The sequence below is a fragment of the Strongylocentrotus purpuratus genome, unplaced genomic scaffold, assembly GCF_000002235.5.
Source record: "Strongylocentrotus purpuratus isolate Spur 01 unplaced genomic scaffold, Spur_5.0 spur5_scaffold_12, whole genome shotgun sequence".
Lineage (NCBI taxonomy): Eukaryota > Metazoa > Echinodermata > Echinoidea > Camarodonta > Strongylocentrotidae > Strongylocentrotus > Strongylocentrotus purpuratus.
In genome coordinates this window covers 20,167,039-20,239,127 of record NW_022145597.1, presented here as the reverse complement: position 1 = coordinate 20,239,127, position 72,089 = coordinate 20,167,039, and the positions used below count along the sequence as shown (strand labels likewise).

Here is a 72,089-nt window from a genome sequence, read left to right as displayed (position 1 = left end):
ACTAACTCAAGGGTTATTGATTTGTAATCCAACTGTACATATTTATCATCAATTGACAAATATTCCAATGGCTGTCGGAAAGAATTTTCTGTTCACCGAGAAGGTCAAGTTGTAGAATACACATTAACAAAGAAAAGGAAAAAATGCAAAAAATGTGTAAATGGGCAGGGTGAGCACATTTCAAGGCAAATTTTTCAACTGCACTTGGTTAGCTTTAGTAGTTTTAAAGGTAAAGACCAGTATTGGAAACGCCCTAATTTCAAAAATTGTGAAGCTTTTATTATCAATCATGTGAAAGAATATGTTTTGAATAATACATGATGATAACAGTTTTGCCGGTAGAACGCCTACTACTTGATATATTTTGTAAATTAGTTTATCTATTGGTGTGTGTCGCGCACGTGTGCGTAGTCCCATATACATCTTTCTGTGTACAGTGCTTGTAACTTTATAAAGACTGGGCCAATTTCTTATCATTTTGATGATTCCAGAACCTTGCAGTACATCTATGCTAGATGATCAACCTTTTCTGATCGATTTCACAACGTTTCTTTCACAATTCATTTGCATGACCATAACTGGTCTTTATCTTTAAACGTTTTTGTTATCCTAGGCATGTAATAAATGCAAATGAGAACTGAATGATTGTATTGAGATGAGCAAAATTGAAATAGATCTTAGCCCCATTGAGTTTGTATACAGGGATATCAAAGGGAAGTGTCACCAGAAAGGTGCTAGCCTGCTAGGATACGGTATTGTGCATCCGCGTTTGTAGGTGAATTTCTTAGATTTTTGAGAAAAAAAATTTCAAGAATTTGTGCCCCATTTTTTTTCTGCATTTACTCTGTGGAAGCTTAACCAGGAATCGTTACTTACTGAAGTGATATTTGATTTAGCAAATTAAAATATGATTTTGATGCAGAGTGTGTCGGGGTATTCAGCCTGTTAAAGATAAACTTGAGTTCTGGTAAAAAAAAGAAAATAAATTCTCACAGAATCAAACGAAACTTACACTGAATGTTCAAAAATTACAAATAAATGTCAATTGCCAAACAATATTGGTAGAAAATGTATAATGACTGTGTAATGAGCATAGAAAGATAAGGAAATCAAGATGTCGGGCCCCGACATCATTTGTGTAGTCCCATATACATCTTTCTGTGTACAGTGCTTGTTACTTTACCAAGACTGGGCCAAATTTATTATGATTTTGATTACTCCAGAACCTTGCAGTACACACCAATACTTACATGCCACATGATCATACTTTTCTGATCCATTCCACACCTTTTCTTTCACAATGCAATCGCATGACCAGAACTCAACTTTATCTTTAACACTTAACTGTTGATTTGTAACTTAGATGTTAGAGAGTTCACATTGAAAAAAGTTGCACATTTGATCACTTTCTTTGTTCCATAGAAACAATACTTGATCATCAAGGCTGCCGGGGAAAGGGAGGTACGCCCAGCAATGAGGAAAATGCTCGAGGCTGTGGCAGAGGTTGGAGTGTTGGGCAAGCTGTCAAAGTGTGGCCAAAAGAGGAAAGGGAGGTCAACCGAGATGAATCAGAAGACATCGATTCAGTCGCTGACTTTCTACAAAGTCATAATCAGTAAGTAACGCAGCTCTTCCACTTCGCCGAGTGGACTCACACGATCAACTTGCATTGGGTCATGCAACATTTGCAATGTTTCACGGGCTATCTTGGCGTGGCTCAACGCAGCTCTGCACGATACACTGAAAGTTGAGATAGGGTCAACAATTTAAAGGCAATGCGCCATGAAAGCTTGAAAAAGACTACGTACATAATCAAGTACGAGTTCATTGAGCCGAGCCGAGCTGAGCCGAACTCTCTGATATGCATCATACATTTCCGGCTCGACTCATGCGCTTGTACTAGGCTAGTACTGTATGTGGATATTCTTTCTCAAGTTTTCACGCCGCTGCATTGTCCGAATTCTTTGACCCTGTCTAAACTTGAGAGATTTGACACTTCTGTCTTTGCATTACTTTTCACTCGCTTCCCTGATGTCGTTGAAATTTAGATACCATATAGCACAATAGTGAATAATTTTATTGGAATAACTTTAATTCTTATCTCCTCACCATTTTCTGTCATTGTACATAATAAGCAATTATTTTCAGAGGATTTTTTTTCCTAAAAAATTTGTCCAATAAACAGGTCTCTGTACACATTTTCAGCTTCCATGGGTGTGTATAGAGTGTGTGCAGGACTAAAGGCAATTCATTTGACACTCTACTAAATTTCCAGTAGTGCTTTTCATAGCGCTGGTTCATATGCATGGAGAATATACAAATTATGATTTGAATAGACACATTAAAGCCTGTATATTGGTTTGGTAGGGAAACAAAAGTTCAATAATCTTTATTATTCATCTTTGCATTTGCCTGTAAAACAATTCATTATAGTCCCTTCTAAATTAACCACATTTTCAATATATTGCTTTTTTTATTGACCAAAGGAGCAATCATTTCAGCTACAACCATTACAAAAAATACTCAGCAAACTTGTGGTATTTATATTATTTTAACTAATTTATATGTCTGATGTGTATACCGCCTTATTGGAAATATTTTGCCAACAATAATCAAATGCCGTTGATATGGCACAGCCCTAGTTATATCAACATAATTGTTTATTCTGCTAGTATATGACAAATTTTCATTTCATTTTGAGGCACTTGGGTTGCAAGAGAAAAGTTACTCAAGAATTAAAATATCAAATAAAAGCAATATTTCAAAAAACAATTGTCAGATTTCCTTCAAACACAGATGATTCTTATTAGTTTCTTCTATCTTCTTTATTATTATTTATTTCTTGTTATTGGAACTATATTCATATTTTCAGGAGCATTAAGGACAAGAACCCCACCCATCGACCAGGCTACAGCGAATTCCCATATTTCTGACATCCTGAAGGCATACCCCAGACGGAAATCAGCAGCTCTACAGGATACAGCAAAGGAAAACACATTTGATGACACCAGTGAAGAAGATGATTGAACTACATGTAACACAACAGAATGACGAAACAGAATATAAGAGAACATTGAACTATTTTGTACAGTGGTGCGATTCTAACTAATACTCAATGAAAAGAAAACAAATGAAATTGTATTCGATCATAGGAAAAGGCAGAATTTTGTTATAAGTCCAGTTTTCTCCAAAATTCAGTCATCGAAATTGTTCCGAAATATAAATATCTGGGTGTAATAATTGATGAGAAGCTGAATTGGGTAGGACAGAGCAAACATGTTCTGGCAAAAGGTCATGTAAGACTGCACTTCCTGAGAAAACTCAAATCTTTCCATGTCGACAAGACCATTCTAAAACTCTTCTACATCGCAGTCGTTGAGAGTACCATCCTGTATGGCTGCCTCTCTTGGTATTGTAGTTTAAGGAAATGTGACCCAACAAAAATTCAAAGGTTGTTGAACCAAGCAGGTAAAATAGTTGGTGAACATTTCAATCTAGATTATATCTGCTCTGTCCGTGTTCTTAAGAAAGTTGAGAATATCATGAAGAACCCCCAACACCCCCTTCATCCATGTTTCTGCTGAATGAGGTCAGGCAAATGACTCCAGTCTGCAAAATGCAGGACAAACCGTATTTGAATTCTTTCATTCCATTTGCCATTAGAGCTTTAAACAACACATGTTAACTTTAATTGGTGTCGATCAATATAGTTCACCTGAAATTTTGACCTTAGAATTATTATGTCTAAAGAGCTGGGCTTTTAAATGCAATTAAACTCTGACTTTCCATACTCATTGACATGTGCTGTGTTGCTAAGTTCGTAGTCATGTAAGAGTAAAAGTAAACAAACAAACTGCATGTAATAATATTCATCACCTACATGTAACTTTTGTCATTATGTGCAAGGAGACACCTCTTTTCGATGGACCAGTTTCGTAATGTGTTTGAGTTGGGTGCATGGGCCGGCATGGGGTGCCTGGATCATGTGATTCCGCTCGCCTATTAGGAGTGATTGTGTTTCGGTGGGCAGGGTGTGGGTTGCACACATTTGTTGTTGCTAGGTTGGGCAAACATATAAGCTTGCCCAGCCTGGTTGCAGCTGGTGTGTGCAATTCGTGCTCTGTCTATCTGGGTGCGGTCGCTCTTGGCAGATGGGTGGAATCGCTCGCGTCCAGCCACCTCGCGGGGACCTGTGCATTCTGTTTGGATACGTTGCGAAACTGGTCGTTTGTATCTCTTTGACATGCATGAATGAATGACTGTAAACCTGTCCTCACTTTGTGCAATATCAATGTCTTCAACATTCCTGTGTCTTCGTATTATTATTATTAAAACAATGAGTTACCACTGCAGGATGTATGTACGAAGAAAATAGAGCAAAATTATTGAATGTAACTGTTTTTACTTGGAATAGCTCACACATCTATCATCACTTTTTAAGTACAGCCAGTGCATGTATTATGACCTATGTGCAATTATCTCTGAATTCGAATTTGCCCCGTACTGTGGGTTGGGATTCCTTCTCGATCCTTCCCTTCCACCTCTCTCTCTCTCTCCCTCTCTCCTTTATTCTCTCTTTCTTTTCTCTTTGTTTCTCTCTCTCTTTTATTTTCTCTCTTATATCTTCCTCTGCCTTTCTATCTTTGTCTCTCGTTATTTCTCACTGTCTCTTTGTCTCTCTCTCTCTCTCTCTTTATATATATGTATATATATATATATATATATATATATGTCCCTCCGGCTTGGGATGAGTTTCTGGGGTAGGGGGGGGGGGGGAGGGGTGCAAGGGATCGGGGTATTGTGTACTAACGTTATGTTGAAAACCTTGGGGCGTTTTTACTAAGTATATTTGTGCATGGTGTCGATGTTATGTTATGTTTTTTCCAATTTCTAACCGATTTTGAATGTAATTATTTCCTATTTCAATGTCATGCTTTTGATGTCTTTTTATGCCTCCGTTACGAAGTAGCCGGAGGCATTATGTTTTCGGGTTGTCCGTCCGTCTGTACGTCTGTACGTCCGTACCTCCCGTTCTTGTGATCGCATTATCTGAAGAACCGATTGATGGATTCCTGCCAACCTTTGGTCATGTATGTATCTTGCAGAGCCAATGAACTGATTAGATTTTGGGGTCACGAAGTCAAAGGTCAAAGGTCACAGGGCTCATTATGTATGCAAAAACAGCTTGTGATCGCATTATCTGAAGAACCGTTTAATGGATTCCTGCCAAACTTTGGTCATGTATGTATCTTGCAGAGCCGATGAACTGATTAGATTTTGGGGTCACGAGGCCAAAGGTTGAAGGTCACAGGGCTCATTATGTATGCAAAAATAGCTTGTGAACGCATTCTCATTAGAACTGCCAGAAGAATTACTATTTAACTCTAGACATCTTGCAGAGCCAATGAACTGAGTAGATTTTAGGGTCATGAGGTCAAAGATCAAAGGGTCATATATGTATATGAGAAATTGCTTGTAATCACAATATTCTGAGAACCTGTTAAAGGCACACTGTCCTACTTGTAGCTACTTGTTCCCTCTTAGAAAACTTCCCAAATCGGTGCCTGTTGGTCCCCCATGATCCTCTTTTTCTTATGTCAAATGAGAGCTGAGTTAATGAGATAGTCACCTGTCACAGTGACCTCGATGGCTTACTGGGTGGTCTAATCCCTTCTAACTGAAGTAGTTAAGCCTCCCTTTAATGGATTACAATTGAACTTGAATTTGAAAATTTTCTTTTGTTTTGGTTTGTAAAATTGCTCTATGACGGAGGCATCACTTTCGACTGCGCGCAGTCAAAATTCCATCTAGTTATACATGATTTTAATGTAAACGCAATATGTTAAATTCCACAATGAATTTCCATGTCATTATTGGACGAAATAAAATTGAATTGAATTGAATTGAATTGAGTTACCTGGGTCATTCCATGTCAAATCACCCAATGGGTTTAACCCAACAGTTTTTGATTTTTGATGAAACTTAGTGTACTTGTTGAGTGTGATCTCACAGCACCAAATCTTGTGTTTTAGGTCCATCGGGTGAGGGCTTTGGGAGATTGGCCCACCAAATTTTGAGATTGGGAGTTTCAATTGGATCCAATTGAAACCAATTGAAACCAGTTGAAACCAGTTGAAATCAGTTGAAAAGGCCCACCAAATTTTGAGATTTTCGCCAAAAGTGGGCATGGCCGCTTACCTTTGAACCCTTTTAATAATAGTCTGATTTTCAGACCCTTAATTTTACCTAATGGCTGCGCAAAGATTCAATCAGTTCAATTTTTAATTGCCATCACTAGAAGTGGGTTATTGATGTAGACAAATGCTCATGTACCCTTTACAGCTCATTTTATGTAAGTTAATTATAACCAATAAAAAAAAAAGAAGTCAGTCAATAGTGTCTGACAATGAAGTCTAGAAAGTAAACGGATTTCCTCGAATAATGTAAATTTTTACTAGGACATTGCTTATAACGTTTAAATTTCACAGATAGGACATGATACTTGACATATTCATAATTCCTGTAAAGTTCTACAGAATTTGATGTTGGCTGGAAACGGTGACCTATTACTTGAAAATGGAAAATTGAGACCAACTCAAACAATTATTTGTTATGTTATTATAATGACTATGGTTGAAGATGTCACTTTTACTTTTCACAGTTTTACTCTTCTTTTATGCGTTTTAAATTGCTGTTTTTTTACACTGATGAAGATTATTCATATTAATAAATGCTGTGAGTCGGTCTAACTCGAATTTATGGTTTCCAAAACGAGGAATTACTTAGGCCTGGTTTAGTCGCACAGATGCCTGAATGAAGTGAGTGCATGGTCAATGATTGTTGATGTGTTTTGAGTAACTTAAAGGGAAAGACCAGTTATGGTCATGCGATTGCATTGTGAAAGAAACGTTGTGGAATCGATCAGAGAAGGTTGATCATCTAGCATCTAGCATCTGCAAGGTTCTGGAATCATCAAAATGATTAGAAATTTGGCCCATTCTTCGTAAAGTTACAAGCACTATACACAGAAAGATGTATATGGGACTACCCTATATCTCTCACAGACCATGAGAGAAACAAATTTACCAAATATATGAATTAGTAGGCGGTTTCCCGGCAAATTTTTTATCATCGTGTATTAGTCAAAACATATTCTTTCACATGATTGGTAATGAGAGCTTCCATTTCATTTTTTGAAATTGGGGCGTTTCCAATACTGGTCTTTACCTTTAAGTAACTTTAGAGTGTTCGTATATTTCGAACAAAAGTTCCCGCCATCAATGCTCGAATATAGAATATTCTTAGCACACTACTCATGATACGAGTGGGAATCAAAAGTATGTGAGATATGCTGACCATCTGTGGTTATCTTGGTTTTATTGAAATGTGATTTAAAATCATAACATTTACGTTATTATGAAGGATGCAAAACACAATGTTCTTGACCGGGATGAGAACGTAATTATTTTGGTTCAATTATTGTGTAACATTTGCGAAATTATTAGGTTGAAAGCGGGTCACAAAAACACATTTCCTCTTCGACGTAAAATTCACGTGAATGTAGAACCTGATTTAACCGAAGGCCACCACTCAATATTGACGTTATTATGAAGGATCCAAAATACGATGTTCTGGAACGGGATCATGAGAACGTCATTATTTTGGTTAATTTATTGTGTAATAATGACAGGAGTTTTACGCAGATATTTTAACTAAAACCATCACTACCATTTCACATGTTTCTGTGAAGCGATTCAAAATCTTATGAAGCATGAGGTCATTTCGTTTATAAAGATGTGATTTCATAACCAAACGAAAACGGGAAGTATAAGGTTTACAAACCATCGTTTCCAAGGTAGGGATAATCACGTTATGATTATGGTCATATTGTAGTGACAATTGCATGATTTAGTGTACATGTGTTTTAAGTGACAAAGTGCAATAAAGGTGTTAACACATTCACGTAAATGAAGAACGTAAATCTGTTCAAGTCGATACTTTGATATTGACGTGATTTTCACGTGATTTTGTGTATTGGGTTAGGAAATTTATTTTCTTATAAAAGAAAACAAACTTATGGACTCAAAACTTATGTGCCATTTTAAAAGAGTAACCTCTGCGTTATTTGGTACCATTTTTGTGTGGTATCTGTTTTACCGGAACATGATGCATTGTTTCCGAGAACGTAAAAATCAATGAACTTGCGCCAAAATACGGTGAAATCAAAAGAACAAAAAAGCAAGTCTACTCTGATCAACTTATCATAACTCTTATGGAAAAGATTTGGGCAAAACAACTGCAGAAATGGTTACTATCATATTATTTATGCTTCTCCCATGACAATAGTTTTGATTCAGCTCTTTTAAATATTTTTCTCATCTGGATTCTTTTATATTTTGTCGACTATGCAGCCTTTTGATTGTTTCCTGTACCGCCTGATGACTAAAATAAGAACTTAACTGCCCTGGAAAAACTTATGGTTTGCAACAATGCATGCATATGGACAAGGGGTGAGGAGAGCTCAACCACCCCACCCCCTAAAAAATAACCACCTCAAATACTGACAATATTTACTACCCCTTCCCTATACTCTTGTGCATTGTTTAATTGTATTTTAACAGCAGTACCTGTATCGCATAATATAACCCTCTAGTCAATGTGATTTATTTATTTTATTGTGAATTTATCTAGGACCGGCAAAGAGAAGACCGGGCGTTGGGTTATGGACTACTCGACACCAGCATTGCCTGCCGACATCACAAACCTGCTAAAAAATGATGACAGGAGAGTCTGTGACAAAATATACAGAAAGAGGATTCTGGCTATTATTTTTGATGATCTGATGGCACATTCCCTGTAAGTTTACAGTACTTGGTTGTGTACTTGTTTTTATTTTTTAAAATATTTTTTTATTCATATATTTATTTATTTTTTTAATATTATTTATTTATTTATTCATTTTTTTTTTTCTGGGGGGGGGGGGGGATGTTTACGGCTTGTAACTTTTTTCCAATAAAAGTACGGTAATATTAAGGGACTTGCAATTATGAGATACTTATTGTACTCTTGTTATATGCACATAATGTCACAAGATCAAGCCAAATATGGTGCTTGTAGACAAAACTGAAATTTAGAGTTTGTGCACAATTCAAAAGAACACATTGTAAGCTTTCATTTGATGCAACATTTTCAAAATTTGGAAGATTTTGGCAAAGTTATGAATACGTTTTGCTAACATCATTCCTAATTTGTGGGGTTGTATGTGTTTTCCTTCTCCAGATATCCTACCCGTGAGGAATATAATTGTGTGGCACGAAGCTTAATAAAGAAGTATCCGCTTTTGGCAGACCGAGCAGTCAATTCAACGGGATACGTAAGTTTATTATTTTTTATTCTCTTCCTTTTTTGCAGGGATAGCTGATTTGAAATCACATTCAGTCTTGATTAATTTGTAAAATTACATTTTCAATTAAATAAGAGGAGTGATAACATTGATTACTAGCACTTTGGGGTTATATTCAATTTGAAAACTTGATTACAAAGTTTTTAATGTGATTTGAATTAAATCAAATAAATGAACTTTGTTTAAAATTTCTCTTTAAATGGAAAATGCCAGCCCTGCTTTTTGGTAGTGTAATTCACAGTATGGTGAGGCGATGTGCATCTTTTTCCTACTGTAATTATACCTATTTATACCATTTAATCACTATTTGAGTTTTTATTTTGTAATAACTAGGTCATGCTGAACTCTTCCCTTTGGAACTGGAGCCTGTACCATAGTAATTCTAAAATTGCAGATTTTCATTCATTTTTCTGTTATATTATTTGCATCCTTTCACTTGACATGAGCTCTTGACAGCTCGACCAGTACAGAATACTATAGTCACAGCGCTCGTCTCACCAGTGTAGCCTACAGTACCATAGGCAGCCCCAACAATTAAAGCTTTAAAAAAATATGCCTTATCAACAAGTGTCAAATTTGACTGCTTAGCACAAATTTTAGCAGCACTAGCGAGTGTAAGTTTTCTTGCTTATTTTGCATAATCTCCAACAAGAGCAAGAAAAGTTCCGGCATGCTCACACACTGGGCTGTATACTGTTAGTGTTTGATTACCATTTCTGGCATAATCATATTACTTTTCACGAAAGGATTATTCATTTGTTGCTATCACAATTTAAAGTTATCTTTTAAAAAAGTCAAACCAAAAATGTTCAATTCAATTTCATAGATTATTCTTAATACCAGGTTCATTTATGCTACTTTATGAATGAGTTCAGTAATTAACTTACTTTACACTTTGTTTTTATTAAAGGATACTTGGAAGCAGGCCTTGCGTAACAAGTTCAAAAATACCAGGAAGCCCCTGACGCAGGAGAGCGCTGTCCTCGAGCGGAAGCGGATCTTTGGACACCCGCGACAGGCCCAAGGCAGGGACAAGGCGGGCCAACCGTCTCCCATCAAAAAAGCTAAACGAGATTATTCCCCTAGTCTGGGGGGAGTGTGACCAGTTGTATACACTAGATAAGGTAAGTACATTATTTGTGACAGGTCATGTTACCTTGATAAACAGATTTAAAACAGGGATGTCAGCTCTCTGGCAAGTTATTTTTAGGCCACATCATGATTTATGTGAAGAAATCCAATCAAATGCTATTTTCATGCTCCCAACTGGCTCCCATGTTTAAAATAGGAATTGAAGTCCTTGAAAAGAAGGAAATTATTTAAACAATTTTTCAGTGCTCTGTTTCTTAATGTGGAGCATATTATTTTAGAACTAAGAATATGACAATTCGAAATTTATGAAGAAAAAAAAACAAATAAATTGTTGTTGATTTGATTTAATTTGATTTGATTTATTTTCCACTCAAATATCCACAAATTAAATTAAATCAAATGATATATATATATATATATATATATCGACTTTATCTGGCAAACAGGACAAGGAGAGATCACTTCACATTTGACTCGTGTAATTCTCTTAACAGCTTGGGGTGGGGAAGGGAGAAACAAGTTATTTGTACTTTGAATTATAGTCAACATTGTACTTTGTATAAAGCATATATATGTCTCATTTTAGGACCAAAATGTAATTATAGCCTACTTTTTTTTGGGGGGGGGGGGGGGGAAGGGAGGGGGGGGGCGGTGGTGGAGTGGAGAAACTATAGTCAACAATGTACAGTGGTGTAGAGAGTAATCTAGAACTCTACAGGGAGGAATCACACACAAAACAGTAACAAAATGGTAAAGGCCTATCTTAAAACCAACTTTCCTTTTCCTTCATTTCACATTACAGGACCCCCCACTGCCAACTCCAGCCATGGTCCTAAGATTGAGGGAACCCTCAACTCAGGACATAGAGATTCATGTTAACGGTGTGCAGCTGTGCAAGGCAACCGGTGAGGTCAAAGGGTTGTGTGCCACACTTGGGGCATATCATATCTTCGATCTGCAGTATATCCCCGTACTGGCAAGAAGACCCTGTTTTTTTTCAGCAGTTTCTTGCCGGCCTCCAAACTGGCAAGCCACTGCCATTGATGGTACAGCGTTTAATCAACATTGTCGCACATTGATTTTTGTTTTCTTTCCTTTTATGAATTTTGATCTCTGGCATCTCATATCTGGTATCTCATTCTGCAACAGTTTTCTTTAAGTCCTAATTGTACATGATTTTACTAGCTTTCCTTGAGCAAAAATTAGAAATGTATTAAATTCATGTTTAAAGGGGTACTCCAGGCTGAAAATAATGAATATTCAATGAATAGAGTAAAATTAAACAAAAAAAACACTGGAAATTTTATCAAAATTCTGATAAAAAATAACAAAGTTATTGAATTTCAAAGTTTGCATTATTTCGGTAAAACAGTTCTATGGATGTTGTCATGAATATGCAATGAGTGGGCTGATTGTGTATTTAAGTATTTCCACTGCATTGAACCGATACCTCCATCCAGGTCAGCCTCTCCAAAGCTAACTTTAAGTTGGTTCTTACAGTCTGCACTTGTGTTGAGATCACACTAACTGATGTTTAGGTAAGCATTAAAGCTTTTCGACATATAACTCAAGATTCTGGTCTGATTTCTTTAGAGCTGTGAAACGTAGACAAACGGGTGAGAATCAGTGACTGTTAGGTGATTACGAAGCATGGATGATTGATTGCTCGAGGGATGATCAATTGGTTGATGCTGTGCATATAAGAAGCTCGGGTGACCGATTGCAGTCGCCGTAGGATTGATTGTCGATACACCCTGTGATACCTGTTTGCAGTAAATGATAACTCCAGCCATCAAGCTACGGTCATATATTTTTACCAAACGGACAGAGAGCGCTTGGCAAGGCACGGGGCATCCTCAGGCTGACAAATTTTCTGTGTCAGCCAAGGTGGCGAACCGTGTCCGTCACTTAGGGTGTAGATACTCCTCACAGGGTGTGGAATCGATCATATAGGGTATAAAATTCAACCCCACTGGTGTAAATTTGAACCCATTTTTCATGAAAATGGAACCAAAACCATTGGGTGCAAATTTCACTCCTTAAAGGGAGTAAAATCATAACCTTGTGGGGGCGAATTTACACCTTGTGGGGAGTAAATTCAAACCTCTTTTTCTCTGTGTGTACATTCAATAGGAGAAGTACTGGTATGTGACAATCCTTAATGGTATTCAGAATCTCACTTCTTTATGAATACCATAATAGTTTACAGAATACACCAGTTAATTTGTACATAATTTATTTATGTTTACCGGTAAATAATATCTGTGGTACTTCCTGTCCAAGTATGAGATGAAAGTCTAGTGCAAAATCTAGAAAGTAAAGGATTGGATAGACCTTGATGAATGTACACGTATCTATTATTCATATACATGTGTGCCAATGTTAGATACTAGTAGCTTAACAAACTCAAAGTGTAGTCACGCATATTAAATATAAAGACCAGTTATGGTCATGCGATTGCATTGTGAAAGAAACGCTGTGGAATCGATCAAAAATGGTTGATCATCTAGCATATAAGTATTGGTGTTTACTGTAAGGTTCTGGAATCATCAAAATTATAAGAAATTTGGTCCAGTTACAAGCACTGTACACAGAAAGATGTATATGGGACTATGCACACGTGGGCGACACATGCGTTTATCTCTCACATACCAATAGACAAACTAATTTACCAAATATATCAATTAGTAGGCGGTTTCCTGGCAAATTTTTTATCATCATGTATTAGTCAAAACATATTCTTTCCCATGATTGGTAATAATAACTGCTTCCATTTCATTTTTTGAAGTTGGGGCGTTTCCAATATTGGTCTTTACCTTTAAGCACTTTTGGAATGCAAAATCATAATAGGTGGTGATATTGATGAATTAAAAATTGTACTTTCAGTTATCTGAATGATAGTTTCATTAATATATCAATTAATTGGAGGTGTTTACCAGACATTAGGGGTGGATGTAGCCGGCGACAAAGGGTGGGGGGGGGGGCGAAATCTTGAGAAAATATTTAGTGGCGATTAAGCAGGGGGAGGGGGGGCACTAATTTTTTTAATTTATTTTTGGCCCAATTTGGCCTAATTTTGGCACTACATTTTTAATTAATGGGGGGGGGGGGCATTTTAATTTCATGTTTAAAAAAGGTAAAATTAACGTTTCCAACTTTTTGTTTGGCCAGGGGGAAGGGGCCAAATATGTTGCCAAATATTTATCATTATTTTTGTTCATATTATGTTTTTTTGGGGTAAGCTTTACAATGAGTATTGACATAGTAACCAAATATACCATGCACTGAGAGGCTCTCGAGGTGGCAGGAAAAGCACTATTTTCTGAGGAGTATAGCCCCGAAGTAAATGGTGCTATACTATCGCCGAGGAATCCATTATTTCACAAGCGGCTTGAAAAAGTGCATGATTTATTTGTTTTATATTTTTCAAACCAACCTCCATAAAAATAATAATAATCATAATAATGTTTACTGTCACTGAAGTAGTGTTGAGTGCAGTGAGAGCAGCACAGACAACAGTACCGCGACCGATAGGCTATCACATTGATCAATCGCATATATGTCATCCATGGTGCCATGGTATCAGGCGCGGATCCAGGATTTCTTAGGGGAGGGGGCCCAACTTTTTTTTTTTTTTGCTCCCGAAAATTTGAAAATCGCGCCGGCCGAAAAGTCGCTCAGTGGGGGGGGGGGGGGGGGGGTACAGAGCACAATTTTTTTTTTTTTTTTTTGCTCCCGAAAATTTGAAAAACGCGCCGGCCAAAAAAATTTGCTCAGTGGGGGGGGGGGGGGGGGGGGGGGGGGGGGGGGGGGGGGCGGGTAGTGAGCACATTTTTTTTTTTTTTTATCCTCAACACCCCCCCCCCCCCTTGAGCGCCAGGGGGGGGGGGGGGCCCAAACCCCAAAAAAGGTAAAAATCACGTGATTTTACATGATTTTTTTTTTCTCAAGGGGGGGGGGGGCCCCCCTGGATCCGCCACTGCATGGTATAGTGCACTATACCACGGATGACGTCACAGATACATCATAGCAATTTTATGTTTGGTCACATGATGCTATGTTGACCAATCACTGAACAGGATTTCATTGATCAAAAATATAAAAGTTATTGAACAAGGTGCTATGTTTTTTATTTCAAATTTGGTATATGTTGAGGCATTTTGTTGGATGTTGAAAATATATGTTAAATTTGTTTAACTATTCGTGGCTTGTCTAGATCAAATAATCGTGGTATTGTGTTACTTTGGGATATAGAGGGGGGAGTGAGCACATTTTTTTTTTTTTTTATCCTCAAAAAACTTTCAATTTGCACCCCCCCCCCTTGAGCGCCAGGGGGGGGGGGGGGCCCAACCCCCAAAAAAGGTAAAAATCACATGATTTTACATGATTTTTTTCTCAAGGGGGGGTCTGGGCCCCCCGGGTCCCCCCCCCCCCCCACCCCCTGGATCTGCCACTGGGGGGTGGGGGGTCCCAAAAAAATCGCGCAGCGTGGGGGGGGGGGTCTCGAACTTTGAAAATTTGAAATTTTTCTTCGTTGGGGGGAGGGGGGGGGGGGGTAAGGCCACCTTTTTTAGGTCAGCCATTTGCATAACTTTTTTTTTTTTTACAAAATTATGCAGACTTCTCGTATGGTTTATGGTATCGCGCATACGAGAAGTCTGCATTATTTTGGACTGATAGCTTCAGTTTGAGATTGACTACAGCGTATAGCTAGGGTGAAGCTTTTCTTCACACACCTAATCGGAGATGAAGGTAGCCCATCCAATGTGTAAAAATTGCCAATTTGATAAGTGTAAGGATCGCATTGTACACATACAACCGCTATACTACACACACGCAATATATTCTTTGTGTATTGTATCCGTCAGGCATGATCAATGCAACGATGGCTGGCTACTAATTAAAATAGGCATGGTGGTCGGATATAATGAGAGTAGATGATGGAGGGGGGGGGGGGGTAAAGCGCAGTACTTAGGGGCAAATCAAAGAATTATACTAAGACCTCACTCATGTATGTTAGAAATTAAAAAGTTATTATCTTCTTTTGAATTGCAATATATCCCCGCACCATAATTATAAGTCATGCATGAATGTTATTTGTCATATGTTATATATTTGAAAGGTGGTACACGATTCAAGCTCTATTTGCTTATGTTTCATCACGTACCTTTGTGTGTTCTTTCTTCAAACTGTATATTAGTTGCAACGTGTCTATGATAAATCATTGTTATATTCTTTTTCATGTAAAGTCAATTCAAATGGATTGTAAAATTGAAATGATTTGTTATATTATTTTATATTCATTTTTCATGTGATGTTAACTTCAATGAATTGTGAAATTGTGAAACATGCATGCATGCATGCATAAATAAATAAATAAATAAATATGCCTTCTCTGGGAAAAGGGGCATTGACTCTTTAAATACCAAATCACAGAAACTATTCACCATTATGTCACCGTCATGTACATATTTTCTATGGATATATTTTTTAAATCTCAACTCTTTACCACATCAGCGTCATGTACATTGTCGATGGATAAAGTGGAATATTTATTCTTCACCACCCTACGCTAACTTTTCACCAACCTAGCGTCATGTACAGTGTCTATGGATAAACTGGAATATTAATTCTTCACCACCCTACGCTAACTTTTCACCACCCTAGCGTCATGTACATTGTCTATGGATAAAGTGGAATATTAATTTTTCACCACCCTACGCTAACTTTTCACCACCCTAGCGTCATGTACATTGTCTATGGATAAAGTGGAATATTAACTCTTCACCACCCTACGCTAACTTTTCACCACCCTAGCGCCATGTACATTGTCTATGGATAAGCTGGAATATTATAACTCTTCACCACCCTACGCTAACTTTTCACCACCCTAGCGTCATGTACATTGTCTATGGATTATTAACTCTTCACCACCCTACGCTAACTTTTCACCACCCTAGCGTCATATGTCCATTGTCTATGGATAAACTGGAATATCAACTCTTCACCACCATACGCTAACTTTTCACCACCCTACAGCGCCATGTACATTGTCTATGGATAAACTGCACTCTTAATTTTTCACCACCCTACGCTAACTTTTCACCACCCTATATAGCGCCATGTACATAGTCTATAAACTGGAATATTAACTCTTTACCGTGTTAGTTTGTGTTAGTTATGCCTATGCCTTTACGGTGACCATAATGGTAGGAATACTCCCCAGCAGAGGCCGCACTCCTGGGGGGAGTAGGGGCACAGTGCCCCCTCCCCCCACTTTTTCAAGCACCCGAAAAGTGCCCCTTTTTACATAGGAATAGTGCTCCTTTTACTCTGATAAGTGCCCCTTTTATTTTGACACGTGCCCCTTTCCTTCGACAAGTTCCCATTTTCCATTGCAATAAGTGTCCATTTCCATTCTCGTAAGTGCCCTCTTTAATCTCTAGTACTAGGGTAGATGTGGAGAATTGGAGACCCTTAAGCACATTTCCATAATTTACATAAACATGAAAAATGTTACACATACAGAAAGTTTTGTTTACTCTTTAGTAACTTCTTCTCTTTATTGGGAAACAAAATTGTGGTCATGATGTAACTGATTAATAAGATAAAAATAATTTATGACGTCATCACCAAAGGTCTCTCATACCAACATGCGTAGGTAATAAGGGACAGTTACAAATCAAGACATTTCAAATCAAGACATCAAGACAAAAAATGGGATTGTTATAGTTAGTTCAAACACTTTTTGAAAGAGATACATGCAGCCAATGAACTTACTGTAATTTTGAAACGATTTTGAAAGAAGAAATTAATCCCATGTTATCCGCTTGTTATGCTTTATAATTCATTGATATCACAGTATATAACATATTGCAATTTAGTATTGGCCACCAGCGCCAAAATCAAAATCAACTCTATTTATTTATTGCAAAAGAAAGCCCTTCGTATTATGTACTGGTTCACCATTATTTATCGCACACAAGTCCAATATTTTACAAACTGAAAACCCTTACAGTATTCGACATAAATTCGCTACAATGTTTACTGATCATGTTTAAGTATTTAAAAAATATGCTCCTCTTTCATTTCAAAACTTTTACACTATGAATAAGCTATTCACTCTTACCCTACTAGTAATTCCTCAAATTTTCATCTAGTGTACCCGAAATAAATCCATAAGACACCATGGTCCTGACCTATGGAACTTTCTCCCAGAATCTATTAAATCATGTTGCTCCCTCTCAGGGCCGTAGCCAGAGTTTGATGTTTAGGGGGGGGGGGGGGGGGGGACACATACATGTAGTTGATCGACGTTCTGGGGAGGGGTCTAAACAATTTCAATTTTTTTTTGGGAGGGGCACGTGCCCCCCCCCCCCCCCCGTGGCTACGGGCCCTGCTCACTCTACTCATTTAAGGCCAAAGTTAAAACGATGTTATTATCAGAATACTCAAGGTAGAATTTCTGTGTCAACTATTCATTGTTTATCATGTCATCTCTTCTTTCATTCGAATCATTATCATCATCATCATCATCATCGTCTTCATCATCATCATCATCCTCATCTGCATTGTCAATATCACCATCATCGAAATTTGTATTTTCAATTACCTATCCGTATCTGCTTAATATGTGTTAATGTATCATGAGTTTTTGTCTGGGGTTGTCGTTTTATCAAGCAATCTGCTTACAATGACAGTCCTTCTTCCGCAAATAATTGTTTCATGTTTTATAATGTTTGAGGAAACTTAGTATTTATGACATTTATTTATATATATATATTATATATATATATATATATATATATATATATATATGTATTTGCTAATTTATCATTCATTGTCAGAAAAATACTTATTGTACTTTATATTATTATTGTTATCGAAAAAAACTGTATGATTACACGAATGCAGAAGAAAATATAATAAAATCAAAATATACTTAAGACCTTAAAGGTCTTTTCAGTCTTCCGTTATGAAAATGTACTTATAACCCTATCAGGATTGGGTTTTTTCCTCTTTATAAGATGTAATTTTTCGCACTGCGACCTCACAAATCTTAACACTTTTCCTCGTTTGCAAATAAATGTTCAGACCATCACACCCAACTGCAAAGCATGATGCATTATGCAATATTTGTATGGTGTATAAAGTGAAACAAATATTGAAATCATCCCTGATAATGTAAACACAATGTAGGGGTATATACCGAAGTCTAAACAATGTCCAAGGGTGTCGATTTGTATCCGTGGTTGGGGGATGATAGGTGCCAAGATATTTTCTGCAATGGATCAAAGCAACCAAGAGGTAGACGCGTGTGGCAGGTTGCACCCCTCCCAAGCGCGTAGCCAGGATTTCATTTTAGGGGGCGGTAGTGAGCACGCCAAAGCGTGCGAATCACTTACAGAGCGCGCGAAGCGCGCTCCCTAGGGGGTTGGGGCAGGGAGGGGGAGTTTCCCCTCTGACCCCCTCCCCCGCGAAGTGCAGAAGCTTGACGTTTCATTAAATTATTAGATAAAGAAGACGATTCGTTGGACGTTCTCGACTCTTAATCCTTGTTTGAAACAAGTTCCCCTTCCTCCGCGCGTAGCGCGGATGCTCTGACGTTTCATTAGATTATTAAAGAAAGAAGACGATCGATTATACCATTCATAGACTCTTAATCCTTGTTTGAATCAAGTTCCCCTTTTCCGCGAGTAGCGCAGAAGCTCTGATGTTTCATTAGATATTAAAGAAAGAAGACGATTCGATGTACCATTCTCGACTCTTAATCCTTAATGTTTGAATCAAGTTCCCCTTCCTCCGCGCGTTAGCGCGGAAGCTCTGACGTCTCATTAGATTATTAAAGAAAGAAGACGATTTGATGTACCATTCTCGACTTTTAATCCTTGTCTGAATTCAGTTCCCCCCCCCCTCCCGCGCGAAACGCGGAAGCTTTACCGTTTCGTTAAATTATTAGAGAAAGAAGGACGATTCGTTGTACTGTTCTCTATATTAATCCTTGTCTGAATCAGTTCTCCCCACCCCCTCCCGCGCGAAGCGCGGAAGCTTTGACGTTTCAATAAATTATTACTCTTAATCGTTGTCTGTATTCATTTTCGCCCATCGAGCGCTAAGCGCGGAAGCTTTACCGTTTCATTAAATATTAGATAAGGAAGACGATTCGTTGTATCGTGTCCTTGTCTGAATTCAGTTTTCCCCCTCCAACAAGAAGCGCGCAAGCCTTGACGTTTCACTAAATTTTTAGAGAAAGAAATGATTCGTTGTACTGTTCTCTATATTAATCCTTGTCTGAATTCAGTTTCCCCACATGATGTACGTACGGAACGTTCGTTCGCAAATCTTTGCATGCACAGCCGAGTGGGTGGTTAGCATGGGTTATCTCCCGGCAGTGCTTGTCGCAATAGCTCCCGCAATAGCTTCCGGAAGGGAATTGTATACTAACTGTTAATGTTAACGGCCCGCTAATTAGGCCCATTAGTGACTATAAAAATATATGCTTTCCTTGATGGTCATCTTGCAAGTAATAACCATTAACTTCTCTCATCATTAATTTTTCTCTTATTTTTTTTTCTTGAGGGGAATTATTGGGGGGGGGGGGATTGATTGTACAGGCCACCCCCCCCCCCCACCTGAAATATTGGGGGATATATCCCCCCATTCCCCCCCCCCCCCCGGGATCGACACCCATGACAATGTCTATTTTCTTTTGAGATTTCCCTTTGTAGCCTAGGTGCCTTTTTTTCTTAGAAAGTGTCCTTTTTCTTGGTGCCCCGCCCCCCCCCCCCCCCACTTTTGAAGTCGCTCGGCCGCCCCTTTTCCCCAGTGAGTGAAGACTACAAACTTGCGATTGATTGGAGGACTTACGATTGATTTGGATCAATCGTAACTCTATAAGACGGGGACAACTAGCTCTCATGAAATTCTCACAATGATACACATCTGAAGTTTGAAAACAATATTAAGACTGCGGACACCAGAATATTTCGAAAACTAATAAACATTTATTGAGAAATTACAGGAAATGCCAATGCATATATGACTTTTTTTTCCATTCAATTCTATTTTCTCTTCTTCGTTCTCGTAGACATAGCCTCTACGCTAATACATGGCAACATTAGAATAAAGAATCATTACTAGTACTGTATAGATCAGGCGCGCCGGAAACAGTTTGGGATGGGGGGGGGGGGTTTGGGGGTGGCAAACATTCCAGGGGGCTCACCTTCCAGGGGCAGTGACGTAATGAGAAAAAACGTTCGGAAGGGGGGGGGGGCAGACGAAAAAATCAGCATCACCACCAGTCTTACATGTTACATGCAGCTCCCGCGGAACGTTTTTCAAAGTGGAGTATTAACGATCAGGTAGAGCGTAAATTGGCGTAGGGTCCAGGGCATGAGTCTCGGTAGGGGGGGGGGGGGGGGTCAAGGGGCTGAGCCCCGGAAGCTCAGGGGTTTTAGGTATATTACGGTCAGATGAGCATCAAGGGGGCCGCCTTAAGGCCCTTGGTGGGGTTCAGGGCGGAGCCCCCTTAGCTCTTGGGGTTAAGGCATTTAATTACGGTCAGATGAGCATTTTTTATACCTTATTTGTGACATTGGCAGGTCACTTATTTTTCTCTCCGTCTTTCTTTCTTTTTCTCTTTAACATACTTTTCAAAAAGTGAGGTGGGGGGGGGGGGGGGAGGCTCGAGCCCAGCCACTTTGCAGACCATGACATAAAGGCTTCTAAATAAGCGTATTTCTCGCTCGACTGTAATTTGGGAATTTCTTATCGTCCTACAAACGCATAAAAAGGTAAGACTTACAAAAAAAAATGGAGAAAAAATACCGTAAAATCATGTCATAACAACAACATTTATAAATTACTGGTATCGAATAAGTAATACACCCCCCCCCCCCCCCCCCCATCAGTACGCCAGCGTTCGGGGGCTCATGTCTTCTCACCCCTATAACAAAAAAACAGACACGCTTTCCCATTTTCGCACAATATGTCCATGATATGCGCTATTATAAAGACCTCCATTGATAAATACCGTATAGGTGGCATGCGCAATGTCTATGAAATTTAATTCCTGTGAACGTTTCTTTTCTTTGAATGGAATTGTATATGTGATTTAATTCAGGATTTTATTATTGTTATGTTCTTTTGGGTTAAAATACAAACCATTTTTGTGGGGGGGGGGGGGGCAAAAATGCGTTTGTTAACAAATTCATTGTTATTCACATTCTCTCTAGTATAATTATATGGGAGATAAATTCAATGTTGTACAGTCAGTTACATCTCAAATGCAGCTGTGCACATATTTAAAACATTAGACATGGCAACCAAGTCACAATGAAAACCACATATTATTAAAAACATTTACGAGACCAGCTTTGCCTTCGTGCTTCATTATGTTGTCATCCCTTGGAATCAATGTGGAATTGTGTGGAGGTCCTACATAAACAGCACAACAATTTCGCCGTTCATTTCCGATTCTCTTGAATTCATAACGACTGAAATAAGATCCATTCAAGTTGCAAACTTCCGACGAATCAACAGTTTTCCCAGTTGCATGTACCTGCATAAGGTCTTGCGGTACCGCAAAATATTTCGGGATGCCAGGTATATTGAGGTTCATTGTAAAATATATTCCACATATTACAGAATGTTACAATATATGTTTTCTCTACAGTTGTATTAGAAAAAGATATACAGGCTAGTACAATATAATTTTAAATTCTTGACGATAATATTTTGGAGAGTGCAAGTTTTATAATTTGTTTGATAGTCTGTTAAATGAAGAGGACTGTTTCATTGTTAAATTATCTCACCCGTCTACATATCAAGCCCTATATATTTTTTAAAAATTTATATAGGCGACAGAAGGGGGATCGCATCTGTTTATTTCAGTTCATCCTCGTGAAGCAATTGCTTATACATAAACCCACCGATCGGAAATAATAAATCTCTTAAAGGTTTTATTTGAACCCCATGATCTCCTTTTCAGCCAACATGAAAGTCTGAAGAACTTTACAGGAATTGTGAATATGTCACGTATGTCCTATCTGTTAGCAGTGTCCTATAGAATTCAAATTATGCAAGGAAACCTGTTTACTTTTAAGACTTGACCGTCAGACGCTATTGAATAAATGATTGACTTGCTTTGGTAATAAATAGAGCTGTAAGGGGTACATGAGCATTACATGCAGGCACGGATCCAGGATTTCTTAGGGGGGGGGGCAAATTTGAAATCATGCGAGCCAAATATTGGTACGTTATGGTGACCAGCAGTGACGTAATTGGGAGGGGGTGGGTGCAAGTAGGGGCGAGTTTCCCCCTCCCTCCTCCGCGAAGCGCGGAAGCTTTGACATTTCAAAAAATTATTAGAGAAAGAAGACGATTCGTTGTACCGTTATCGACTCTTAATCTTCGTCTAAATTCAGTTCCCCCCCCCCTCCCGCGCGAAGCTTTTACGTTTCATTAAATCATTAGAGAAAGAAGACGATTCGTTGTATCGTTCTTGACTCTTAATCCTTGTCTAACTTCAGTCCCCCCCCCCCCCGTGCGAAGCGCGGAAGCTTTTACGTTTCATTAAATCATTAGAGAAAGAAGACGATTCGTTGTACCGTTCTCGACTCTTAATCCTTGTCTAAATTCAGTCTCCTCCCCCTCCTCCCGTGCGAAGCGCGGAAGCTTCGACGTTTCATTTAATTTTTAGAGAAAGAAGACGATTCGTTGTACCGCTCTCGAAAATATTCTTCGTCTGAATTCAGTTTTCCCCCTCCCGCGCTCCCTCGCTACGCGTTTTTTGGGGGACCACCCCACCGCCCCCCCCCCCCCCCCCCCCCCTGGCTACGCGCCTGCAGTCAGATGAACTTATGTTGATACCTTGTCTGCCCCGGAAGTTCAGGGGTTTTAGGCATTTAATTACGGTCAGATGAGCATTATTTTGATACCTAATTGTGACATTTGCAGGTCACTAATTGGCGTGGGATTCAGGGGGCGGAGCCCCCGGAAACTCAAGGGTTTTAGGCACTCAATTACGGTCAGATGAGTATCAAGGGGCCCGCCTTGAGGCTTTTCGTTGGGGTCAGGGGGCAGAGCCCCCGCAAGCTCAGGGGTTTTAGGCGTTTAATTACTGTCAGATGAGCATCTAAGGGCCCGCCTTAGGGCCCTAGGTGGAATCCAGGGGGCTGAGCCCTCGTGGTTTTAGGCATTTAATGTAATCATGGTCAGATGAGCATATTTTGATACATCATTATAATATGTCACTGGCAGTTAACTATTTTTTCTTTCTTGCTCTCTTTCTTTCTATTTCTCTTTAATATACTTTTTTTTTTAAAGTGGGGGGGGGGGGGGGAGGCTCGAGGATCCCGATCCCCGCCGTTCCGCGGGCCCTGACATGTAGGCATCTTAAGAAGCATTTTCTTGCCTGGCTGTAAATTTAGGAATTTGTCATTTCCAACAAACGCATACAAAAGTACAATTTACTTAAAAGTGATGAAAAATCTCGGAAAATTATGTCATTTCAGCATTATTTGTAAACCACCGTTATGGAATTAGAAATAAACCACGTTTGAATTTTATTTCCCCAAAGCCCCCCCCCCCTCCTCTATCAGTACGCCAGTGCCCTCCCCCCCCCCCCCCGATTTACACCTTGTTGACGAGAAAATTACAACTGATATCCCTTACCTTTCTTCATTCTCTTTTGCTCTTTCCCTTTCTCTCCTCTTTCCCTTTCCCTTCCCTTCTCTCTCTTTTAAGGTTGCCTGGGGGGGGGGGGGCAAGGTCATTTTGGCCCCACTCCGCTCCACACATTGTTGACTGATCTCCCCTTCTTTTCTCCCTTTTCTTTTCTTCTTCCTCTTTTTTGTTCCCTTTTAGCTCTCCTCTTTTCCTTTTCCTTCCTTCTCTTTTTTTAACGCGGGGACGGGGGGGGGGGGGGGGGGGAGGCAAGGGCCTTTTGCCTCCACCCCCCCCCCCGATCGGGAAAATTGCAACTGATATCCCCTTCTTTTCTTTTCTTCTTCCTCTTTTTTCCTTCCCTTTATCTAATTTTTTCCTTTTTTTCTTTCCCTTTCCTTCCTTCTCTTTTATTTTTTGATTGGGGGAGGGGGCAGCAGCCTGGGAGGCAATTCCTTTTGCCCCCCCCCCCGATCTCCTTCTTCCCTCTTTTCTTTTCTTCTTCCTCTTTTTTTCCCTTTTTCTCCTCTTTCCCTTTCCCTTCTTTTCCTTTTCTTTCTCTCCTTTTTTTTTGGGGGGGGGGGGGCAAGGCCCGCTCGCCCCCCTGGATCCGCGCCTCTCTACATGTACTAAATGTACATTTGTCTATTATGTAAAAATCAGACTAATTAAACGAGCGTGCTCGCTAAATTCAATTCGACAACTAATGATCATTATTTTCTCACAAAAAGACATTTTCAAACCTTTTGGTTTTGAGGGAAGTTCTAAATTATTATTATCATTCAAATTACGTTGGAATTTAACCTCGTCATTATTTTTGGCCTGCACATAGGACATAATACCGTTTTAACTTAAATAAACTGTATTGTAATTGGATGGTGAAAAATTAATATTCCAGTTTATCCATAGTCAATGTACATGGCGCTATAGGGTGGTAAAAAGTTAGCGTAGGGTGGTGAAGAGTTAATATTCCAGCTTATCCATAGACAATGTACATGACCGTAGGGTGGTGAAAAGTTAGCGTAGGGTGGTGAAAAATTAAATATTCCAGTTTATCCATAGACAATGTACATGACGCTAGGGTGGTGAAAAGTTAGCGTAGGGTGGTGAAGAGTTAATATTCCAGCTTATCCATAGACAATGTACATGACCGTAGGGTGGTGAAAAGTTAGCGTAGGGTGGTGAAAAATTAAATATTCCAGTTTATCCATAGACAATGTACATGACGCTAGGGTGGTGAAAAGTTAGCGTAGGGTGGTGAAGAGTTAATATTCCAGCTTATCCATAGACACTGTACATGACGCTAGGGTGGTGAAAAGATAGCGTAGGGTGGTGAAGAGTTAATATTCCACTTTATCCATAGACAATGTACATGACGCTAGGGTGGTGAAAAGTTAGCGTAGGGTGGTGAAGAGTAAATAATCCATAGACAATGTACATGACGCTAGGGTGGTGAAAAGTTAGCGTAGGGTGGTGAAGAGTTAATGTTCCAGCTTATCCATAGACAATGTACATAACGGAAGGATGGTGAAAAGTTAGCGTAGGGTGGTGAAAAATTTAATATTCCAGTTTATCCATAGACAATGTACATGGCGCTAGGGTGGTGAAAAGTTAGCGTAGGGTGGTGAAGAGTTAATGTTCCAGCTTATCCATAGACAATGTACATGACCGTAGGGTGGTGAAAAGTTAGCGTAGGGTGGTGAAAAATTAAATATTCCAGTTTATCCATAGACAATGTACATGACGCTAGGGTGGTGAAAAGTTAGCGTAGGGTGGTGAAGAGTTAATATTCCAGCTTATCCATAGACAATGTACATGACCGTAGGGTGGTGAAAAGTTAGCGTAGGGTGGTGAAAAATTAAATATTCCAGTTTATCCATAGACAATGTACATGACGCTAGGGTGGTGAAAAGTTAGCGTAGGGTGGTGAAGAGTTAATATTCCAGCTTATCCATAGACAATGTACATGACCGTAGGGTGGTGAAAAGTTAGCGTAGGGTGGTGAAAAATTAAATATTCCAGTTTATCCATAGACAATGTACATGACGCTAGGGTGGTGAAAAGTTAGCGTAGGGTGGTGAAGAGTTAATATTCCAGCTTATCCATAGACACTGTACATGACGCTAGGGTGGTGAAAAGATAGCGTAGGGTGGTGAAGAGTTAATATTCCACTTTATCCATAGACAATGTACATGACGCTAGGGTGGTGAAAAGTTAGCGTAGGGTGGTGAAGAGTAAATAATCCATAGACAATGTACATGACGCTAGGGTGGTGAAAAGTTAGCGTAGGGTGGTGAAGAGTTAATGTTCCACCTTATCCATAGACAATGTACATAACGGAAGGATGGTGAAAAGTTAGCGTAGGGTGGTGAAAAATTAAATATTCCAGTTTATCCATAGACAATGTACATGGCGCTAGGGTGGTGAAAAGTTAGCGTAGGGTGGTGAAGAGTTAATGTTCCAGCTTATCCATAGACAATGTACATGACCGTAGGGTGGTGAAAAGTTAGCGTAGGGTGGTGAAGAGTTAATATTCCACTTCATCCATAATTGACAATGTACATGACGCTAGGGTGGTGAAAAGTTGAGATCGTGAAAAATTATATCCATAGAAAATATGTACATGAGGGTGACATAATGGTGAATAGTTTATGTGATTTGGTATTTAAAGAGTCAATGCCCCCTTACGCAGAGAAAGGCATATATATGCATGGCATGCTTATAATTATGGTGCGGGGATATATTGCAATTCGAAAGAAGATAATAACGTTTTAATTTCTAACATAAATGAGGTGAGGTCGTATTATTCTTTGATTTGCCCTTAAGTTCTGCGCTTTACCCCCCCCCCCCCCCCCCCCCCCCCCCCCCCCTCCATCATCTACTCTCATTATATCCGACCACCATGCCAGCCATCGTTGCACTGATCATGCCTGATGGATACAATACACAAAGAATATATTGCGTGTGTGTAGTATAGCGGTTGTACGTGTACAATGCGATCCTTACACTTATCAAATTGGCAATTTTTACACATTGGATGGGCTACCTTCATCTCCGATTAGGTGTGTGAAGAAAAGCTTCACCCGTATAGCTAGAGACGGCACTGAGTCAGTCGACATCGAAGCCCTAAACGAAGGTTTCCCGATGTCGGATGTGATCCAAATTCAGGTGGAAAATGCAATATATGATTATTATTAAAATTAGTTAAAAATTGGGCTAAAATTCATTTGCTAAGAATGGATATTAAACTGCTAAAAACATGGATAGTCTACACTAGCGCCGAAACTAGTCCCACAAAGCTCGTTTCTGTGTTGGATAGTTCTTCAAATTCTAAGGAAACTTCACTGCAGCTGCAGCAGCCTCCTTCAACAAGTGCTTGCTCCTCGGCCTCGGTCTCAGAGCATGATACAGTGAGTACGACTAGGTATAGTAGTAGTACTAGTACTACAGCTATTACTACTAGTACAAGATCATCATTTCGTATTTGTTGTGTATGTGGCCGAGAACTTGTGACTTTCAGGAAATACACAAACCTAACTAAAGAGTTAGCACAACAGATTTCAGTTTTGGCTGGCCAAGACAAAAGCATAGATTTATCTGCTTCTGCTAGGAAGATCTGTCTTTCCTGTAAACAGAAGGTTAAAAAAGCAGCAGAAATGGCCACCATAGTGAAACATGCCTTCCATTGCCATTGGCAGCACGAGGAGAACTATCGGGCAGTTTCAGCTTCAGTCTCGGCACCCATTGCAGTGTCAAGGGTACAGTATAAAAATGAAGCCAATACAGGCAATATTTCCATCTCTTCGGGCAAGTCTTCCACTCCATCCGTGCGGAAGAAAAGGATGAGCGAGACATGTGAAAGTCCTGTGGTTTCACTAGAACGCACAGCAAAAATCCAGAAGATCACAGCAGCGACCAGTACCCAAAAGAAACTTAATTTTTCAACTGGAGTATTTTCATCAGCAGTAAGTTTATCAGATTACCTTACAAAATAAAGCACAGAATTAGAAAGCACATATGTTTATAGCAATTTTATCATAGATTATTTTCCCCGATTTTGAAATTTTAATTCCAATCAAATAATCAGTAGACCCTATATATACTTGCCAACTTGCATAACAAATTTATCTGGTAGGCTGCCTTAGTTTATTCAATACAAATCAGACTTGATGGTAAAAGTTGATCATGTTTGTTCTAGACAAAATTCTATATGTTTTTTCCAGCACTAAACCATCAACAACAATAAGACTTGGGACTATGACGATTAGTCTACCACTTTGCTGTTATATAAATTTAGTTGTAGGGTCTATACTTATGTTTTCTGTATCATCTGTAGACATAGTATATTACTAACATTGTTTGACATGTGATGAATTATTTGTTTTTTTCTATCCAGTGCGATTCTCGCACTGGCGTTCACTCAGGTTTTCGCGATTAGTCTCTTTTTAGTCGCTCGGCATCTATCAGACATGTGGCCTTGTTTAAAGGCTAATCATGTATAGACTTGGAAATATCTATGGCAGCGGAAAATCAGACTAACTTGAGATTTTAGAACTCGTTCGTTTCGATAATATGGCCCGGCCCCTGCACTTCCCAAGCAGTTCTTTGTGATGCTGCAAATCATTATCAATATCAAGGCCATATTTTCATTACTCACTTGGCATTGCATGCTGCGGGATCAACGGGAGGCTTTCTGCAGACGATCATGTTTCTCTGGTCCAGTGGAAGTGATGTATCGGAAACGGGTCTGATCTAGGTAGGGAGCTTTTACAATTTTGCAATTGAAATGGTGCAATCTGGTGCATACTTTAACCCTGATTCCACAAATACATAAGGCAGGATTCAAATAGGTTAATTTATTTCATGAAGTACACTGACCTTGAAAAAATACAAACTTCCACATTTGTAAGTGCATTATTCCAAATCAACTGTCTTTATAAGCTTAGCAGTTGAACCTCAGACACAGTCACACTCTCAACACACTCTTTTTGGAAAAAAATTAAATCAAAATTTCGTTCTCAATAGAATACACAGAACATAGTTAATATAACTGCCATATCAATTATATACAAGCACCCTTCCAAAATCATTCTTACTCTCGTATAAACGATCGAAACCATGAATTTCAATATTTCAAGACAAGAGTTTAAACTCACCTGTACCGGCTGAAGCCTGAAGTACTGTACCATATGGCCGATCTGGTCGTAGAGGGCTAAAGAGGACGGCCCAGGCCCATTATCCGATCGCAAACACTGAGCCACCCGGGCCGGGCCGGGCTGGGGGCCGGGCGCGATGTACAGCGATGACAGGCCATGGCATCGACACTCTCTTGTCGTGTCTCGCACAAAAACCCCGCTTCATAGTAAAGTGACGACATCACTCGCACACGCAGGATAAGCCAATCGCAATTCACTATCTTGTCTTTGCGCGGCAAACCGAAAACAATTTGCATTGATGGTTTAGCTTTGCGCATGTGTGGTTAAAAAAATGTTGAAACTTTCGGCAGGGATATTGAATATCCGATATAATAGACATTTTTTTCTTAGTTTCTATTTTCGGGGTTCAGCGTGAGAATTGGGTGAATTGCGTGAGACTCACACAGATTGCGTGAGAGTTGGCAGCCCTGAGATCTACACATCTGGAGTAAACAAAATGGCGGCATCCATTGATTCACTTGAAGTTAAAGAGGAACTGGTAGATGTAGATGTAGATTATATCAACCACCAAGTTTCAGTATTGATGTCTCATGAAGAATTAACTCCAGGGAGCTCCGCCACCGAAGGAGTTAATGAAGAATGTGAAGAAGAGGATGACAAGTTGCAAAGCTGGATCAATGAATCTAGCAACAATTATAATACCAAAAGTCTTTATTTGAGGAATTTAGCAAATGGGAGAATGAAAACTTTGAAGAAATTGACAATAAAACTTTAGATGTTCTTTCAAATTTCTACAAAGCTGCTCGGAACAAGAATGGAGACTTGTATTCATTAAAGTCTATGCAAGCCATTCGATTTGGCCTGCAACATTTCTTTTTGGAATCACGTGTCATTGACATTACAATGATTAGTAAGCTTCAAAGGTTTGGTAAAGATGAAGTGAGGCATCATCCCCAAAATTCACAGTAGACGACATGGCACGCATGCGGGCGAGTTTGGATTTGAGCACTCCCCACGGCTTACAGCATAAAGTATTTCCGGATATTGTCCTGTACTTTGGCATAAAGAGCCCAACCCTACAAGGAGACTTTGTTTTGCGTCAGGAGAAAAATCAACTTTTCTACACATTTCTAGAGAATCAGAAAGCACAAATGCATGCTATGCCTGGCAATCCTTGATGCCCTGTCGAAACCTGAAAAGGTACATCTCAAACGTCAATTCCAATCTACCCCCTTCCTGTTAAGACGCGTCAATCGGGGTAACGTCCAGACAATATCGAGGTGACATCGAGGTTAATGTCACCCTAGTCGGGCCAGGGTGATATCGCTGTGACGTCCAGACTTTGTCCGGATGACATCCTGATAAACGGCCTGTTAAGACGCACGCGGAACTCTACCCGGGTAGAATGACGTCAGGGCCGTGAAAAAATGTATACATGTACACAGCGCGCGCCAGCTGATCGCGATGAGGGAGGTGCGGTTGTTATGATAACCTACCCGGGTGAGGTGTTTGCGGATGGCTGGTTAAGACGGTGTCCATGAGCCAGGCAAAAGCTCACCCGTGTTTTATAATCAGACCCCCCACTGTTTCTCATCCATATGTCGCTCTGGTGAGATCGAAAATGTTCTATTAAGACGGGGCTTAAGATCATTAATGTAAATTAAAAACAGTAGAGGACCTAGGATAGAACCTTGTGGTACGCCCTGTGTGAATAGAAGAAAAATTGGAGGAATTATTATTATAAACTACATATTGAGATCTATTAGAAAGATTACTTTCAAACCAAGATGACAGACAAATTTGAGTGTTGTTCTAGTTTCTGAATGGTGAGTCAACACACAGATTACTGAGCTGGGAGACATTGCCAGGCATAGCGCCAGATGGAGGGGAAAAATCGAAACTATTTATTTATTTTATTTTTTGTTGTACCTGTGTAGGCCTATAAGACGCACCCCCGACTTTCAAATTTTTCGGCGGCAAAAAAGTCTTATACACAGAGATTTAGGGTATGGCAAAGAATTTCTGTTTAAGAAATAAATTTGTTACACCAAACTTTAAATATATATATATGAGCCATTGTTTTGATAGATTGAAATTTGAAATGTTCATTCCAAAATGAATCCAAGTTATCTCAAGTTTCATTTTTGTGTGGTTAATTTTGATTGATTTTCTTTTATTTTACATTGTGTGTACAAGCTTCTATTATCTTTTCCTTCCAAAAAGCCTCTAAGTGTGACTGCTTCTTCAAGTGACAAGGCAACCCATCTACAAACAATGCAGCAGAACACCAGTGTCACTTCAAAGTCAAATACAGGTGTCAACGAAGGTATGAATCTCCTTTCTTTTTTAACTTGAAATCTAAACATTTATTGTCAATTGGTCATTGATTTGGATGAAATGTTTTTCTTGTGCGTCAAGGTGGGCTTAGAGTCAACGACACAATCAACGATCATTTTCTCTGCTGATGGCATTGTTAAGCATATTTTTAATCATTCTGTATTAAACGCTAAAATTGCTAGAAGACTGTATAGTTTGTTGGAAACAGTATGAATTGGGATTCAAGGACTGCCCTCAATTTTCTAACTATTTGCAGTTTCAGGCAACAACCATTTTACAGGCATGCCTATGCTTACCAAATTACAATAACGTTCATGTGCTAATGGGTACCCTGTTACACATGTGTGCACCTGGGTGGCTGTGAGAAGTGATACAAATAATGTAAGTACTATATAAGCTGATGCATACTACAGAAATAATGAAAAGTAAACAAATTCTTTCATTTTGTAAACATTTAAATGGTAGGTACGATGACGGACCTGACTTGGATTGAATTACCGAGAAAGCTAGTACAATCCAAGGATGCCTCCACTCAGTGGGAGAAGCAGCCACCTACTCACTCCACTCAGACTGCTTCTACCTCTTCTACACAAGATCTTGATAAACCATCATGTGGTGATGACGGTGAATTGGAACAGGATGGTCTTGGTTGGTGCTTAGAGGACACCCCTGCAGTGCAAGAGGATGAGTTCATGGATTCCAGTGAACCTTCTGATGTGTACGTATTATAGGAGTCGGTTTAATATCATTTGAACTAAAGCTACGGTCACAAAGGTTTGTACGAACGATGTGTTCGTACGAATCTCCCTTGTCTTTTCAAATTTCCATTGTCTGAAAATCGTTCTTACAGCATTCGTAGCAATTCGTAATGGCATTTGTGACCGAGACTTTAGATATCAAGCATGAATGGTTGCAAAGTTATCCACAGACTCACAACAGTATTAGTTTCATTTTTTTTACAAAGATTTCAAATGAAAAATTACAAAGTTGTACACGTTTGACACGTAAGATTTGATGGGTCATATAAGAAATGAGCTAGAGTTGCCTGTAATCTTTGAGGTATCTTAAACCCTGTCTTAACTGGAAAATAAAGTCGAGGTGACGTCCGGACGTCGTCTGGATGGCATTTAACCCCTTCCAATTAAGACCCGTCAATCGGGTTAACGTCCAGACAATATCGAGGTAAATCTCACCCTAGACAAGCCAGGGTGATATTTACCCGGGTAAATGACGTCATCGCCATGAAAAAATGTATACATGTACACAGCGTGCGCCAGCCTATCGCGATGAGGGAGGTGCGGTTGTTATGGTAACCTAACCGAGTCAGTTTTTTGCGGAAGGCTGATTAAGAAGGTGTCCAAAAGCTCACCCCGTGTTTTACGATCAGACACCCCACTCTTTCTCATCCACATGTCGCTCGGGTGAGATCGAAAAAGTTCTATTAAGACGGGGCTTTACAAGCTTCTACTTGTTCATTTTCTTTGCAGACATATTGGTGGGTCAAACATTGTAGCATGGTCTAAAGGCGATGTGGAGGAAACCACTGTGGCTGAATCTCAGGTAAGTTTGTACTGCTGAAAAGTATCTTTTAATGCACAATATTCTGGTAAACTGGTGAAATGTATGAAAATTTATATTAATTCAATTAAAGATAATATTGAAGACTCATTATTCCACCTTATTGCAAAGTAAGCTGTCTAGAAATAAAAACCTGAATGGTTGGTTGTATCGGAATTCAATTCATTTTTCGAATCGAAATTTACTGTATCTTCCTGAATATCACAAACAATTTACATGTAAATATGGGTACAGGGAACTACAAAAGTACTATACACCCCTGTATGTGGCATCAGAATGTGGTCCAAGTTGTCAACTATTTCTAGTCATATTTGAAATGGGGGGTCATTTCATGGGTCGTCTTTTTCATAGGATATTATTTCTAAGAATTTCTACTACTGTAATAGTATGAAAAGAATGAAAAAAGAAAAATATAGAAAAATTAAAAAAAAGAGATAAATCTGTTAACTTTCAGGAAAGAGAACGAAGCAACACACCCATCCTGAGAAGAATCAAGGAAGAGATGATTGACGAGTTTGAAGAAGGAGATTACCAGACCCTATATGTGAAGGAAGAATACTTGGAAGATGATTGTCAAGATGATGATTATGCACATGTGCATTTGACATCAGGTAAAGCCTCTCATAAATAAAATCGACTAGGCTACGCCCAAAGAATTAAAGTGAGGAAATTAATTTATTGAATGTATCAAATAAAATGCATTGCATACCAGTATGCTTTTTGCAGAAGCAAAGTCACATACACACACACCACTACACGTTTATGGCGTCAAACGTGGACCAAGTTTAGTACTTGTGTGTGTGTGCATGGGTAATCGCCAGCAACCGCGGACCACTCCATAGAAAACTACATCAAACCGCGGACGTACCTGCTGTGGGATGATAGCAGGTAGCGCGCCTTTCCCGCGCAGTCATCGAAGGGGGCGCTGTGACATTTCGCGATACACATAGGACTGATCCACTCGATGATGCCTACACGCTGTGACATCTAATATTCAAACGCCCCCTACGTCGTAAATTTGATACGGCAAAACTGGTATCGCAACCGTGGACGGTCCCCCATTGCAGGTACGTCCGCGGTTTGAGGTAGTTTTCTATGGAGTGGTCCGCGGTTGATGGCGTTTACCTACGCACACACACAAGCACAAATGTTCTTTGATATTTGATATGTGTGGCATGATTAATTATGTTAGGGATGTTATTTGGATCTGCAAAGACCAAATTATTACCCAAATCCCAATCGCTTTATTCAGACATCACATAAGCATATTTGGCGCAAGTCAATTTTTGCACTCTCGCAAACAGTGCCTCTTGTTCATCCAAGCATGAACACATATCACTCAAAAATGATACTAAATGGATAAAACACTCTTTCATAATGATGTATACTAAACTACTGTTCATAGATGATTTTTTTTCAAATAATTAGCAACTTTCTATGTGTTAACTTTTTTGACTCGCACTGAATATATTCTTTTAATGACAATTTATCCCTGTTGTTGGATTCAGCTATTATTTAGCACTTGCAGTGCACAATCTCCACTTTATTTCCATTCCTTTTAGAGGTAAATAAGTGATATTTTATTTCTCTTTCGTTTCAGATAGTTACTTCAGATAGTTCAGTTATTACACACTTGCAGTGCACAATCTCCACTTTATTTCTATTTCTTTTAGAGGTAAATAAGTGATATTTTATTTCTCTTTCGTTTCAGATAGTTACTTCAGATAGTTCAGTTATTACACACTTGCAGTGCACAATCTCCACTTTATTTCTATTTCTTTTAGAGGTAAATAAGTGATATTTTATTTCTCTATCTTTTTAGGTGGACATCCAAGATTGGAGGCTGAAAGTCCAAGATCAACCCAGCAAACCAACAGCGACAGAGCTCCAAGGCAAAATGGTGGACCATGGATCGGTTCAAAAGTAAATATTCAAATGTTGGAAATTATGTTGTAAGTTTTCCATGGACACTACTGCAGAACGTCCGTAAAAGTTGAACATAAGGTTGATTTCTGGTTATGGTGCCCTTACGCAGCTTAAGTGCACACGGACACTACTGCAGAACGTCCGTAAAAGCTAAACATAAAGTTAAGTTCTGTTAATGGTGAAAAAAACATGGAAACAGTTTCTATTCAAATTCACACTAATTGTGAAGCAGTACATATAAACTACTATTGCTAGAGGAATTCGAAAGAAATTGTGTAATCTCAGAGAAAAAAATCAAAATAAACATCTTCAACGGTCGGGTCGTCTTCAAAAAAAGTTTAAACCTCTTGTTTCGCTGGTTTGGCTCCCTCTATCTTCAAGAACCCGATATAATCCTCTCGGTAGGCAATTCATTCACACTGAAAAAAGCCAACCCACATTTTATACGTGCAAGCTTACGCTCAAAATGATGTGGGAGAGGAGTGAAGACGCGTTCTCTCGTTTTTCAATAAATCAACGCATTCTCTCATTTTTATGCCTCCGCTACAAAGTAGCTGGAGGCATTGGCCCGAATTCACAAAGGAGGTTTAGATTTAACCCAGGCTAAATCTAACCCTGGGTTATTTAGCCCAGGCTAAATCTAACCCACGGTTTAAACCTCGCTCGGTATTCACAAAGCGTGGGTTAGATAACCCATGGTCTAAATCTAACCCACGGTTTAACCCACGGTTTAAGCATGCCTAAGAGAGCAAAAAAATAAACTGAGCATGCGCAGAATTGAAGCATTGAACTGAGCATGCGCGCTCAGTACACTTGGTTACTCCACCTAGTTCACCGTCGTCTGCTAAGTCCAGATTCAGTTGTATTTGGGCTATTACTCTTCGCCTACAAGTAGAGACTGAAAACCGACCGATTTTAAGTTGAGATAAGATTTTAAACCACTATTCACATACTAAAACAGTTCTCTGACAGATGTCCTCAAAATATTACCGAATTTCGCATAAATTACCTCAATAATTCCTCACTATCGTTGTTAATTTATGGCCTATAATCGTCCGACATAATTATGATCAGCTGGGCATCACAACACACTAAACATCGACAATTTTCGTGGAAGAGTAAACAAAAAAACCTTTGTAAACAACCCTTATACCAGAGTGAAATTTTTCTATGGTGTAGTGTTCATTTTAGAGCTATATGATCGGTATACCTATATGATCACATTTTCGTTGATTGTTATGATGATTTTAGAGCGTAGGTCACACTTTAGTTTAGCAATTAATCAATCCGAAGTAAGAGTAGACTCCGTAGAGGCAGCGAAAGCGATCGATGACGTTTAGTCCAGAATGTGTTGATGATGTAGAAAGAAAGGGCTGAAAGGTTACGATAAATACTATCTGATAGAAAATACTGGCATTAATGCATAAAATGCATAGATGTATTGATAAAAAAAAACCGGGCTTACTGGATATAAAATAGGAGGACAGCAAAAACAAGGCAGTCTTGACATGTGATAAAGAATTATTAGGCCTAATTCGGGGGGGGGGGGGGGGGGAGGGGACATTAATTGTTTTCTTAGGGGATGGGTTTTTCTTTTGAGGGGGGAGGAGGGGGGTTAATTTTGTTCTTAATTTTTCATAGGGGGTGGGGCTTTACTGGGGGTGGGGGTAATTTTGTTTTTAATTTTTCTTAGGGGGGATGGGGCATTAATTGTTTTCTTGGGGGGGGGGCATTAATTTTTTCTGAATTTGTTTATTTGCTGTATTAATTCTTTACTTAGGGGGGCGTTCATTTTTTTTCTTAATTTTTCTGCTTTATTGAATTTCTCAAGGGAATAGTGATTTAAACAAAAAGAAAAGAACTTTTTTTGTAAATTTCGTCTCTACTTCTCACTCTTTCACCTTCCTTGTTTTTGTTTGTTGTCTCTCTTTTTTCACCAGCTCTCCACCCCACCTCTCTCAAATATCTTTTTATTTTGTTAGAACTCCATTTTTTTAAATCCCTCTCGTACCCCTTTTCTTTCTTTTTTCTCCACCCCTCTCTCTCACACATATCCTTTCTCCTTCTTTCTTCATCTCTCTCTTTATCTTTTGCTCTCTCTCTCTCTCTATTAATGTTGTACTGCACAGGTGTTTGGATTTAGCGAAATTAATTATAAGTAATAGATAACAGCAAATGGTATATTAATAATTAAACAACATAAACAAAGTAGGTCATTCACTTGTAAAACGTTTACCTCCTAACTTAATGATTTCACGAGAATAACCACACCATCAAACAAGAGAAATTTATATTTAAATATTGACGATTTAATATGGATAATCAAAACAAGTATTCAAGGTTATTGACGAAGGCAATGTTGAAGTCGATGATGATGTCAGTGATGATAATGATGACAGCAATGTTGTCGGTGGCGATGGTGATGAAGCAGTCAAATAACGATTTCAGTGATGATGTTGATGATGATGAAGATGATGACGATTTCCCTTTCAAAGTGGTTGGTACCTTTTGCAAAAATGTTTTTTGGAGGAACTATATCAACCATTAGATTTCAAATCATCCGGTCTAATTGTTTCAGCCCACAGTACTGCATGGGTGTACGTTTCGTTCAGAGAAACTAAAGGGTGAACCAATTCCATATCGGTCATTTAATTAATTGGATTAAAAGTAAATGGGGAGCATCTCCAAAAAAAGGGAAAATTTTCATTTCATTAATAGAGTATCTGTTCTTCCTATTAATAAAATACAGGGCTTGATCTCCACCAGGACTCCTGATGTAGACATGAGTCCTATCAATTGCACCTAGAAAACCTGGCAACCTGCAGTATTGGTAGAACTGCTGCTGTGTTGCTTTTACTTCTTCTCTTGATGTTGGGAACTTCATGAATTGTTTCCTTCTTCTTGCAAACGCTTCTGACACGTCTTTGATGACTCTGCATACAGAAGACTGTGAAAGTTGTGCCTCATCACCATGCATCTTTTGGAATGACCCTGTAAAAAAAAAATCCTTTTAGTGAAATATCAACTAGTACAATTTCTTACAAGTTACATGGCCAGATCAAATTCTCAAACTGAGAAATGTTTAATGTCCTTGAAATTGTAGAATAGATTTTTTATTAAATCAGGGCTGTCAACCCTCTTGCATTTAGAGGGAGTCTCACGCCACCACGCCCTTCCTCCCGCTTTGATGTAGAATCTCCCGGTTTATGAAAAAACCTCCCGCAAAACATGGTAACCGCAATTTTACCCTTTTATTTTTTCGCTCAGCCCAAATTAAATAGAAATTTACTAAATACTAAATAAGGTAAATTACTCACCAACAGCATAGAATCGAAGTGCTGTCACTACCTGTATAGGTATTGGGTCGTTTCTGTCTGTCGTCCTCCTCAGCTCTTCATCCACCAAGTTGATGAGGTAGAGCGCTGTCTCTTTGGAAAACCAGTACCTGGTCCAAAATGACTCATCATCATACACTTCAAAAGGGTTCATGGGTCACGAAGGCCTCTGAGGTCTGCCTATCAACTCTCTGTTCCGATCAAGCTGGCGGAGATGGTGAATATATTCAGCCATGCTGTCTCTGTCACAACAAAATAGAAAAAAGTGAATTAAAATTAGAACATGAAATGAAAAAATATCATTCATTGTTTATCAAATAAATCCTATGATATTACATGTTTTGCATTCTTTGTATTGTAGACAATCTGATTTTGAATAGCTTTTGCAAACTCTAAAAAAAATACGATACTTTGATTGCATTAAAGAAATGAGTGCTACTGATTCATACTATTGGGTAATTAGGAAAGATGATGTCACTGAACCTCCATAAGAACGTAGGGGCCAATTCCTGTCATGTTTTGTTAAAAATCTACTCATGCTTGATAAAATGTGAAATTAGATTCATGTACATGTAAATTAGCATTAGTCTAGATGTCCCATGTGAAAGGTTGAATTTGACTAAGATTACATGTAGATTAGGAAGAACACACATTGATTTATTGGCTATTTGCTTGCACAGATTTTAAACTTGCTTCAAACTTCAAGTACAACAATGTATTGATGTAGACTCTAGGCCTATATGATCATGATGTAGTCATTTATACTAAGTTAGTATAAATTTGTAGGAGTTGAGTGTAGAGACATTCGACAGTCAGTACTAGAGTCTAGTCTAGATCTAGATCTACCTCTCATTCAGCTCAGACTTGTGCTCGAACTCAGTGACGGTGAGACACACAAACACTCAACTTCTCAAGACACAACACAACAAACCATCGGCGCGGGCTTGGCATGAATTTATGAAAAGTAGGTTTAGAAAGGTCTAGACCACATAGTCTAGACTAGATTCTAGATCTAAAGCCTGAGGTCTAGATCTAGACCTATAGTACCGGTACTCGGTAGACCCTACGGCCTAGGTCTACTAGTTCTAGATCTAGAAAGTCTAGAGTACTAGACTAGACCTAGACCTCTCTAGACTAGATCCCTAGGCCTAGATCTCTAGATCTAGGTCTATTTTTGAAAAATATTTTATTCCATTTCAATTTCTAAATCTAACAGTTAGAATAGGCTAGATCTAGGCCTAGTCTAGACTAGATCTAGGTCTAGATTCTAGACCTCTAGATCTAGATCTGCATCTTTTACAATAATTTACAAAATACTTTTAATAAATTCATGCCATGGTTGGCGTGCTTTGACTAATTTCTTGAGACTGAGGACTAACAAGTTAGATCTAGATAGATCTAGAGGGCCTAGGCCTAACAAAAAGTTAGATCTATCATCCAGCCTAGGCCCACGTCGTGTTTGCGTGTCTCACTGCCACCGACTTCGAGCTCAAGCTCAAGTCTTATTCAGTCAGTACTGAGTGTCAGTGTAGGCCTAGTAGTACTAGAGACTAGTCTAGATCTAGGTCTAGACCAGGCCTCTGTATATTATTTTCATTTTCATTTCGGCATTTTTCGTTCTCCTCCGTTAGTCAGATGAGAAGCAGCATCAGCAGAGCAGAAAATTAAAATACAAATGGAACTGTCGCTACCACCCCCCGAGGCCAGGAATGTCTTAAATGTCATGATTAACATATTTTTCTTCCCGAATCACACAATTGTGTGATGTTATAACTAATTTCGAATTGTTAGCTGGCACATTCGCAGTTATTGCGAAATTGGCTTGCCTCGCAGGATTACATAAACAACACAACACAAATACACACGCATGGGTCCGAGCTGCGTTAGGTTCTGCGACAATGTTCACAAAGGCTGTGCAACTTACGATGAAGATTATTATTCGTGCACTTTTTACGCACATAAATCATGTTCAATTGGGCTTCCATTGTAGCAGAACTGAGAATATGGTACAAATATGTTGTGAATAACTAAAAATACTTACAATGTAGGCTATCAAAGTTGAAAAAACAGCAACTTTGTGAAGGTCTCTTCACTTTGTTTCACCACAAATTTGTCAACAAAATTTGTACGGTCGTCTGCGCTAAAAAGCCAAAGCTCGCTGGTATGACGTCATATGACGCGTTAAACCGTGGGTTAAACCGTGGGTTAGATTTAGCCCGCTGTTTAAACCACCCTTCTGAGCAGGCTAAAATTATGACGTAATATGACGCGATTTAGCCTGGGTTAAATCTAAACTTCCTTTGTGAATACCAAAATAATGACCCATGGTCTAAAGCTCGGGGTTATGACGTATTATGACGCGATTTAGCCTGGGTTAAATCTAAACCTCCTTTGTGAATTCGGGCCATTATGTTTTTGGGTTGTCTGTACGTCCCGTTCTCGTGATCGCATTATCTCAAGAACCGATTGATGGATTCCCACCAAACTTAAGTCATGTATGTATCTTGCAGAGCCAATGAACTGAGTAGAGTTTGGGGTCACAGGGCTCATTATGTATGCAAAAACAGCTCGTGATCTCATTATCCCAAGAACCCATTGATGGATCACCGCCAAACTTGGGTCATGTTTGTATCTTTGTTTTATTTCCAAAGGAGGCAAAAATGGCTGAAGCGACTCTTCCTAGATTTGAACTTCTTGATGATTTTCAATTACAAGACTTGATTGATCCTTCAGGCAGCAAGAACACCAAAAATTCTGTGAAATTCTCTATAAGAATTTTGAAGACTACTTGCAAATTATCAACACAGACCTCGATAGTGTTAACAAACTGCCGAATTCGGAGCTGGACAAGGTGCTCCAAAGGTTTTACGCTGGTGCTAGACGGAAGAACGGTTCTCTATACACCCAAAAGACAATGTTATGTATTAGATTCGGACTTCAGCGTTATTTCCTCATTTCTAAGAAGGTGAACATTGCTAAGCATGAAGACTTTACGAATTCGATGAAAGTTTTTAAGAATTTTTCAGCAATGCTTAAACAAAAAGGAAAGGGAGTTGTGGCTCACAAACAAGCTATCTCACAAGAAGACATGGAAAAAATCCAAGGTTCGCTTGATTTGGATGATCCTGTAGGTCTTCAGGACAAGGTCTTTATTGATGTTATGTTGTATTTTTGCATTCATGGGAGGCAGAATTTACGCGAAATGACACTCGACAGCTTTGAAATTTGTGAGGAAGCCTTAGGTGGGAAATGCTACATAACTCTCAAAGATACACTCACAAAGAACAACCGTCCTGATAAACTAAAGAAAAACCAAGATGGTGTCATGACTCCAACAAATGGTCCACGATGTCCTGTTGCCTCCTTCTTACACTACAAAGATAAATTGAACCCCCAATGTAAATGGTTTTGGCAGAGACCAGCACAGCACAAGTTTGAATTGAAGCCATCTTGTTCAGGTCCATGGTACAGTAATGCATCCCTAGGGAAAAACACCATCGGAGAAAAGATGAAAACAATTTCATCTCGTGCAGGCACCAAGGCTTACACCAACCATTGCCTAAGGGCAACCAGCATCAGTACCCTACAAAATGCAAGGTTCTGAGGGAGATCATGAGTGTGTATGGACATCGCTCAGAAAGCAGTCTCGGGCACTATGCATTGACCAACAGTGAAACAAAAGAGAACACAAGTTGTGCTATCGCGGCAGATGTTGATCCGAAATCAGTACCATGGTCATCAACATCCACTGGTGGCACTTCGAGAAGTAAATCAAATTGTGAATGAGATGACAAATAATCCAGAGATCTTCCCTCTTTCATGCAACATCACTGCAAGTAGCCATGCCCATTTTTCAAGCCAGCAAGTCTAAGCCCCTACATTCAATATCCAGAACTGCGTTGTAAACATCTACAAGAAGTAGTCAAGACTCTCGCAGTCTGTGTAAATATGTTGCGAATTTGGAGTTTTATGACAAAAGTTACTGTATTCATTAGTTCTGCTTTTCCTGTTCAAATACCTACTGGAGCACAGTTCTGCTTTCCCTGTTCTACTCGAGCACAGTTTGATGATGATTTTTAAATGTGAGGACCCCATGATTGGTAAGTCACACATGTATTCTTTGACTCTTTTTCCAATAGCCATTGGAAATTTTTTGGTTGTAATAATGGTCACTTTTTGCAAAATTAGACACATATAATTATATATTTTAACGTTGTCTCGAGGGGGGGGGGGGGTAGGGGGATATGAAAAGTAAATGTATCATTTCTTGTAATTTTAGCTGTAAAATGAAATCTAATCAGATCATTGGCTCTGCAAGATACAAACACGACCCAAGTTTGGAGGGAAACCATCAATCCGTTCTTGAGATAACGTGATCACAAGCTGATTTTTGCATACATTTTGAGCCCTGTGACCTTTGACATTTGACCTTGTGAACCCCACATCTTCTTGGTTCATTAGCTCTGCAAGATATATACTGATACATGTACATGACCCAAGTTTGGCAGGAATCCATCGATTGGTTCTTGAGATAATGTGATCACAAGCTATTTTTGCATACATAGTGAGCCCTTTGACCTTGGATCTCGTGACCCCGAAATCCAATCAGTTCATTGGCTCTGCAAGATACATACATGACCCAGGTTTGGGGAGAATCCATCAATTGGTTCTTGAGATAACGCGAGTTACGGACGGACAGACAACCCCAAAACATTGTAGCGGAGGCATAAAAAACATCAACAGTTGTGTGGACCCATCGGGGGGGGGGGGGCAGAGATGCCAACCCTCCCGATTTCATCGGGAGACTCCCGATAATTCACCCCAACTCCGACCTTACGATCACCATCTTTTTCCTCCCGATTAAAAAAAAAAAAAAATGAATGAGAAATATTGTCTGTTAACTTTAGCATGTAGTAATTCCACTTACAGTATGTTAAAAGACAAATTAAGAGTAGCAAAAGATTGTTTCAGCATATGGATCGCCGTAACCAATGCGTGGATATTGACACAGAATCCAAATGGCGGAAAATCAGCAAAAGAAGACCAAGAAATGGGATCAGAAGTATAAGACCGAATACAGTATCAAGTACCCGTGTATTTGGAAGTCTGAAAGGAATTCATCATGCATTTTGTACAATTTGTATGTTATTTTTTTAAAAAGTGGGAATTATTTAACTAAATACACATGTAAAATGCTGCAAAATAAGGCTCAGATTGCACCAGAGAGTATCTAGAACCCCAGAGCTTCCAGGGCCCTCAGATGGGCCCTGGACCCCGGCCGCATGGGTCGGGCGCTACGCGCTTGAGATGTGCCTTATGCGCACATTATTTGGTGTCCCTTACCAGTACTCTACATTAGCTAAGTTAATTCGGTAGCCAAGCTAGGGTAAAGGTAATACTAGAGTGCCTTTAAGCACTTTGCATGATGGATATGTGCGCCATAAAAATATTAAATGGTTCTGTTAGTGTGCTTCAACTCAAAGCGAGAGTTCAGTGAGTATTGCCCTGATCACAAACCAAATCAGGGGGTTCACTTTCAAGAACACTGTATTAGAGAAAGGAATATTTTGGATCAAATTCTCATCACAAGCATGAAAAGGTAAATAACGAGAAGAGACATCTTGCATATTTTCTTTCTTATTTTTCTTGTTGCAGAAAATGTATGGACTGAAATTCCATGTGACTCAGGGGAACACCAAGGTAGAATGTGCCATCAATTCACCCTCCGAAACTGTCAAAGGTGAGAACTTAAAAGAGGCAATTTGTCACAAGCTTCAAGTTTCATTGGATGCACATTCGTTGCAATACTTTGATAAATCCTGGCAAGACTGGGTCGACATTGCACCTTTAATGGCTCTGATAGGGGGGCTGCAACTCCGAGTTATTCAAACGAGTCTTGGGGATGAGTTAAGCCATCAGATTCCAACCACTAACAGTCAGAACAATCACAGGCTCAAATACCTTGTGGCGCTCGGAAACAATAAGCAGGTACTCACTGTTGATTCACCCGAGAGTACCGCATCTGGGGCAGCAGTCAAAGAGGCAGTGCGTAGCATGCTTCATGATTTAGCGGATGGACTACTGTTGCAGTATTTTGATAAAGATTGGCAAGATTGGATCGATGTCGAACTGTCTATGATGTTGGAAGGAAGGATGCGACTCAACTTCATTCAAACAAATCTTAGGGCAGAGTTGAGCCATCAGACTTCAACCAGTAACAGTCAGAACAAACACAGGCTCAAATACCTTGTGGCGCTGGGAAACAATAAGCAGGTGCTCACCATCGATTCACCCAAGAGTACCGCATCTGGTGCAGCAGTCAAAGAGGCAGTGTGTGGCATGCTTCGTGACTTAGCGGATGGACTAATGTTGCAGTATTTTGATGAAGGTTGGCAAGATTGGATCGATGTTGAACCGTCTATGATGTTGGGAGGAAGGATGCGACTCAACGTCCTTCAAGCAAGTCATAAGTCACTATCTGACCTTAGATGCTGATATTTCCCCAAGAGGTATTGTGTATGCTTGAGGGTTAAGCAGATGGAAGTCAGTTGCAATACTTTGATGCAGTATGTTTCACAAAGTCACAAAATGCACAGAATAGAAACTATGTGGCATTGGGAAACTCTTAAAAATCTAAACATTGATTTACCAAAAAACACCACTTCTGGTGCTACAGTCAAGGAGACAGTGAGTAGCATGCCTCATGATTCAGCGGATGGACTTCTGTTGTAATATTTCAATGAAGACTCTATTGTTGTAAATGTGTATGTACATGTAAATTGTTGTAAGTGATTGTAATTGATTTGTAATGTTTTGCTGGAAATAGAAATAAAATTGAATTGAATTGAATTGAAGATTGGATGTTGAACCATCTTTGATATGATGTGAGGATGATACTTGATGTTACTCAAAGAATTCTTCGGTCACTATCCTCAACATTCTGGATAATGCGCACTGTTGGAAAATTTGAAAGGACTGTGAGGGAGAGGGAGGGTGTAGATGGAGTATGCTTAATCCTTAATGGTATTCAGAATCTCACTTCTTTACCAACAATAGTTTTTAAAAAAAAACAGGTTGTACGTAATTTATTTATGTTTAATGCCTGTGGTACTTACTGTCTAAGTATGAGATGAAAGTCTAGTGCAAAATCTAGAAAGTTAAGGATTGGATAGACGTTGATGAATTCACATACACAGATTTTTCTTACGAGTCCTTACGGATCGCACAAATTCACGGATCTTTCACGGGTCCTTACGAGTTGGCCATTTTACAATGGATTTAAGAGTTGTTACGAGCCATTTACGGTTCATTACGGATTATTATGAGTTATAACGATGTTTGTACGGCAAAATTCTACGATTTGTTTAGAGTTGTCATGGATAACTACGAGCAATTAACGTGTTAGTTACCATCTGTTTACGTGTTGTTACGTGTTGTTACGAGTATTTACGACTCCTTACGATTTTTAGCCAAGAACTGAAAATGAAGTGTTAGAATTTGCAGCTTTTATACCTTTCCCGAAATCGTAAACAACTCGTAAGAATACATAAAATATACGTATCTATTCGTAAAGTACTTGTAACTACACTTAAAATGCTCGTAATAACCTATACCAATCCGTAAATGTATTGTAACACGACCTTTATAAAATCTTAAACAACACGTAAGCTCTCGTAAACTAACCGTAACAAATCCTTAGTTTTTGCTACAAGTCATATATGAATTCTTGCAAGCAGTTTACGGATAGTTTCGCGTTGTTGCAAGCGGTTTATGATACTTACAGATTGTTACGAGCTATTTACGGAAAAATCAATCCGTTGGCAATCATAAGATTTTTGACATGTCAACAAATTTGCCCCTCCTTTCACGGATCCTAAAGAATGTCTGTGAGTTGTGACAAGTTATTTACGGGGGATAACAAAGTGTAGTAAAGCGTATTAAGCGCTTTTGGAATGCAAAATCATAACGGGTGGTGATATTGATGAATTAAAAATTGTACTTTCAGTTTAATATCTGAATGATAGTTTCATTAATAGAAAAGCCTTATCAAGGTATTGGAGGTACTAGTAAACAGCCATATCTTGATGATATGGTTCTACAATATATTTGTCATTGTCAGCAAGTATGCATTTTGTGTTTTAGATGTGACGCTGCACACTTCTATTTTTCGCTATGCTAAAATTGCTTTGTTTATCTGTTCTTACTTTTTTTCCATTGTACCTTGACCATATTATTATGTGCATATTATCTAGGTTTAGAAAATGTACATATTTTTTACATATTAATTTACATATTAATATCAAAAAAGACTTTTGATGACCTTTTTTAAGTCAGCATGTCACACATAACACAGTATTGGTTAGAGGGGTGTGGCATGGGCATGGCAGGAGTACATATCAGTGACGGAATTGAGTTAGAATGGGAAACAGAATCTGGGAGCCTGACAGAAATCTGGGAGGATAAAACCTGATATAAATATAATAATGATGACAGATATTCTGTAAAGTTTCCCGGAATTCCAAATGTTTACACCTCGTATAATCAATTACATGAGCCACTGGTTTGCCATTCCACACCAGTGCCATGCCTTCTTCACTCAAAGCAGCAATTTATGAAACCTGCCTACTAAAATCTATCAATATGTTGCCAAATATTTATCATTATTTTTTTCTCGTATTCATGATAATGTTATTTTCTGAAACTAGAGTTTGTACGCTTTACAATGAGTATTTACATGTACATTGAAGTTATTATTACAGCCATATTTTCATGTTAGCTAGTATTAAATAAGGTGCTTTATGAACTATGTTTTTTATTTCAATGTTGGTATAATTATGTTGAGGCATCTTGTTGGATGTTGAAAATATATGTTAAATTTGTTTAACCATTCATGGCTTGTCTACATTCAATAAGTGTGGTATTGTTACTTTTGGTAATTGGGATATGGTTTAATAATATAAGAAAGTGAGTGAGAGCGAGTTAGAGAGAGAGAGAGAGAGAGAGAGAGGGAGAGATGGGGGTGGTTGAGATTAAGAAAGAAGGAAGAGAGAATCAGAGAGTGGGAGAGAGATTGATGAATAGAGAAAGTGATAGAGAGGGGGAGAGAATAACAGAAAGAGAAAATAGAGAGAGGGCATGAGAGAGACATCACGGAGAGAGAGAGGAATGTGATGGGTGGAGATGAAGGAATAATGAGAGAAAATAGATATCGTGGGATAGAGAGAATGAAAGATTGAGTGAGAGAGAAAGAACAATTGCCCTGGATGAACGTAATTATCTTTATTTTCATGATTATCTACACCTCTGTCTTTCTTATGACCAGCTATCATCACTCTCAATCATTGATCATCATGATCATCGATCTACGTGTACATTTTATCATCTTCATCATCATCATCGTCGTCGTTACCAACATAACTTATCAACTTTATCACCACTGCAAGCCACATTTCTTTTAGCATTCATCGCAGGCTAATCATCATGCTCAAACAATCTTGCCATCATCACGATTAACCTCTGCTTCATCATCGTGAATTTCAGGGTATCATTATCATCATCACCACCATCATCATCAAGATTACCCACCAACACCACCATCAACATCATTATCTTCTTCACCTTCATCATCAACAAAATCATCATCATTATCATCACCACCATAATCGACATCATCGTCGTCGTCATTATCATCTACATCATCACCATCATAATCAACTTCATCACCACCACCACGATCATCATCGACATCATCATCAACGTTATTAATATCATCCTGCTCATTCTCATTAACAACATTATCAATACGATGTTAAACATAATAATATATCGTCTTCATAATCAACATCTTTGTCATCGTCATCCTGATCATCACCTTCGCAATTATCATATGTATAGTTCTCATGCATTATCGAAGCATCGAAATATACAGCATATCCGTGTTCCCTAATGGAATGAAGATGTGGCGAAATGTTCATATTGATACATTTTCATTATTAAATCACTAGAATACAGTATATCAGCAATCTGAGTCCACACTTAGGGTACAAACGAGAATTTGATGCAAAATAAAATAATTAAACAGCGATTTTTGTTTTTCTTCCTTCTTGTTCCATACGTTTTATTTGTATAACAAACAAACAATTCACATTTGATTTAATACAACTACATGTAATGTCAAAACAATATTTGTATACATTTTTCAAATACATGCTTAAGCCATCTTAAAGTGAACTCTTTTCTTTTTCCATTTATAACATATCTGCTCATCCTTATTGTCAGAAGGACTAAGTACTCTCCATTAAAGGACAATGTTGAGATCGTGAATGTAGTGACGTAGACACAGGGGTGGGGTGGACGTGCCACTCTAATGCTTGGGAGGGGGATTAGAAATGAGAATGAGAAGATATTCTTGCCCCCATTTTTGTCCTGTTTATTATCGACTATGATCTGATGTTCAGTTTGTATATCAATTGAGCTGGAAAGATTAATTTATCTTCATTATGTCAGTTTACGCATATAAAAATGCATTGTAATACTTCCTGTAAGGCTGTAACTCTTGGCTCTCTCTCTCTCTCTCTCTCTCTCTCTCTCTCTCTCTTTATCTTTTCTTCACTGCTCTACCCACCTCTACTGCCTATGTACCCTTTCCACTCTACCTACTATCTCTCTCTCCCTCCCCCTCTCTCTCTCTCTCTCTCCCCCTCTCTCTCTCTCTCTCTCTCTCTGTCGGCATCCTCCTCGTATAAACTGATTTCGAGTATTTCTTACCCACGTAATGGGAAAGTTAGTTTTAAAAGCAGAAAATGAGAGGAACGGGTCAGTGAAAGTTTAAGCAAAATCCGACTAAAAATGAAAAAAAAAAATGAACTTTGAAGTTCATATTTTCAATCAGACAGAAATTGGCAACCTGAAAGAAACGTTTAAATCGTACAATCAATTGTGGCACATGTTCCCCATGCCTTCATAGCAACGCCTTTATAATATTCGACTGTTAAAATAGTTCTTCTCCTGACCTTAGGATTTGTTAGGAAAATAAAATCCCCTACGAGCATAAAGAGCATATTGCTGAATACAAATTTAAGTATTATCACTCTTTGGCAGGAGGGAGTTTTCGCAACCGGCGACGCGGCCTTCTACAACGCCAATCTTCGCGGGGGGGGGGGGGGGGGGGGGTCGCACTCAGAGTGAAAATTTCCGCGTACAGTGTAGCAGCCAAACCTACGACTCCTATTCAGCCGTATTAACGTCGGGAGTCGAGCTAGTACGGGGTGTCAGCACTTGCGTCGTCGTGCGAAAACTCCCTGATGACTATCAAGGGCGTCATTAGACCATTTTGAATAGGGGAAGGGGGTGTCAACAAACTGGTCCAACATTTTCCAAGTCCTCGTTCTGTTCCAAGTTTTGTAGATTATTTCTGACGAAGATAAAAACCTATTCTCCTTTTCAAATTTGCCAACGGAGGTTACAAGTTCTTCCAACAAATAGCAAACAAAAAGTTTATTATTTCGGACTTGCCTAAAAGGCCTTTAAATTCAATTGAGCAGACAGGTAATTTTCTCAGGAGGTGGGGTGTCACACCCCATCTAGCTACACCACCGCCTTAAACTTACACTTTTATTGGACATCTTGATTTCAATTTTGTGTACCCAATGTAAGACAATAGTGTTGGGGAGGCGGGGGTGTAATCTGAATCAAATATAAATTATTCACACAGTTTAGGATGTCGTTAACATGAGATAATGAGATGAATTTCCTTTTCCTGTATTAATTGTTTTGACACACATTGGTTTCGTAACTTGCTTAAACCTCTCTAGTATTTTTTCTGTTTGTGATCACATGATATATATTTGGCATTGTACACTTCTTCGTTAAGTGTAATTCTTAAATTTGTTACTGTCCAACCGATGGAAAAATAGTTTGTGTTGTATGACAGATGAACTAATATATTCAATTTAATTCTGTACAGGAGAACAGGGAACACAATGTAAGCTGATACTTATGGTAAACACAATATCCCAAGATGCTGAATTCCTTTTTTCATTGTTTGTAGATTTAGCTCGTCATTATACTATCCCAGCTAGAAGGCAATCGATATATTATAACTTAGACATTGTAGATAAAAGTTTTTCCATATATATATACATTTCAATCGCACAGATAGTCACTCACAACTAGTATGCTGCATTCAATATGAACAATACATTTAGGCAAATGACTTTTGCATAGGTATGTCTGAAAACCCCTGCCAAACAGTTTTTGAAGAGAGGCACAGTAGAATACTGTCGAAAGCGACGACGCCGACGGCCCAATTAGCACCGTCTGGCCTATGCCTAGTGCTTGAGCGGCATGTACCTCTCAATGGTAACACACCCGTGTTCGCAGAGCGGTGTTGGGATGCTACCCACAGTACTCCATTCATCAAGAGCTGGATCATAGCAGAACAGATAGGGCACGTTCACACTTGCATCCAGTTTACTACCTCCTGCGATATAGATCTTATCACCAACTACAGTCGCGCCGTACGAGTACAGGTACTTCCCGTCGATCATCCTACTTTCTGGGAGGCACAAAGAACAAGAAAAGGAAACAAAAGAGAAAAGCATAGGTTAGAAGATATAGGTTAATGGTATAAATGAAGTGTTTAATTGATTTGATTCCAACTAAAATGGTGTTCAGAATTAATTTTTCTCGTAAAGGTAACAATCTTTAGATAACGCTATTACGATCTTCGAAGGTTCTAGGACCATTTCCCCCGAAAATACCCCCCCCCCCCCCTTCTCTTCTCAGGAAAACGTTGACCTATATAACGTTGGACGAATAACGTTTGGGAGCACGATTAAGGGTACGTTTGTGCTCAACTTTGAAGACAGAATGAGCGATTTGAAACGCTCATCGTAATCACAGTTCCACGGTGTACTGTTTATGCTCACTTCTCTGGCTCTTCCAGGCATGATTCTGGCTCTGCAACTGGATTCACAAAGCTACACTGCGCATGCTACGTTGACCCCATTTAAACGCGTTTACAAATGATTGTGCGTTTATGCTTCCCCAGAATCGCCGATCCAAAACGCACCCTTTTGTGAGTTTATGATCGGCGATTATGATCGCCGTTTTTCGGTGATTCTACAAAAATGAGAAAGGATGCAACCGTGTTTTGAACTAAACGCTTAACAAATGCCTCATTCTGGCCAAAAAAAGTTGAGCATAAACGTACCCTAAAATGGATGTAGGGAGATTTTGATAATCATACTTTCAGATCATTCGGATTATTACATAGTGTCTTTATTTTCCTCTCGCTCTCAAGTTCATTTCAGCCTTTTAAAATTGTTCATGGAATTCGATGGGGTTGGGAGGTTTCCCACTCCTCCGCAGTGCTGCCACCAAGTAAAGTCCGGAATTTACATTTCTTTGAAATTAAACAACACCCTGCGCGCAGAAACGTCCACGTTATAGCTTGTCTCTAAAACAAAGGCACAACAACGAAATTAGAATGATGTTTTAATTCTGGATTGTCTCATAATTAATGCGTCCTCTGTCATTTTCATCATCAGATGACCGTGTTAGTGTCATTGTATGTATATATAATGGGCCCTCATCGAATGATCTATTCCAAATCAAAGTTTCTAGGGATCTAGGGATCCTGCGAGAAATTCAGTTTAATTTAATTTAAACAAATATATAATCTTGATCCGCCTAAGCCTTAACTACTTTTCAATCACCTCGCATTTTTTCCCCTGTAAGCGGGTTGACGACCACCACATAGTTATCATATCCCCTGAAGACCAGATAATAGACGTAGTCATTGACCACGACCGCGTTCTCGATGCCGTCTCCTTGAACACGCGGGAAACTGAACATCTGTATCCAATTATCATCTTCCGGGTCATAGCAGTGCATGATATCCGGGTCGCGGAAAAAGTACCCATTTACGTAGAGCTTTCCTGTGATTGAAAGAAAAGAAAAGGAATCTGTAAGCGACATTTATAGAATCATACTTGGGGAATATAGTTCTTGCCAGCCAACTTCATTCCCTATCTATACTTGAATTTTCAATTGTTACATCGTGTATCTATAGGTATAACAACTCAAGTCGAAGGACGGCCTTTCATTATTAATGTCACATGAGTCGTTCTTAAATACTCAGATCAAGTAAAGAGTCAACCACTATGAAGACCAATTACTCTAACCATCTTATTATGTTCATTTTCATTAGAGCCGGTACTTAAACAAGTTTACTTGTTTTAACAATTGAAATATATCTATATGGTTCTTTACGTTTTAAAATGACTGATTTTGCCTTTTAACGTTCAGCAAAGTTATCCTTTGGAGCTCGACAGATACAACAAAAGAGAGAGAGAGAGAGAGGGAGGGGGAAGAGGGCGGGAGAATGAAGGGGTGTGGCTAGAGCGGGATAGGGTGATAAGGAGAGAGAACATGGTGGAGTGGATTTTTGGCGGCATTTTGATGAATTCAAATCGAAACTTTTCAAACACAAGTCATGATAAAAGATTGACCGCCTACTCCATTACCTTCATGAGATGATAGAACAGGCTTCTCCAGGTAGCTTCCTTTAATCCTAGTGACGATAGTCCAAGTATTCTTCGCTGGGTCATACCTTTCGACATCGTTAAATCGTCTCGCCCAGCCCATCTTGCCTCCGACTACGTAAATGTAACCGTCAACGACAGCGGCGCCGTGCGAGAAACGGGGCGTGTTCAGGCTCGCCACCTGGGACCAGCGGTTTGTGATGGAGTCGTATCGCCAGACATCAGGTAGGGTTTCAGACATACGATCACCGTGATCTGCCTGTAATAGTTCGAAGAAAGAATGGAGAAGCAAGGATCGATTATATAATCAGCCTTATCTTATTGTGCTCATGTTAATAGATTATTATCTAAGAAAAAAAACATCCAAATATTTCAAATAACAACATTCTGTTTAAAATACTACTGACCATACTGATGTTCATACTCAAACCTGAACTCTACATATTGGTGTAGAAATAGGAGGACGCCCCCAACTCGAAAGGCGAATAAAGGGGAAAGAAATTAGGGAGAGAAAAAGAAACTGAGAAAGGACCCACCCATAATACTTCCCCTGATCGGTTGCCTCATTATTTCATGTTTTATCCACGTGTATGACTGGTGTCCCCTATGCAATTGGACCTGCGAAACACCACTATCTATATTGACGCCTTGATACGAATGGATCAATACCTGCCCTGCTATGATGTAGATATCGTTGTCAAAAGCCACGGCAGCAAACCTCCTGTTCTTTCCCGGAAAGGGCGCTAGGGCGTGCCAGGACGAATCCTTGGGGTTATAGCACCAGACGTCCCGCACCCACCTCTGTCGGTCGTCGAAACCGCCGACGGTGACCAGGACTTCGGTGGTCATCGAGTACCGTAGCTTGAGTCTAGGATCATCGATGTGATGACAGCTAGCGCCCCTCTCCCGGAGTAGCTGACTCTCGCCAATGATGGCCTGGCAGGATGCATCCTCCTGCGAGGATTCATAGTCAATGAATAATTGTTAGGCTTCAAATAATCGATTGTTGGGAGGCAAACAGGAGGTCGCCAACGACCTTGTGGCTCCTAGCAGATTTTTCATATTATTCATACTATTCTACATTTAGGCTCGGGAAAGGGATACACTATCTAGCTAAATTAAGAAATACACATTCCACATTGCTTACAGCAACCCACTACCCCAGTCTTTCCCAGGTGAATCATGGACGGCAGATACAGTCATTTTTCCAGTCTCATCGGCGCCTTAGATTAGACAACTAAATAGTGGTGCTCTACATATTCCTTGGATACATTTCATTATGAGTTAGCCTACCTGTAAAATCGGGTCGTGTTTGACGTATTGCTCGACGTACTCTGGTTCAATCAACGGTAATCGGACATGCCGAAGAACCTTTGGCATCGATTTCATTCTCCCTTCGACATCGTGTTTGAGCCACTGCATGACGGCTTCGAAGACGAGCTCCTCATTCTTCACAGACAGACGGTCGTCAAGAATGAAAGACGCGAGCTGGTCGACGGTCAGGAGTAGGAAATCGTCGGTGAGCATGATATCCTTGAAGTATGTGAGAATGAACAGAAAGGCATGGTCGAAGAGTTGATCGCAACTGTAGAGTTTGGCAAAGTTGATGATTCCAACACAGTTTTGGACATCGAGTTGGTCTCTGAAGAACTGACTGCAGGCGTTGACTGCAGGGACAATCTGCAGGAAGCTGGCCATCTCCAGCATCTCCTGTGCGTTGTCTTCGTTGATGGCAAGACGACAGGTGTAGATAAAGTCCAGGAGGATGCCGAAGATATCACTGCGGATACCCTTTAACTCGACCTCCTCCTCGCGGATTTCTCTCATACCTGACGTGAACATCGCTCGAAAGTAAGGACTAACTGCAACCATGACCGATCGGTGAGAGGGAAAAGCCACTTCCTCAACGGACAAAATAAGATCCGTAAACCTTTTGCTTTTGCGATGTTCGTTCAAAACATGGAGAACCTCTAAGGGATAGTTATGTTCCTGGAAGCTACACTCTGTCCCACTGGATGACACATCATCTTCTCCTGAAGAGAGAATCGATGACGGTACAGCACTCAAAGAAGACGCCTCGCTTCCCGCGTCAAGACAGAACTGTCCGACAAGATAATCACTGCAGGCCAGCTCAATCGATTTGTTCAAGAATGCGGAATGTCCAAAACTCAGTGAAAGCATCTCCTGCGCATTCTGGAAACCTATGCCCATTTTGGATGTATACACAAAATCTATGATCTGCTTCACGTAGTCCGCTCGGATATGATCCACGACAAGTTTGTTGCTCCTCTTCCTGAGCTTAATGTGCTGCGATTCCAGAAGGTTCATGATTAGAGGACTCCCTGCCGCAATGATGGCTCGGTGACAGAGATACTTCTGGTCGCCCGAGAGAACCTTGAGGTCGATCATGTCACCGGCGATGCGCATGTCATTGAGAATGGACATGAGTTCTAATGCATGGTGTGGATGGTTGGTAAGACACCGCCTTGAGGAAACACTCGTAAGGCTAGCATCAGAGTTGTCCCAATTACCTGAAAGAAAATAAAGAAATACACTCAGAATTTCGATGAATGGTTATCTTGAAGACACGCATAATAGTTTGTTAGAATATTACATCTTTATGCACAATGACTTGGCAATCACGATGGATTATATTAGGTTATATCCTGACAAATATCAATAAAAATGTATTTGACATTTAGACTTAAAGCACATCATTAAAGCTCTGATGTTTTTCTTTTGATTCACACCAGGAAAGATTCTTCAAGACTGTATTACATTGTATTATGGAAATGAAATACAAACATGTCTTTTGAATAAAACTACGAACGGGTTTTCTTTGGTCACCTTCAACTTCCTTGCATTTTTCTCAATGTGAATAAGCCCAAAGGCTTACCTACCTCCTGAACTCTCCACAGAAACACTCCGACGAAATCCTGACTTCGGTATGGCACCTCCGGCAGGGGTGGTTTCTGCAAAGGGTCCTGAGTGGCCTTCAGCGGCTTCATTCATCTGAACTTTACTCATCGCTAACGATACTTCTCCGCTGATTTCGGATTTGTCGTCGCTGGTGATCCCCGAAACCAGTATACTGGGGACCTCGCTTCGGTCATACCTGGGCTCGTTCCAGTAAGGCTGGCGAGGGTTGGAGAAGTCCAAGCTCTCGTTGGAGGTTTGAGAGAAGAGGTTAAGCGAAGCCTCTCCTTCCTCTTCTAGGAGTAATGCCATCTGTTCCATCCGCATCATGTCCATCTCAAAGTCACTGATCGGAGGACAGGTCGGTGTTTCTGGTTCAAGTTTTGCCTCAGCCATGATTGATGGATCTCTCGAATACAAATATCACCCACAATAATTGACTTTCCAATTCACCAAGCGGTTGGTCTTTCTCTTTGATCAGTTTTTATTTCTCTCTGAAACAGCTTTCTCTTTGATACAGATTATCGCTGGAAGAAAACTTCGTGCTGGTACATCAATTCCATGATAGAATAGTCCTGATAAACCAAAGAGAAATAAACAGAGGAAGGTATATAGGGTTGTAGAAAAGGTTGACAAAATAAAGAACATCATAAGACCAGGAACAAACAGAATCCATAATCATTTGTATGAGCAAGTGTTCCTTGCCTTGGACATGTTGGATGACCATAACTATCGAAGCAACTTGCAATGGACTACCCCGTCCCTGTCTACCAGTTTTTGTATACGTCATAAACCAAATTTGCTTTTAAAATAATGTTAAAAAATTACCATCCCCATCCCTAACCCCAAACGTTTTAAGGCATAATACAAATAGGTACCATCTTACTTCGTATGTTGTTTAAAGAGTCACATTGATGACTCATAGCATTGATATGGCGCCATGTTTCTGTTAATGGTATTAAAGGCGCAGGGTCCACCAATAAACTCAACAATCACACATGGGCTGAAGAAGTATTAGTGAGCCAAAGCAGCAGTTAAATTGTTCTAATTGCCAATATTATAACGAAGTAAAGGAGCTAGTTCCACAATCATGACTAGGAACAACACCCGGCCCCCCCCCCCACTCCGAGAACGGACGGACCCCATATGTGTTGCCAAAATGTCCTTTTCGTAACAAAAGAAAAAGGTCGACCCGTATTGACTTTACACACCGGACTTTTGCTGGAAAGGGGGGGGGGGGGTGCTGAAAAAAGCTCGTATACAAAAGAAAAAGGTCGAGCCGTATTGACTTTACACACCGGACTTTTGCTGAAAAAGGGGGGGGGGGGGTCGGTTGGAACACGCATATGCGTACCCTAAATAACACTGAGTGGGGGGCCGGGGAACAACAACGGATGAAAAGGCACGTTCTCCATGTCCAATTAGACTTATAAGTGTGAACATACCCTCCGTCTCACCTACGTCACAATCATGTTCATGACGTATCCTATACGATATCTACTCGATTATTCAAGGGCCACGTCTCATAAACAGTTGCGATTAGTCGCAACTTATTTGCGATTGATACATAAAAGACAGGGGACTGCAAACTTGCGAGTGGTTAGAGGACTTGCGATTGATTCGGATCAATCGCAAGTCTTTACAGGGACGGATCCAGGGGGGACACAGGGGGCACACAAAATATATATGTCCTCTCTCCCCCCCCCCCCCGTGTGCCCCCCGGGAAGAAATTCCTGGATCCGCCCCTGCTTTAGTAAAAAAAACGGAGCCTAAGGGTCCATGATTACATAGAAATCTTCGTCTGGTGCCAAGCGTTATAATGATCTAGTTCATTTTGAACGTCTTAACTATCGCACGTAGGCCCGTCAAGGCGCTATGTGAGAAGAATGAATGGAATGCAAGCACGTGATGATTGTACATTAGATGATATTCATGCGTAAGTAAGAGCAAAGTGATGGTAAACATTAACAAGGTTCTATGACCATTGGCAGAAATAGTGGAGGAGACACCTATTGTACTCCATAATTTGTATTTTAAAAAATAGATAGAAAGAGAGAGAGAGAGAGGGTGAGAGAGAGAGAGAGGGGGGGGGGGGTGTCGTTTTTAGAAAAATAAAAGACCAGAAATCGTGGCAGACATTGGATAATTATGTCTCCCTGTCCAAATCGTTGGGAGGCGGGGGGGGGGGGGGAGGGGGCGTCTCCCCGAATTTCCGCCACATGCATCTATGATACATGCATCGACTTCAACTGCTTCACGCTCAAATAATTACTACACTAAACCAAATTCTTAACTAAACATTTGACTAAATACTTCACCTACTGACTTGCCTGTACCTAACACTAACAGCATCAAGCACGTAGCAGGTGAAGCGGGAGCAAATAATCGGGTCACAAGTACATACGTGAGGGGTAGATAATATCGAAAAGAGAAAAGACGAAATGTAAATAGAATCTATTGACTTTCGTGATAGTTCGCTAATACCAACAAGACACCGTTTTTATTCATTTTTAATTTTCTAAAAAAAGAACATTACTGAGCAAACAGAGGCAATGGTTTGTTGTTGGTTTGAAAAGTTCTATGAACTTTCGAATTTGATTTAGTGCAAGTCACTGTAATATCTTGCTCAGCTAGCAGCTGTTATGACAATTTACTTGTGTACGTGAACTTACACAGACAGTTACAACATCGATTTGTTTTATGATTTGTCACTCCTTTAAAGATACATTTACAGGGATTTCAATGTTTAATGATCAAATAAAAATAAAAGTTTTCCATTTTCAATTTTTTAAAAATTGATTTAGAAATTGAAAGTTAGTTAGAATAGGTATTTAGTTAGAGCTAGCATGAGGACAATTAAATATTTATAATCAAATTCAATGTACTTTATATATACAACACACAATGCAACACGACACAATACAATACATCTTCACGCTAACGAAAAGTTCACAAGGTTACCTTGACGAACTTGAAAACTTCAAGGTCTCAAAGCATCCTTGTCGTCAGTGCCATTACCACAAATGAAATGAAAATATCCTCTTCCTAAATCGCGGAAATAGCATAAAAAGTCAACACTATAACATGGCTCCCTGTACGAATGATGTGCTTAAACTCGCGGATTGCAAGCTGAGGAAGACATTCCATCGGTCCTTATCCGAGCGATGCATTACCCACACGCCATTCCTAAACCGCTGTCGTAGTTAGATCGAGACACCGCGAAACAATAATAGTCATGTCATTGGCAATTGGAACTCACTCAAACATGTACGCCTTAACATGTTGATTATTTACTTGCGATGTAAAAGCGCTGCCGATGTAACGGAGAATAACCCTAGAACAGGGGGTCATCCATCTCATAAAGAGAGAGAGAGAGAGAGAGAGAGAGAGAGGGAGAGGGAGAGAGAGAGAGAGAGAGAGAGTGGGAGAGGGAGAGGGAGAGAGAAAGAGAGAGTGAGAGGGAGATGGGGGACGGCATCCCACCAGATGAAACGCGTTGGAATGATCTTGTTGTGACTCGTGACAGTTGCCAATTGATGATTGTTAAGATTGATTAATAATTATTAGAGTAGATTTTTACTGGTTCCCAGCTTCAAAGATGTAAACATTTGGAGATGTACTTGAGCTCTTTTCTCGAGTATTTTACTTTATCAGTTGTACATTTGAATGATGGAAAGGGTGCAATATCTTACACAAATGAATTTAATCACTAATGCAACGCATTCAATTGGCAACGGATTGGCATCCAGTGAGATCATCGTCATAATTTAATGCAAAGAATCTGGGGAGCCATAACATCGACGAGAGCAGACAGCGTACTTCATGCAGGGATATCCTGCTTGAGCTGAACACCAGAAGGGCAGTTACTCTACATAATAAAGATGATACTATGGTTAAAGCCATTTTCCAGGCTCATAGCAGATGGGGGAGATGGAGAGGGAGAGGGGAAGAGAGAAAGAGATAGAGAGAGAGAGGGGTGGAGGGAGGGAGGGAGAGACAAAATATAGAAAGAGAGAGAGTGAAATACACAGAGAAGTGAAAGAGATACAAGGATGGGATAATAATGTTGGAAGCAGAGACAGAAAGACGGTGGTAATTTAGAGCTCACAGAGAAGTGTGGGAAATGAGCAGTGAGAGAGAGAGATAGAGAGATAGCGAGAAGGGAGATAGAAGGCGAGAAAGAGTAGAGAGGGGGAGAGAGAGAGTGGGGGGGGGGTGGGTAGAAAGAGGGGAAAGGGGGAGAGAAAGAGAAAGAGAGAGAGAGACAGAGAGAGAGAGAGAGAGAAGTAGACGGACCGAAAACCTGGCATCCGTTGTCACCTAACGCCTAATATGGAATAACGTTCCTACGTTTCTTCTCAATTTGTCCTTGTATCCCGTGGAAAAGGTGTTATATACATCCAAGATTATTATTATCATCTGTTTCATTAATGTTGTTAATATGATATTACTATTATTATTATCATTATGGATACTATAATAATAATAGGATTGTTATTATTATTATTATCATCATTATAATTATGATGATGATGATTATGATTATTAGTAGTAGTAGTATCATTATTATCATTATTACCATTTATTGATATTATTTGTCATCATTATCATCATCATTATTATGATATCAGTTGTTGTTGCTTCAAGTTTTACATAAAATGAATCTTTATCGAAATTGTAGGTTGGCCTACGAAGTATATATGGAAAATAAGATGATGCATTCAAAATTTCTTTAGGATTATTCTGTATTCCATTTCACTCTTGCGATATTGTGAGAGACAAAATTTACTGATTTTGTCTTCAACTTCAGTTCTTCTTTGCTTGCTTGAGGTAAATGTCTCAAAACGTAGTTAGATAAAATTATTCTTGGTTTACAGGGAGAGATACTTTTAATTTGTAATGCTACCTTTCGTGCTGATATACAATTTTGTTGGTGATCTTCGAATCTTAAAGTTACAAGATATTTATTAACGGCAGTTGGGTTTTTTAATCTATGATCATAATTCGGGTGTTTTCCCGCTTGGTTTAGGAACTCTCTAGACTCAAGCCTTACTCATTATTATTATTGATCACTATTATTGTCGTTGCTGTTGTTGTTGTTATCGTCATTATTAGTATCATTATGTCATTATTATCATTATTGTTATTATTATTATTATTATTATTACTATTAAGTATTATTAATACTATTATTTAGCATTATTACTAGTATTATTGTGTTGTTATAGCCTAACCATGTAACAGGTTATTTTTAGTTCAACAGTATTCGACCTATTCGTTTATCATTGTTCATGTTGTTGGTATGTATAGTATACTTTTGTTGATAGTACGTTTTGTTTTTATTTTATTAATAAAATATATTGTTATAAATTGTTTTTATGTTTTGGAGGGACCTTATCTTTACAGTCTAAGCTTTGTCTGAGGCCTCCTCGTCTTCCTGTTATCAATTCAGCTTCAGTTTCAGGTTTATTTTCATTTCTAACGGAACAATCAATTAGTGTGACAAAAATAAAATAAATCGAGAAATCAATATACACTAATATAATGCATTTTGCAAATAATTAGTAGAATTACAAAAGAAACTATACAGTTGATATGAATTAAGTATGTTTATTTAAAGGAAAAAACTCTGGAAATGGAGGGAACCGCTCAGAAGCAAGGCTTGCAGTATACGGTTACCTAAAATTGATATTCATTTTTTTTTTTTTAATTAAAAAAAGGAAAAATTAATAAATAATCTGTAAGTGGGGGAGTAATAATCTAATAATAAATCCATAATTTGAAAACTGATAACACCATGCATATTATTCACCGAGGTGAACATTCTAAACTAAGGTTAACATAGATATATAACAAAGAATGGCATGTTAAGACATGCTAAAGCATTGAAAGGAAATTTCCAAGACAAAGTAACATGCAAACAGGAGAACAATAAGGTTCAAAGGTAATGTTTGGTATTAAGCAAATAATTACCGTTCGTGAAGGTGATGGGACAAACTATCACTTCCGAGGCGATCTGGATGTAGCTATCTTTCCGAAGCGAAGCTGAGGAAAGATAGCGTATACGAAAAAGGTATAGATAAGTACTATCTACCTGAGATAGGTAGACAAAGGAACATGCAAACAGGAGAACAATAAGGTACAAAGGTAATGTTTGGTATTAAGCAAATAATTACCGTTCGTGAAGGTGATGGGACAAACTATCACTTCCGAGGCGATCTGGATGTAGCTATCTTTCCGAAGCGAAGCTGAGGAAAGATAGCGTATACGAAAAAGGTATAGATAAGTACTATCTACCTGAGATAGGTAGACAAAGGAACATGCAAACAGGTGAACAATAAGTTACAAAGGTAATGTTTGATGACCTCTCCCACGTTGGCTGATACATGTAGTATAGGTAGATCTTTTAAGTTTATATTGAATTTGATTAATGGATGTATGTATTACTACACCGTTGCCCATAAAGTTGTATTTAATATTCTGACCTGTTTTCATGAAAAGATTGTGACTATGGGATTTAATCTTGGTAAAAAGTTTATATCTTCTCAGAACTTATTAATCCATCTTTGTACTGAGAAGATGCTGAGAGTACTGAGAAGATATAAACTTGTATAAATCAAGAATAAATCACATTATCACAATCATTTCATGAAAAAGGGGGCAGAAACATTTATTACAACTTGAGGAGCTACAGTGTAGCATGACGAATAAACTTGAACTTGAAATATTTTCATATAAGAGTTTGTCAACTTAGCCCATGAAACACGGTCGATCCTTGTCGTAACATTCATGCTAACGACCACATTTATTGCATACTTCATTAATTGCTTCTTATGTGCATGATGTCAGTTTATAAGATATTTCTCATGAATCTGTAAATATTTGTTTAGCATGATAGCAACGGCTCCTTGTTTCGCTTGTTTGATTCGGGATGCAAAGTGTGAAACTTTGTTACCTGTGTGATCTACTCGTCTCCCCTCTAAAATCAAATAGGTTAAATCAACAGTACAATTATGGCTGAGTAGAGACATCTCAAAATGGTATAGATTTGCACTTTTAACATGCTGCACCAATGCAGTAGAGCTTAAATCGAGCATAATTTTACCAAAAGTGTAAATCTACTATTTTGAAATTGTTGTCATTTATCGGCTCTTCTGACATGTTAAAAACTTATTTTTGGAGTTTTGAAGAGTATCCGTCTGTTGGTTACGTGAAAAGTTTGTGACCTGATTTAAGGTCGCTCGCTTCATGCTACCCTGTAGCCTTCTAGTCGACCTGTTTATGACATGGTATGGTATGGTATTTTTATTTTCCAATTCACAATATAAAAAAACAATTCAACAAATAGAAAAGTACATATAAAACCTTTGGATTAAAGTGTCTAGCTACTTTTCAATTTAATTCAAAGAAAATTGACCCCCTTTTTTTTGGTGTTTACCAAAATTATACTAGGACTTTCAATGACCCCTGGCTGGGCTTGTGGCTAATCAGAAAAAAAATACCTCCAGCTGTCCACTTTCTTCCGGTGATTTACTTCTGGTTGATCTTTGGAAAATGACAACTGAATACTTGTTTACTACATGTAGAAATAAACATATCCCAAGTGGTTCTCCATGTATAGTGATAATGATGCTAAAACCTGTAATTTCAGAAATTGACCTCTAAGACGTTTGAATTTTGACCGAAACAATTTAAAATCTACTTATATTTTCTTCATATGCATGGCTCAAGTTGTTCTTGAGATATTGCGATAGCAAGGCTAACTTAAGCCTTTAATTTCTTAAATTGACCGATGTGATCTTTGACCTACTGAGACTGTCTTCCTGTGAGAATACATACTATCACTAAGTTTGAGGCTAACACCTTCAATGATTCTTAAAGACCGCCAATACTACTGGGCCAGAAGGGATTAGACCACACAACGAGGTCACTGACAGGTGGCTATCTCATTAACTCAGCTCTCAACTAACATAAGAAAAAGAGGATCATGCGGGGGACCAGCAGGCACCAATTGGGAAAGTTTTCTATAAAGAGGGAGCAAGTATAGCTAAACACTAAGAAAAAATGGTGCAACTATGCCCCTTTAAGGGTTCAAACCGATGCAACAATAGCAGCACCTTTAGGGGTTAAATCATGCACCCATTTTAAAGGTGCAATCCTGCACCCTTTAAAAGGGTGCCAGATTGAACCTTTTAGGGGACATGTTAGTACCCTTCATGGTTCAATCCTGCACCTTTAGGGGTGCAAACCGATGCGACAATAGCAGCACCTTTATGGGTTAAATCCTGCATCCTTTAGGAGGTTGCCAGATTGCACCTTTTAGGAGACATGTTAGTACCCTTAATGGTTCAATCCTGCTCCTTTAGGGGTGCAAACCGATGCAATAGCAGCACATTAAGGGGTTCGATCCTGCACCCTTTAAAAGGTGCAATCCGGCACCCATACTCGAGGAATAGTCGTAATATCTGCTCGTACACAAATACATATTAAACATGCATGTTGTTTCTTGGTTAGTAATCATATAATCAATATACCTATTTCTAAAACGTGAATGTAATTGACTCATGATCAAACAAGATAATCTATTGGTTAATGATTGCCGAAGGATAATACAAATCACAAAATTAATGTGCATTGTCATAATTTGCTTAACAAATCATGATAAATGTATTTGTTTGTGAACACGATTAAAGTAATCATGAATATGCAAACGATATGCAAATTTTATTTGCACCTTTTTTGGTCGATAGGGTTCATTTTTCTGGGAAGGGTGCAAAATCTTATATTGCACCCTTTTTTGAACCCCTTTTTCTTCAATAGGGTTCATTTTTATGTAAAGGGTGCAAACTCTTATTTTGCACCCTTTTTTGCACCCTTTTTTCTTAGAGTGTACAAGTAGGACAGTGGGGCTTTAAGATATCGGTTTGACGAGTAAAAGGGACGGGCGGAGGGACGGACAAACCGAAAACATAATGCCTACGACACACCTTCTGTGGGCGGAGGCATTACAAAAGTCTAGACAAGTGCGCATGCGTAGACGTGTACGTGCAACGTATGTTTTTTAGAAGTACGGATAGCGACAATAAATATGGTGTTTAGCGTTCGTGTCGTCATCTTACAGATTAAATATGACAATATCATTATATAAGGCTTTCATTAGTTTTGTGTGTAACAGTTATCGAAAGAGAATTGGAAAAAGTGAACATCAGAACATTTCCTTTCACGAGAGTTGAACAAGAGGTGAGTTATTTTAAACCAATTATAACATTTTCTTTGTAATTTCATTTAGTTTCAAATAATCCCTTGGTTAGCAACAGAAAACATATTATGTAGTTCGATCTATCTCAGCTCCTTTCTTTCTCAATCCCAAATACCGAAGAAGAAAAAAGCTGACATCAAAACTTTTCAATCCGTTGTCGCCTATAACGCCTAATATGGAATAAAGCTGTTCCTACGTTTCTTCTCAATTTGTCCTTGTATCCCGTGGAAAAGGTGTTATATACATCCAACATTATTATTATCATCTGTTTCATTAATGTTGTTGATATGATATTACTGTTATTATTATTATTATGGGTATTATAATAATAATAGGATTGTTATTATTATTATTATCATTATAATTATGATGATGATGATTATGGTTATTAGTAGTAGTAGTAGTATCATTATTATCATTATTACCATTTATTGATATTATTTGTCATCATTATCATCATCATTATTATAATATCAGTTGTTGTTGCTTCAAGTTTTACATAAAATGAATCTTTATCGAAATTGTAGGTTGGCCTATACGAAGTATATGGAAAATAATACGATGCATTCAAAATTTCTTTAGGATTATTCTGTATTCCATTTCACTCTTGCGATATTGTGAGAGACAACATTTACTGATTTTGTCTTCAACTTCAGTTCTTCTTTGCTTACTTGAGGTAAATGTCTCAAAACGTAGTTAGATAAAATTATTCTTGGTTTATAGAGAAAGATACTTATAATTTGTAATGCTACCTTTCGTGCTGATATACAATTTTTTTTGGTAATCTTCGAATCTTAAAGTTACAAGATATTTATTAACGGCAGTTGGGTTCTTTAATCTATGATCATAATAAAGGTGTTTTCCCGCTTGGTTTAGGAACTCTCTAGACTCAAGCCTTACGCATTATTATTATTATTGATTTAATTATTATCACTATTATTGTCGTTGCTGTTGTTGTTGTTATCGTCATTATTAGTATCATTATGTCATTATTATCATTATTATTATTATTATTATTATTATTATTATTATTATTATTACTATTAAGTATTATTAATACTATTATTTAGCATCATTACTAGTATTATTGTATTGTCATAGCCTAACCATGTAACAGGTTATTTTTAGTTCAACAGTATTCGACCTATTCGTTTATCATTGTTCATGTCGTTGGTATGTATAGTATACTTTTGTTGATAGTACGTTCTGAAGTTTTGTTTTTATTTTATTAATAAAATATATTGTTATAAATTGTTTTTATGTGTTGGAGGGACCTTATCTTTACAGTCTAAGCTTTTTCTATAAGGCCTCCTCGTCTTCCTGTTATCAATTCAGCTTCAGTTTCAGGTTTATTTTCATTTCTAACGGAACAATCAATTATTGTGACAAAAATAAACTCAATCGAGAAATCAATATACACTATTTATCCCTCATGTATAGTTGTTTGCATTGCGATTGTACATAGCACGAAAAATGTATAAGTACTATCTACCTGAGATAGGTAGACAAAGGAACCTGCAAACAGGAGAACAATAAGGTACAAAGGTAATGTTTGGTATTTTTCATTATATCCCTCATGTATAGTTGTTTGCATTGCGATTGTACAGAGCACGAAAAAGGTATAGGTAAGTACTATCTCCCTGAGATAGGTAGACAAAGGAACCTGCAAACAGGAGAACAATAAGGTACAAAGGTAATGTTTGGTATTTTTCATTATATCCCTCATGTATAGTTGTTTGCATTGCGATTGTACATAGCACGAAAAAGGTATAGATAAATACTATCTACCTGAGATAGGTAAAATGGAACATGCAAACAGGAGAACAATAAGGTACAAAGGTAATGTTTGGTATTTTTCATTATATCCCTCTTGTATAGTTGTTTGCATTGCGATTGTACAGAGCACGAAAATGTATAGATAAATACTATCTACCTGAGATAGGTAAAATGGAACATGCAAACAGGAGAACAATAAGGTACAAAGGTAATGTTTGGTATTTTTCATTATATCCCTCATGTATAGTTGTTTGCATTGCGATTGTACATAGCACGAAAAAGGTATAGATAAATACTATCTACCTGAGATAGGTCTTTTTGTAAAGTAATTTTTTGCTGCTGCCCCACTTGCGCGACTTGCGCATTGAATAAGCATAGCAAAGTAGGTTACGCGAAATGTCAAAGTCAATGTCCATGTCAAATGAGCGCGCATCGACTGTATTACATGTACGCATGTTGTGCTTTGTAAAATCTAGCTGAAGCTAAACTGTCTGCAAAATCAGTTGTTTTAATTATGTAAAATTCACTTTAAATAGACCTTATTGCCGATGTGGGATATAAAACAAATATTAACCTCCTTTACTCGGGCAATGGATACAAACTATCATCGCCACGGTGATCTCGGGGCTACCATCTTCCCTCGCCTTGCGGCTCGGGAAGATAGTAGCCCCGAGATCACCTCGTTGATGATAGTATAATATTAATGACTGCTTTGAGAGAATTTTTTTTTTTTTATACGCTCAAGGGAAGGTTAGAATTGTGCTATTGCCCGAGGCGGGCCGAGGGCAATAGCCCAATTGTAACCTTTCCGAGAGCGTATAAAAACAACTGTTTCTCGAATATTAAAGCAGTCATTAAAATCTTTTATATGCCGAAAAAAAGAGTCAACTTATGACACCACCTTGGCCATTATCTAGATTATCTGCACGGTTGTTTTTTATGAGTGTATCTTTGAAAGTAGATTAAAAAATTAAAAAAAGAAACAGAAAAAAACTTTTGTCGAAGATGGGATTTGATCTCTTGCGCACCAACGATGATGTGACTATAATCACCACCTTAGACCGCTCGGCCATCGCGTACTGATACCAATTTCAGCAGTTTTCTCTGATCTAAACATTAAAATGGATTGAAAACGGCTTTGCGTGCTGGAAACGTCGCGGCAGCTCCATTAAACGGGCCCTTCTTTTACTTTTGCAATGCATTGGCACGAACTTAGATCAAGATCTATCGGCAGATGTTGTTTTTTGAAGTTTATTTTCGTCTTCATGTCAACAATGCAAGATAAAATTGTCGGTAAGATCGATCGAGATTCAATTGTATTGAAATTACCGACCAATTCATCCCACACGTACGGTATCCTCGATCGCTCAGACCATTTTTTAACATGTCAACCTATGGGTATTTCACTAAGACTGAACTATTTTCCCGGTAACCATGGTTACTGGGATTTTAGAACTACTTTTTAGAACTATTACATGGGTTTGGAATTTTACCGGGAATTTTACAGGAATAGTTAAAGTTTATGAATGCGATTTTGACCAATCAGATGGCTGGATTTCTTAAGGTATATACCTCACTTAAGAAATCCAGCCATCTGATTCCCGCGAAGCATCCAGCACGCGAAGCTGTTTTCAATCCATTTTAATGTATAGATCAGAGAAAACTGCGAAATTTGGTATCAATGCGCGATGGCCGATCGGTCTAAGGCGGTGATTATAGTCACATCATCGCTGGGGCGCAAGAGATCGAGTCCCATCTTCGACAAAAAAAAATTTAATTTTTATTTTTTAGTCTACTCATAAAGATACACTCATAAAAAAAAAAAAACCGTGCAGATAAACTAGATAAAGGCGAAGATGGTGTCAGAAGTTGACTCTTTTTTTTTTCGGCATATAAAAGATTTTAATGACTGCTTTAATATTCGAGAAATAGTTGTTTTTATACGCTCTCGGGAAGGTTACAATTGGGCTATTGCCCTCGGCCCGCCTCGGGAAATAGCACAATTCTAACCTTCCCTTGAGCGTATAAAAACAAATATTTCTCTCAAAGCAGTCATTAATACTATACCATTACCCTCGTAGTCGATTAATATTTGCTTAAAGCATGTGTATGGATTTACGTATAAAGAGTATGACGAATATTCTTGGAATTGCACTTGAACTATTAGTATTGTGTCATACAAGTTTGTTCACCTCTCCCACGTCGGCTGATACATGTAGTATAGGTAGATCTTTTTTGTTCATAATTAATTTGATTAATGGATGTATGTAACACCGTTGCCCATAAAGTTGTAATTAATTTTTCTGACCTGTTTTCATGAAAAGATTGTGACTATGGGATTTAATCTTGGTAAAAAGTTTATATCTTCTCAGAACTTATTAATCAATCTTTGTACTGAGAAGATGCTGAGAGTACTGAGAAGATATAAATTTGTAGATTAAGAATAAATCACATTATCACAATCATTTCATTAAAAAGGGGACAGAAACATTTATTCCAACTTTAGGAGCTACAGTGTAGCATGATGAATAAAGTTGAACTTGAAATATTTTCATATAAGAGTTTGTCAACTTAGCCCATGAAACACGGTCGATCCTTGTCGTAAAATTCATGCTAACGACCACATTTATTGCATACTTCATTATTTGCTTCTTATGTGCATGATGTCAGTTTATAAGATATTTCTCATGAATCTGTAAATATTTGTTTAGCATGATAGCAACGGCTCCTTGTTTCGCTTGTTTGATTCGGGATGCAAAGTGTGAAACTTTGTTACTTGTCTGGTCTACTCGTCTACACTCCAAACTCAAATGCGATACATCAATATTAAAATGGCTAAGGAGAGACATCTCAAAATGGTATAGATTTGCACTTTTAACATGCTGCACCAATGCAGTAGAGCTTAAATCGAGCATAATTTTACCAAAAGTGTAAATCTACTATTTTGAAATTGTTGTCATTTATCGGCTCTTCTGACATGTTAAAAACTTTATTTGGAGTTTTGAAGAGTATCCGTCTGTTGGTTACGAGAAAAGTTTGTGACCTGAGTTATAGTCGCTCGCTTCATGCTACCCTGTAACCTTCTAGTCGACCTGTTTATGACATGGTATGGTATGGTATTTTTATTTTCCAATTCACAATATATAAAAAAAAATTCAACAAATAGAAAAGTAAATATAAAACCAAGAATATAATGAATGGCTGGATAGCCAACTCAGCTTTGTTGATATGACAAAACTGTTCTTCCTCTGGGTCCAGAAAATTAAATGAAATTAATTTACACAAAAAGTAAAATACAGCACTAATTATTGTCGTAAAATTGAAGACATTCAGAAAACACAAAACACATCTAAAACTGTAATAACCCGCCCACCCCCTCCCAACCACATTGGTAAAACAGGCATATTCCTTTAGAAAATCAAAGCAAACTTGATTTCATATTTTCAAATGTTTGCCAAAATAAGTTCAAGTTATTTGACAATCCACCTACGACGCAGTCTTTAATTTAGTCCTTGCCCTCCTTTTATGTAAGTGGAATGTGGGATGAGTTTAATTAATCTTTAAAAGTCATGGAATAGACGTTTGATACACTTTTCTAAAGTTGTTACTACTTTATTGTACGCACTTACCTGCATATTACTCAAAGACATCTAGAATATCAGTTCATGGTTGTATGCTGAGGCTGTTTGGTTTATAGTATACAAATATACACAGCCTTGAGAGGTTCTGGTTAAAACTATGCGTAAGAGGCGACTCCAATAGTACTATTTGCTGAGGGGCGCTAGCCCCGAAGCAAATGGTACTTTTGGAGTCACCGAGGCCCATAGTTTAACCAGTATCTCGAATAGAAGGCATGGTATATTTGTTTTATATCCTGCATCAAAAATTTATTTTAAAAAAAAAAAAAAAATTGGAGAAAAAAAAAATTAGAACAAATAAATGTCAATTTTTATCTAAAAAGATTTAAAATATTTTGTTTTTATTAAATTAATATTTGAAAACAAAAATGATTCAATTAAAAAAAAACTTTCAACTCCCAAATAGTAAACCAAAATAGTACTCTCATATAGTACTTTCTAAAAATAGGTCAAATATTTTGGGTCATGTGACAAGCTCTCAACCAATCAAAAGCCAACAAACTTTTGATGCAGGATATAATAATGTTTATATTTAGATGAATGCTGATATTTAGATGTATGCTGTAATATATTGTCCCACGTTCGTCTACTATTAAAAACAGGTCACGATGTATTTTTAACATACGCTGATATTGAGCTTGTTTTGTCTTTCGTCTAGTATTCAAAACGGGAGCGCACTGATTTCTTGTGATATTCCATGTGATTTCCGTTGCCTTTAAGGAAAATGTCCTGCTCCGTATTTTCCGTGTTGGTTATTCAACGGTTGCGGAACGTTGGAAGAGCTTAATTACTCGTTCATAACTCATGGAATAGTGTTTCACTTTTAGTTTAGATATGAAGGGTTTATAGATGAGCACGCAATTTTCACCGATTGCACATTCCTGCATAACAATTATCTATCAGTTTATGGTTGTAGTCTGAGGCTTTTTAGTTTTTAGTCATATTTATATTTTGATGTATGCTGAAATATATTGTCTCACTTTCGTCTACTATTAAAAATAGGTCACGATATATTATTTGTAACATACGCTGATATTGAGCTTGTTTTGTCTTTCGTCTAGTATTCAAAACGGGAGCGCACTGATTTCTTGTGATATTCCATGTGATTTCCGTTTCCTGTGGAAAAAAGAGGATAATGGGGAAACTTCTCTGCCTCATGCTTTCCATGTTGATCATTTCAACGGTTGTTCAAGGTAAGCTAGATTTGAGTTCTCATTTCTGTTCCATACAGGCAAAATATTCTGCTGATTTCGCGCTTTTTATATTTTATGTTTTTTATTGATTATTGAATGATTAGACGTCTTCAACTTTCAAGTTAATGTTAAATTTTTATGTTTACAATCCCTTTAAAATAACTTGACAACAACGAAACGTGAACAGTCGTACAAATGCAGATAAATTAAAGAATAATGTTCAGTGTTGTCCATAAAGTTGGAATAATTCTATTACCTTATTTCATGAC

The 72,089-nt window shown here is 38.6% G+C and overlaps 4 protein-coding genes and 1 long non-coding RNA gene across 13 annotated transcripts in view; 3 read left to right on the top strand and 2 right to left on the bottom strand.

The window, feature by feature from the left end:
* LOC100891607 overlaps positions 1-12,061 on the top strand; it is a 24,960-nt gene extending 12,899 nt beyond the window's left edge. For 3 of the 5 annotated variants that reach the window (XM_030982051.1, XM_030982052.1, XM_030982050.1), the window contains exons 10-11: positions 1,423-1,615; positions 2,873-3,031. In XM_030982051.1, coding sequence (XP_030837911.1) covers positions 1,423-1,615; positions 2,873-3,027 — 348 coding nt within the window. In that variant the 3' untranslated portion in view covers positions 3,028-3,031. Of the gene's footprint in view, positions 1-1,422; positions 1,616-2,872; positions 3,032-8,691; positions 8,857-9,279; positions 9,374-10,313; positions 10,529-11,297 lie in introns of those variants that run through there. The other 2 variants (XM_030982053.1, XR_004063559.1) reach the window with 2 other exon arrangements.
* A 15,189-nt stretch (positions 12,062-27,250) lies between these two features.
* LOC587622 lies at positions 27,251-47,381 on the top strand. 5 transcript variants are annotated; one of them, XM_030982047.1, is made up of 7 exons: positions 27,251-27,328; positions 31,540-31,642; positions 32,119-32,371; positions 33,141-33,213; positions 33,686-33,842; positions 35,054-35,154; positions 44,148-47,381. In XM_030982047.1, exons 1-7 carry the CDS (start codon positions 27,305-27,307, stop codon positions 44,985-44,987), a joined length of 1,551 nt encoding a protein of 516 aa, XP_030837907.1. In that variant the 5' UTR covers positions 27,251-27,304; the 3' UTR covers positions 44,988-47,381. The 5 variants fall into 5 exon arrangements, with proteins under 5 accessions (XP_030837907.1, XP_030837906.1, XP_030837905.1 ...); XM_030982046.1 differs by lacking the exon at positions 27,251-27,328 and adding an exon at positions 27,335-27,570; XM_030982045.1 differs by lacking the exon at positions 27,251-27,328 and adding an exon at positions 27,577-28,125.
* LOC115922685 lies at positions 37,445-40,903 on the bottom strand. The gene is made up of 3 exons (XR_004063557.1): positions 40,534-40,903; positions 38,475-38,734; positions 37,445-38,148 (listed from the first exon to the last, which is right to left on the bottom strand). It is a non-coding gene; the product is annotated as an uncharacterized LOC115922685 (long non-coding RNA).
* Positions 47,382-50,675: 3,294 nt separating the features above from the next.
* Positions 50,676-59,346, bottom strand: LOC587597 (kelch-like protein 24). The gene is made up of 7 exons (XM_787315.4): positions 58,916-59,346; positions 55,939-56,529; positions 54,332-55,569; positions 53,708-53,992; positions 53,021-53,297; positions 52,211-52,432; positions 50,676-51,048 (listed from the first exon to the last, which is right to left on the bottom strand). The coding sequence occupies exons 2-7, from the start codon at positions 56,348-56,350 to the stop codon at positions 50,822-50,824; spliced, it is 2,661 nt and encodes an 886-aa protein (XP_792408.1). The 5' UTR covers positions 56,351-56,529; positions 58,916-59,346; the 3' UTR covers positions 50,676-50,821.
* A 12,316-nt stretch (positions 59,347-71,662) lies between these two features.
* LOC584984 (L-ascorbate oxidase) overlaps positions 71,663-72,089 on the top strand; it is a 15,169-nt gene continuing 14,742 nt past the window's right edge. Inside the window, exon 1 of the mRNA XM_784828.5 lies at positions 71,663-71,820. Coding sequence (XP_789921.3) covers positions 71,763-71,820 — 58 coding nt within the window. The 5' untranslated portion in view covers positions 71,663-71,762. The remainder of the gene's footprint in view (positions 71,821-72,089) is intronic.

Coding starts and splice junctions, on each gene's coding strand:
- LOC587622 (XM_030982045.1), top strand. CDS start 27,817: ATGGCCACCATAGTGAAACATGCCTTCCATTGCCATTGGCAGCACGAG. Junction 33,843..35,053: donor ACATGTGCATTTGACATCAG/GTAAAGCCTCTC, acceptor CTATCTTTTTAG/GTGGACATCCAAGATTGGAG. Junction 35,155..44,147: donor GACCATGGATCGGTTCAAAA/GTAAATATTCAA, acceptor TTCTTGTTGCAG/AAAATGTATGGACTGAAATT.
- LOC587597 (XM_787315.4), bottom strand. CDS start 56,350: ATGGCTGAGGCAAAACTTGAACCAGAAACACCGACCTGTCCTCCGATC. Junction 55,570..55,938: donor TTCTGTGGAGAGTTCAGGAG/GTAGGTAAGCCT, acceptor ATTTTCTTTCAG/GTAATTGGGACAACTCTGAT. Junction 51,049..52,210: donor TACAGGGGAAAAAATGCGAG/GTGATTGAAAAG, acceptor TGTGCCTCCCAG/AAAGTAGGATGATCGACGGG.